The 71,027-nt window shown below is 50.0% G+C and overlaps 1 protein-coding gene across 2 annotated transcripts; it reads left to right on the top strand.

The window, feature by feature from the left end:
- Positions 1 to 11,145: 11,145 nt before the first annotated feature.
- On the top strand, positions 11,146 to 44,021 carry CD9 (CD9 molecule). Of its 2 annotated transcripts, XM_028121224.2 has the most exons (8): positions 11,147 to 11,366; positions 32,147 to 32,249; positions 38,485 to 38,582; positions 39,294 to 39,368; positions 41,216 to 41,314; positions 41,452 to 41,541; positions 42,190 to 42,273; positions 43,456 to 44,021. In XM_028121224.2, exons 1-8 carry the CDS (start codon positions 11,301 to 11,303, stop codon positions 43,519 to 43,521), a joined length of 681 nt encoding a protein of 226 aa, XP_027977025.1. In that variant the 5' UTR covers positions 11,147 to 11,300; the 3' UTR covers positions 43,522 to 44,021. The 2 variants fall into 2 exon arrangements, with proteins under 2 accessions (XP_027977026.1, XP_027977025.1); XM_028121225.2 differs by lacking the exon at positions 32,147 to 32,249 and having other exon boundaries at positions 11,146 to 11,366.
- Positions 44,022 to 71,027: the final 27,006 nt, after the last annotated feature.

The following is a 71,027-nucleotide window of genomic DNA, read 5'->3' on the forward strand; positions in this document are numbered from 1 at the left end:
AGAGAAGCAGAATTTACTGGACTTTACTATGTGTGGGATAGTTTCCGTAGGGTCCCAAGATGATCCTGAAACGTAGGTGGTTTTGTTCCTTTTCTACAGATTATGAAAACAGAAAAGACTCACATAACCCCAGGGCCACTCAGCAAGTAAGTGCCCCCCATCACACACACCCAGCCTACGATGCTCTTTCTGCCACCCCACACCCATCTAAAAGGCAGAAGTGCCGCGGTGTGCAAGGGAAGCAAACTCATCCCATGCAGCCCCAGAGGGCAGAACATGCCCTCGGTTACAGGCAGAGTGCAAACCTTTCCAATAACCACAACTACCCCCTAGGAGGGGCCCAGCCTGAGGAGGGGGTGAGCTCACGCCAAGCTGACTACTGAGGGGGATCCAGGAGGTCCCCATCCCTCAGAGAAGCTATGCTGTGAGGGAGCAGCACGGGAACCTGCCAGGGTCCCATCGTGCCCTTGACCCGCCTTTAGTGTGGGAAGGAGGGAACCTCAACTTTGGATGAAGAGGAGAGGAGTGGTGGCTGCCACTCTCCTGGAGCACCCAGCAAAAGATCTCTGTTATAATCATTCCGTCCACAGTATCATTAACAGCTGTCCTTTTCTGTGCATTTACTATTGGCAGGCGCTGTGCTCAATGTGTTGCATGCGCTAATATGATTTAACCCTCAAAGCAAGTCTATGAGACAGGCGCTCTCATTACTGCCCTTTCTTTTTTTTAAGATTTTATTTATTTATCTGAGAGAGCAGGAGCGGGGTGAGGAGCAGAGGCAGAGGGAGAAGCAGGCTCCCCGCGGAGCAGGGAGCCCGACGCGGGGCTCCATCCCAGGACCCCAGGATTATGACCTGAGCCGAAGGCAGCCGCTCAACCGACCGAGCCACCCAGGCGCCCTTTATTACAGATAAGGAGACCGGCTCAGGGAGGTGATATAACTTGCCCAGAACTGCACAGCCTGTATGTGGCAGAGCCAGGACCCCAGCCCAGATCCATCAGACTTCAGAGGCAGTGTGTAATGTGAGGAGCCAATGTTGCTACGACCTGTCCTCATACAGAGAGATCTCCAGGACAGAAGGTAGTCATTTTCCATTGCTGCTGTGACACATTACAACACACTTAAACACACATTTATTGTACTGCGTTTTCTAGAGGTCAGAAGTCTGACACATGGGTCTCACTGCGCTGAAATCAAGGTGTTCTGGGGGCTTTCGGGGAGAATTCATTTCCTTGCCTTTTCCAGCTGCTAGAGGATTGGGCTCATTCCTTGGCTTGGGCTCCTTTCCTTCAGCTTCAAAGCCAGCACTGTCCTGTCTTTCTGACTTTTTGTCACATCTCCGTCAGACGACAGCCAGGACCATAGCTCTGATTTTAAGGATTCATGTGAAGAGCCTAGGTTCCCTTGTATAATTCAGGATAATCTCCCCGTCTCAAAGCTCTTAACCTTAATCACATCTGCAAAGTCCCTTTTGCCATGTGAAGGAACATATGTACTGGTTCTAGGGATTAGGATGTGGACATTTGTGGGGGGAGGTGTTATTCTGCCTACTGCATACAATAAAGATGGGAAAAGGCGAATGTCCCAGTAGCAAGGTGCCAAAAAATGGTGGGGGAAGGGAATGAGACATAATATATATTAGTATTCGCATAAAGAGTCATGCATAAAAACCAATATTCGTTACTGGGGGAGGGCTAGACTGGTAGGGGATGGAGAGGTCGGATGGAGATGTATTTTGTCATTATTGGAGTGTTCAAACACACACAAGAGTGCAGACAGTAGTATAATGCATTCCATGTACCCATCACCGTGCATCAGCAATTACCACCACATCCCCATTCTTATGTCATTTGCCTCCCCACTTTTGGGGAAGGGGCTGAGAAGTTTAAAGCCAGTCCCGGACACCAGATCGTTCTAGCCTTAAAAATTTCAAGATGAATCTCTAAGAGATAGGGTTTTTCAAAAAATATTCCACAACACCATCATCCTCCTAAAAAAATTAACAACATGTCCTTAATATCATCTGATACTTAGACAATATTTAAATTTCCCCCATTGCCTACAGAAAACATTTTTTTTTAGTAATTGATATGGTTGAAGGAGGATTCCAACCAGGCCCACATGTTGCCCTTGGTTGATAGGACTCCTTAATCTTAATCTAGAACAATTTCCAGAAGGGACACTTCTCCCTCCCTACCCTTTTATATCTTTAGCTTTCAATCATCTAAATGTTAAATTTTAGATGTTAAATCATCTAAAGTTAAATTTAGAGGAAAATACAAACCTAATGCTTCAGGGAGAGTTAGCATCCCCCAAAGGAGGGGGGGTGTAAGAAAGCCCCCCAAGAAGTGGAGAATCAAGGGTGGAGAGGATGGTGAGGGTGGCAGAAGGCCCACCAAAGTTCCAGGTGGTAGACAGAGTCAGGGAGCCCAGGGGTCTAGCATTCTGGGGGGTTTCCTGGCCTGCTCCGCAGAGGCGGGTAGAACGATGGTGGGGACAGCAGCCACGATCTAGCTTGAAGTAACCTGAGGGAAACCCCCAAAGCCAAGGACGATACAATCATTCTAAGTATGCATGGTAGTGAGAAACCACAGGAAGCCTACCATCCACCAAACTGAGCCAAGTGTCCTACCAAAGCATATGCAGATTAGACCACCAGGGACAGCGGAGACAGGCAAAGCACAGAGGACAGACAGCCCGAAGAAACTAGAACTCGGCTGCCTGAGTTCAGGTCCTTGCTCTGCCACCAGCCGCCTGCACTGTCCTGGGAAAGTCACCTGTGGACCTTGAGGAACCATGGCTGGGGGAGGCGGGAGTGAGTAGTAATATATGTTAGTATTTGCTTGCGTTTGCATAAAGAAAGAGACAGAAAACCCAACCGAGAATCAAATGAGATCCTGGGCATGGGTATGGAAGTGGCAATTTCCCCACTTAATATGGCGGAAGAGCCAGATCCCCAAATTCCACTCCTACCAAGTTCCCCGCATTATTTCTGACCCAACAGAAGGGTTGCTGAAGGATGTATAAGAGTTTGCCGTGAATAGGAAAGTTACTATAAATAAGGAAATGACAGGCACAAAGGCAAACAGACGGGAGTGAGCCCAGTGAATTCAGAGAATTAAAAGCCATGCGAAATACTAAATCACTGTGGGATCTTGGACTGGATACTGGAACAGGAAATGGACATTAGTGGAAAAACCGGCGAGGTCGGAATAAAATCTGCAGTTCAGCTAATAGTACTGTACCCGTGTTAACCTCTTAGTTTTGACAAATATCCCATGGTTACATGAGATGTTAACATTAGAGGGAAGCTGTACTCTTCTGGCAAGTTTTCTGTAAACCTAAAGTCATTTCAAAAAAATTTTTTTCAAAAAGCTATTAAGAAAGAGAGAGAAAGAAGAATAGTGCAAAATGACTACAGCATATAAGGTGCTGGAAGTGGGGAAATGGGTGAGAGACATCAGCCCAGGCCAGACGTCCGGGCCCTCCTATATGGTGCAGTCTGCAGGCAGTGACTCTGTGACAACGTTCTCCCTCTCTGAAACTTTCCCACGGGTCCCAGGGGGACACTAGTGACAGCTTCTTTTTTTTTTAAGCTATTTATTTGTTTTTTTTTAAGATTTTTATTTATTTATTTGACAGAGACAGCAAGAGAGGGAACACAAGCAGGGGGAGTGGGAGAAGGAGAAGCAGGCTTCCCGCTGAGCAGGGAGCCCGACGTGGGGCTCGATCCCAGGACCCTGGGATCATGACCTGAGCCAAAGGCAGACGCTTAACAACTGAGCCACCCAGGTGCCCCAAGATTTTTATTTATTTGACAGAGAGAGTAAGAGTGAGCACAAGCAGGGGGAGTGGCAGGCAGAGGGAGAGGGAGAAGCAGGCTCCCCACTGAGCAGGGAGCCCTATGCAGGATGCAATCCCAGGACCCTGGGATCATGACCCGAGCAGAAGGCAGATGCTTAACCGACTGAGCCACCCAGGCGCCCCTAGTGATAGCTTCTTAACCCCCAGGTTCTCCTTAACTATAATTCACCTGTCCATACTTGCCTGAACCCACACACTAAGGTCCCAGGTCTCTCTCTCTCTCTCTCTCTCTCTCTCTCTCTCTCTCTCTCTCTCTCACACACACACACACACACACACACTGCCCCTCCGGGAGGAGCCTGTGACCAGCCTCTGATCCTCCTCCTGAATCCAGAACCACTACCCAGAACAGAAGTCAGCAGCCATCCCCACTCAGTGAGTCTGCTGTCCCCACAGCTGTGGAAAGGGAGGCTCAGAAAGACAAGCCAAGGTGCAACTACCACCTGTGGTCAGCCCCTGAGACTCAGAGAGTCAGCTTGCTGGCTTGCTCAGTGGCACCTTCAGGATGACACCACCCTTGCAGGATTACCTGCAGCCCTTTCACCCTCCTCGATGATCAGAGGCAAAAAAAAAAGCAAAGAACAGTGCCAGTGTTAACACATCCACTTAGTGAGCCCCTGGTCCTGGAACTGGACAATCCTGGCTCTGCTGCTTCCTAGCAAGTTCATTAACCTCCTTGTGCCTCAGTTTACCCACTTGTAAAATAAAGATCATAAGGCTATCAACCTCATGGGGCCATTTGTGGGCTCAATGAGCTTATCTAGCAGCTAGAACAGTCCCTAACACATCATTTGTGCCCATCCAAGTGTTATTCTTTGGACTATTTTTTCACTGAGTATCTCCGGAATACCTACAGTGGGTACCCCAGGAGCTGATAATCTAGTTGGGGAGATTTTTTTTTTAAGACGCATGAAATGTCATATTACCATCCAGGACAATGTCTGAATAGAGTCTAGCAGGTAATTCAGAAAGAAATTCCTACAAGAGTACAGGGAGGTGGCAGAGCAGACTGAGGTGACCAAGGGTACTGGGGCAGGGGGAGGGCCCCCGCTGGCCTCAAAGCCAGGTCAGCTGCATACAGGGGAAGAGAAGAGGATGGTCCTGGGCTGGGAGCTGGGGCTGAGGACAGAGGAGGTGGGAACTTAGGCGTAGACTCAGGAGGGCACACGGTCTCCCAAGAGCAAGGACAGAATTGTAAATATCCATCAGTTAACACAGGATGGTAAAGGGCTTTTGTGATGATTTTAGAATTGGAACATTAGCTTTTCGTATGTTCAATAAATACATATTTATTGAGCACCTACTGTGTGTCAGGTTCAAGGCACTTGGGACACATCTCCAAAGAGGACAGTCGAAACCACCCACTCTAGTGGAGTTTAAATTCCAGCAGGAGGAGGCAGACCATAAACAGGACACATCCTAGGAAAAGTCTCCACTCGGGCGCCTGGGTGGCTCAGTCAGTTAAGCGTCTGCCTTAGGCTCAGGTCATGATCCTGGGGTCCTGGAAACGAGTCCCCACATCGGGCTCCCTGCTCAGTGGGGAGCCTCCCTCTCCCTCTCTCTCTGCCCCTCCCCCCTGCTTGCTCTCTCTCTCTCTCTCTCTCTCTCTCTCAAATAAATGAACGAAATCTTTAAAAAAAAGAAAAGCCGGGCGCCTGGGTGGCTCAGTTGGTTAAGCGACTGCCTTCGGCTCAGGTCATGATCCTGGAGTCCCGGGATCGAGTCCCGCATCGGGCTCCCTGCTCAGCAGGGAGTCTGCTTCTCCCTCTGACCCTCTTCCCTCTGGTGCTCTCTCTCTCTCTTATTCTCTCTCTCTTTCAAATAAATAAATAAAATCTTAAAAAAAAAAAGAAAAGCCTCCACTCTGTTAGAAGGTGAAAGTGCTCAGGAAAACAGTGTCGATGAAGGGGGAGTTAGGAAGTTTTCAAGCAGGAACACTGAGTAGGAAAGAACAAAGCAAAGCTTTAGGAGCAGGACAAAAGTAAATTCAATATTCATTACCTCCAGCCCCCTCCCCACTCCCAGTCTCCTAAAGAGGACAGATCCTGAGAAATACGACTTGCTTTGCTGAGCTGGGGGAGTGGGAGTGGAGAATACAAACCGGAACGCGGAGTGAGTGCTCCACTGCTCCACGGGGACAGAAGGCTGGCTGGTGGCACCGGTGGCGGCTGAGCCGGGGGCAGGGGACAAGGCAAGAGTAGCTGCCACAGAATGGGGGCTTGCAGAAAGAGACACCCAGAAAGGGTTTTTAGAATGGTGTTCTCTGGCCTGTGAGCTGTCTGTCACCCCTCCTCCAGCTCTCCATGGCATCTTCACGAACTGCCCACTATCCGTGGGCAGCCCACATTGAATGGGTGTGTGTTTACTGCAATGCAAAAGTGTGGCCGGGAGGAGAGAAGCCCAGCACAGCCCAAGCCCGGCGATGGTGCAAGGCAATGGGTCAAGTGATGTGTGCAGACTGAACAAGTGACGACAGGGGGTCAGGAGGAGGGTAGGACAGTTGTTTGGGCTGAGGAAGAGCTTTGAGGGCCTGGCCTACAGGAGGCAGGAGGAATGAAGGCCGAGAAACGCACCTGGAGCTGGAAGCAGAAGGCCCAAGGCCTGATCTCGGGCCATAAATCACCATCTCCTGCCTTAGGCTTGCTTCCTTATCTCTAAATTGGGCAGCCTGGTGGTAACTGCCGGCAGGACAGGGAGGGGGCAGAGCAGACTGGGAGGGAGTCGGAGCACTGGCCCGTCGGGCACTCTGCAAACGTGTGTGGAGACACTGCTGAGGAGTGGGCCTTCCTCAGGCTTTGGGCCTCTGACCCTCTCTCAGCTCTCGCTGAGTACTCACCGCCTCGCGCCATTTCTCTTTGGAGCTGACCTCTCCCTAAACTCATCATGGTATCCAAGGGCCTGTTGGGCAGTTTCACTTCAATGGCCCCTCACGCCCGAAACCCCCCCCCAATCTGTGAGGAGGTTACCTTGCGCGCCAGAGGGCGTGAGAGATTCTGGAAGCAAGAGCCACATTTGAGAGGCAGGTGTGGGACTAGAGGGCGAAGCAGTCCCAGGTGCTGTGAATCTCGGGGCTGATGGATGAGAGGGTGAGGAGAACGGCCTCCAGGGCAGGGAGGCGCTCAAGCTCATGAACTCTGATCTGGATATTTGTTTTGAGATTCCTATTGCTTCTGTAACAAATTACCACCCACTTAGTGGCTTACCATAACACACATCATTTTACAGTCCTGAAGGCCTGAAGTCTAAAATGAGTTGTTCCTTCGGGGGCAGCTTTACGGGAGAATCGGCTTCCTTGCAGCAGCCAGCTTCTGGAAGCAGCTGCTTGCATTCCTTGGCACGTGGCCCCACATCACCCGGACCTCTGCTTCTGCCTTCACGTCTCCTTCTCCAGCTCTGGCCCTCCTGTCTCTTCACATAAGGACTCCCGCTGATCCTACCTGGCCCACCCGTGTAATCCAGGATAACCTCCCCATCCCGAGATCCTTAACTTAATCCTGAGGGCGAAACGCCCTCTGGCTCGCAAGGTAACCTCCTCACAGATTGGGGGGGCGGGGTTCGGGCGTGAGGGGCCATTGAAGTGAAACTGCCCAACAGGCCCCTGGATACCATGATGAGTTTAGGGAGAGTCAGCTCCAAAGAGAAATGGCGCGAGGGGGTGAGTGCTCAGCGAGAGCTGAGAGAGGGTCAGAGGCCCAAAGCCAGAGGAAGGCCCACTCCTCAGCAGTGTCTCCACACACGTTTGCAGAGTACCCGACCGGCCAGCAAGGGACTGGGTGCTACGGAGAACACAGAAATTAATCAGGTGAAGTTTACTTTAGAGGAGCTCACCACCAAAATGTGGACCCACAAGAGAACATGATAAAGGTCAATGAGTCACGTGTGAGGGAGATTCAAACAAGGTAATCCATGGAGGAAAAGACTGGGGTGTTCTTCATGAAGTGGTGGCATTTGAGATTAGTAAGACGAGAAGGAAAGACGTTTCTAGAAGTGAAGGAAGGGCGTGAACCAAGATGGTACAGCACCAGGGACACCGAGGGAGAAATGTCCAGAAAGAAGGTATGGTCAGCAGGGTGAAATGCTGCAGAAGCAGCAGCAGCAGGGAGAAAACAGACCCCAAAATGATCCCTGGTGGGGTAGCCAGGAGGGCAGTGAGTGGCCAGGGAGATTGTGGGTCCTGCCTGTCGCCTCCGAGAGCGTCAGCGAAGAGCGGGCCCAGGATATGGGTGTGGCAGGTCAGTAGCTCGCCTGGCCCCTGAGGGTTCAAATCTTACCACCAGGGGGCGCAGACAAGCCAAAGTGGACCTTCGGCCTGAACCCGGGTTTTTCCAGAAACAGGATGCCCTGAGGGAAGGGAGGGAAAGTTTCCCCACTCCCAGCACCACAAAGCCTGGAAGCCCTCTCTGCCTCCATGTGATCTCTGACTCAGGGGCTTACCCAGATTTTCCCCTTCCAGCTAAAGCAAACCGTATTTTTTCCATCTCTCCCTTTCCTCGTTGCCGGTAGAACTGACTGCCTGTAATAGACACACTTTGGCCCAGAGGCTTTCTGCACCATAGATTGTCAGAATGGAGGGGACCCTGCCATCTCCTAATCCAAAATGCTCATTCTACAGGTGAGGAGCTTGACGCCCAGAGACAGGAAGCAACTTGTCCAAAATAAACCAAAGGGTCGGACCAAGAATTCAGATCGCCACACTCACATTTATAAGGACCCCTTTGATTGTATGTAATTTGGAGCTTCACCATACACCCCTCCATTGCTTCTGTAACAGTAACAGTAACAACAGCTAACATTTCTTGCACACGTGTGTGACAGGCACTGTACTAAGCCCTCCTAGGGGATTACCTCATTCGATATGCACATTACCCTAGGAAGTAGTTCTCTTATAAGCTTAAATATTTACTGAACTCTCCTCCCACCCGCGCTGGTTAACGGGTGGGGGTGAGGGAAGGAGAGGAGAGAATATCAAAAGATAAAATCCTCTTTCCCTCGACCTGTTCTCCCTGGATAGGTGGCCTCTGCCTGAGAGCAGCACAATGGGACATTGTCTGATTTTCTACCGCCCCCACATACTGCCCTGCCCCAACCCTCCTCAGTGGACACTAGATTAGGGTGAGTGACGAAGGTGAAGCATTACCAAAATTCCTCCACTCAGCCGCTCTTGGCATTGTGCAACACTTAAGGGAATCCTGGTCTCTCCGCTTCCCCTTCCTCCTCTCAGTAGTTTCCCAAGAAGCGTGAGAACACGTGAATGGAGTTCCCCATAATCTGGCTCCAGCTATTCTGTCTGGGATCTCCCCCACCCCTCCTGCCTACACACACACACACACACACACACACACACACACACACACACACACACACACACACACACGGTCCTCTCTTCTGGTTTTGCTGCACTCTCTAGCCTACACCCCATCGCCCCATCTTATTAACTTCTCTTGTCTCTCACCTGACCTATTCTAAAGCCTCCTAACTGCTCTCCACATGCCCTCACCTCACCTTTTGTGTCCCATGCTCCCCTCATACTACCCAGTTGCAGGGCCCCTGATACAACACGTCACCTGTCACCTTCCTCATAATCCCCCAAAGCTCTGAGCCAAGGTCAGGACAGACAAACAATAGTGCTTATCCTCAAGGGGCTTGCTGCCTACACCTCCTGCCCTCCTCCACCCAACTGCCTAAAATACAGGTAGCCATCAACCTAAATCACACAGCAAGTGGAGGGCCCCCCCCCAACTCACCAGCTGGGTCTCCAGCTTTACCTACCCCGTACCTCCCTCAACTATGAGCTCCAGCCCAGACCCCAGACAGCTCTGGGCCCCAGACTTTAATTGTCCTGTGAAACAACTTTTCCTTTGGTTCTGCAGCATCACTTCCCAGTCTGTGTCAGAGGCTCCTCCTTTGAGCTCCGTCAGCTCCCAACCCTATCTCTGTAGCCCCAAACCGTACTCTCCCCCATTGTCTGGCTGCCTGAATCCCTCGCCCCGGGGACACCCAGCTCCTGCCCCTAATGATTCCCTTATGAGTAGATCCTGAAAAATGTTTTTTGAATTAATCAATGAGACAACTGAGAGTGATAATAAGCAGCAAAATAAGAGCTACAAAGGGCAACACCCTCTGTTTCTAGTGGGTGAAATTTGACTTACGTTCTTTTTTTCCTTGTTGGCATTTTCTGATATTTCTTGCTTTTGTAAAGGAAACTTCATTTTGAAAACAAAAATACACAGGGATTTGGGGACTGCAAAAGAAGAGAGAATCTCCTCATCCTCTGGTGAGAAACAGTAGTTTGAGGAGCCTCCGAGTTTCTACAACTGGCCAGGCAGCCAGAAGGCACACACCACATGCGGAAGGCAGGGCTAGGCCACACAGAGGTGGGGAGCTGAGTAGGGCAGTGTGTGCCAGGTAGAACAGCGTTCAGCACAGACTCGAGAGGAAGAGAATGCAAGATGGGGAATTTCAACTTGGGTCATTGCATGGGGGGTGCTACAGAAAGCTGTTGAGCGGAGGAGCAAGGGGCTCAGAACTCAGCATCTGGAGGTCAAAGCGCAAGAGGGGAAGGTGGAGGCAAGAACAGAAGCCTGTCTACGAACTCTTCCCTTCTCTCAGGGCATCTAAACGCCAAGGCCAGGAAGCACTGCAGGACCACCTGACACTCAGCCATATTACTGTTCGGCAATCGTATTTGAAACTTACTCCCATAAGCCTCCAACCTCTCTTCCCACCTGTACTGCCAGCTGTGCCAAATACAGAGTGTCCTCCATGAAGGAGCAAGGAGCCGCCTCAAGGAGAAATAAAGCCAGGCAGCTTCCCTTCAAATCGAGCCCAGCGCGAGAAGAGCACTCATTCCGCGGGCAGACTGCCTTGAGTAAGGGGACTCGACCCCAACCCCCAAAGACCCGAGAAAGGTCTCCCAAAGTAGAGGGCTCAGGCAGGAAGACCAGAACCAACAAAGCGAGAACTGAAGGGCAAGGCCTCCATAGAACTCTTAGGTAAAAGCGGGGGGGTGGGGGGGGTGGGGAGGGGGCAGTCTGGAAAGATCCCAGGACGGTTGAGAGGAAAGGGGGAGGTCCGCGGCGGGAAGGAGGGTATGGCCAACTCGGTGGGGGAGAGGGCTGTGCCGGAGGCAGGAGGGGAAAGGGGAGTGCGGGCTCCAAGGCTGCTGAGCCCCGAGTCCCCCCGGAAGCTGGGCTGGAGCCCGCCTCGGGGCATGGGCGGGGCAGGTGGGGCCAGGGGCCGGGTCGGCCGGGGGCGGGGTCCGCGGCACATGCGCACCGCAGCCACCGCGCGCAGTAAGGAGTGGCACTTTTTAAAAGTGCAGCCCCGAGGCCCACCCGCAGCCGCCGAAGCCTCGGTTTGAAGTGCGGTGCCCCCCGTCCCGGCCGCGCGTACTCCCACTTCCACCAGTCCGGCCCAGGCCAGTCTAGCCCGCACCATGCCGGTCAAAGGAGGCACCAAGTGCATCAAATACCTGCTCTTCGGATTTAACTTCATCTTCTGGGTGAGTGAGTGCGACCGCCGCGCGCTCCTCTCCGGAGCCACCTGTTCGTCCCGGGGACCCTGTCTGCGGTCGGGGCTGCCGGTAACTGGCACTGCCCGCGCCGGGTGGACTCCCGGCGGGAGGAGACGAAGCACCGCGGCCGCCAGCTGGCTCCTCAACCCGGTCCGGAGACAAGCGGGGCGGGCACGACCGTAGGGCGCTCCTCGGAAGCCGAGCCGGCGGCGGGACGCGGGGTCCCTAGGGAGCTGGGGCGTGGAGACCGGCCCTGGCCCTCTTTGTCGCCGAGGGTTTGGGGTGGGAGTCGTGTCTGCTCCCTTCCCCTCAGCCCCTCCGAGTGCAGGAGGGGAAGGCGGCAGGGAGAAAGGGAGCACCCCTCTTCTGGGAACTTCAGGCCCTGGCCAAGGAGGACTGTGGCGGGCAGTGCAGTTCGCGATCTGGGTGGGGTCTCACGAGTGGCGGGGGCCGCGAGGAGGGGGCATGCGGGCGCTCTGCGGACTTCAGTGAAGCGGGGAGAGCTCAGCCCAGAGCTGTTGACACTTTTACACTGGAAAGGGAGAGGGAGGGAGGACTAGGAGTCCTCACGTCCCTGAGTGAGAGTGGGAGACCCCCTCCACCCTCGAGGAGGTACCTGCAGGCTTGATTCTGAGCCCGCCGTGAGAAAGTCGGAACTCCCTCGAAACTACCTGAAAGACTAGCTTGTCTTGATTTTTTTTTTTTCCCCCAAAGGCGATAAGTATCAGAACTGGAGAGAACTCTGGGAGAGTTGGGGAGAGGTGGGGCAAATGCCTGTTGGCGCTTTTAGTCCTGTGTTTCCCCATTTCCGGGGGAAGATGAGGTGCCATCCGCCCACTGCCAGCCCGGGTCCTCCCGCCTCGCCTACACCCCTGTGCCGGCCCACCCAGTGGCTAGGCGGGGCCACGGAGAGTGGTTCACCTGGAGAGGACGCCGGGCGGGGAGCCGCATGACTCCCACTGCTGGCCGCACTCAGCCTTTCGGCAAATGGAAAGCCTGAGGAAGGCGGCGGAAAGGGGGTTGTCCCCTCCACACCTTCTCTTGGGGGATTAAGGGACCACCCAGAGGCAGAAAGAAGCAAGGAATAGGGAACCTTGGTGTCCTGAGTCTGAGGGCCACATCCCCTGCACACAGATGGACAGAAGGAGTTTGGAAAGGCAGCTCCTGTACCACTAGAGAGATGGCTGTAGAAACAGGCTTGCCACCAGAGCCTTGTAACAAAAGATATACTGTATTTATTCCCCGGGAGCCGGTCACTGGGGTCCCCACGAACCTTGGGGCAAACCTCTTGAGATTTTAATCCTCTCTCCAGAGCTGAGGGTAAGAGACTGACCTGCCCTTGCAAGAGTCACCATACACATGTTCTAGTGAGGATGGCACATAGATGTGTCCCTGCCCAACACTTGGACTGTTTTAGGGAGACCCCTCCCCGGCAGTGGGCAGTCCTTCCTCCTGGTGTTCCCACCAGCCCCCAGCAGCCAGCCAGCTCTCTCCCAGGCTTGCGTTCCTCCACCAACCTCTGGCACCAGAAAAGAATGTGAGAAGGCAGGCTAGCCCCGCCCCACCCCACCCCTGTCCTTGGGGGGAGTCTTCCTCTCCCCTCCCCAGCACAATCTCCCCTGCCAGGCTGTTGCTTAGTCCTCAGCTATCTGCCTAGGCTGCATCAGGGTTTCAGGCCAGGAAGGAACCACAGACTGCCATGTGCCTTCATTTTATACACACACACACACACACACACACACACACACGCACACGCACACACATGCACACACACCTTCTGCCGTGTGGCACATGCAGGAGCCTGATGGGAGGCTCCAGGGCTCCTCTGGTATCTGCTCAGTCTCTTATTGTCTTCAGCCCACCACTCCACCCATTTTCAGAGCTGCCCCTGCCTGGACCAGCGCTGCTGGTCAGCTATGTCATCTGAAACAGACATGACTGAATCTGGAAATGTTTGGGCCCAGAATTAGGAATGACTTTAGTGGTCATCCAGTCCAGCCCTGGTATTTACAGTGAGGAAGCAGAGAACCAGAGAGGGGTGATGGCCCAGGATCCCAGAGACCAAACCAATACTGCAAGCCCTGGGTCCCTGACTTGAGTCCCGTCCTCTTCTGTCTCTGTCACAAAACCAAGGGGACCTGGTAATGAGCTTGGTGGGGGCGGCGGGTGTGGGGATAAGCTACATTTTCCCGAATTAACAGTTGTTCAGTAGTCCTGTATTAAGGTCCCTGTAGAGATGATAGAATAAAGGAGTATCAGGATCCACTTGTGCAACATTTTACAGTCTGCAGAGGCTTTTTCCAAGTCCCATGACATAAGCCAGAGCAGGAAGCATTATCCCCATGGTACTGATGACCAGGAAACCAGTCCCCAGAGAGGTTAAGTGACTTATCCAGGGTCATGTGGCAGGATAGCATCAGAAGTAAGTTTGAAGGCAGGTCTGGTTAGCTTAAAGTGCAGCTACTCTCCATCCCAACCTGGTGCCATGCCCAGCTGGGCAGAAACGAGCTCTCAAAACTACCTTTAAAGGGAATGGCTCGGATTGTTATGATGGCACCAGTTACCTTTCTCTCTTGAGACCAGAAATTTATAAACTTGGTGTTTGGGATCTGATGTGGGCCTTGAAAAACAGGAGTTGTGAGGCCAGGAGCCACCAGCACCTCATGAACAAAGGATGCTGAGAGGGGTGGCCTCGCAGGGACCCAGAGAGAAGAAACCCACCTCAGTGACAGGGGGATGATCAGGGTGGGGAGAGGGTACACCTCTGTGCCGGCCCCAACCTCAGCCCCATGGGACCCTGGGTGACAGCTGAGCCTGCCCTCAATAGGGCCTCTGATGCTCACAGCCAGACCAGCAACCAGTCTGTTCATCCAACACCCCTACAACCCTAACTTCTTGGCTCTCAGTTGTTTCCCTGTTTTCCTCTAGACCGCCCTGCCTACGCCCCCCCCCCAAAAAAACAGTGGAAATCTGGACAGGGACCTGGGTATTAGTTTAGCTCTGTCCTTATGTCACTTTGACACCATGGGGAGGTCGCTTTTGTGTTCCAGACCTCAGTTTGCTCATCTATAAAACCAGTGGGTTGAAATAAATGGTCGCCAAAGGTCCCTTTTGCTCAGTCTGTGAGCCCAGCCCCACCCCCAGTGCCTGCAGAAACAGCACTTCCCACACAACCCAAAACCCGAGTCAGGAGATAGAAACGCACAGGGGCTACTAAGGCTTGTCCTCGGAGCCTGGCTTCATTGGGTCTTTACCTCTGAGGCCCGATTCTTGGTCTCTTTCCTTTTAACCTCACACTTCCCTCTATTGCCCTGGGTGGGGTCCCTCTGTTTGGGGGTTCTCTGTTTTCCTGGCCCTCAGCTATCTGTGGTAGTCCTGCCCACTGGTCAGTGCATGGCTCTGGATTCAGCCCCCTCCCCATCAGCAGCTGGAGCTGGTGTCTACCCCATAGAATTGCCATGGGTTAAATGAAACAATGTATGGGATGCCCTTGGCATAGTAGCTAACCCCAGACACAGTAAACTTCCAACCCAAGCTGTTGTTACTCCACAGTTGAGAAAGTAGATTGAGGCAGTGGAGAGGGTGGGAGCCTTTCCCCAAGAAGTGTGGAAATTGAAACCAGGGGTGTAGGCAGGCATCCACACTCCACACATTCCCCCCTTCTCTTCCTGCATCCTCGTGATGCACCCCACCTCTGTGATTCCTGCTTCAGGACACCCACTCCATTGCATGTGCAGCTCCATGTTTGACTGTGGGGTGGCCCCACTCCTGAAAATAAACCACACGGCAGAGAACCCCTAAGACCTCAGGCTTCTGGGTCTGGGCAGGGTACAGACCTAGCGGGGCAGGCAGAGGAAAAAGCCCCTCCCACCCAACTTGCGGCTTCCCCCAGAAGCTGTTGGCCTTCAGCATTGGGCTGAGCAAGCAGCTGGGACTGTTGCCTAAAATGGCTCCCCACCTTTGGCACACAGACAGCGGGAGCTCTGGTAAGGCTGGCAGTGTTTGTACTGAGGCTGGCAGGTTTGGGGAGAGGTGAGGTGAGGCCAGGTGTCTGCATCTGCTAAGGAAAAGAGGACTTCTCCCCTACCCAGAATCTTGATGGCTTGCCCCTTGCTTTTCCCTGCAATGGTTGGCAACAGCAAAGCTCCAGCTCCTGATTTTGGGGGGATGGAGGATTCCTCTACACACACACACACACACACACACACACACACACACACACTCTACCCCTTTCCTTTCAAAGTGCCCCATGGCACCATTCCAGACCTTACTCTTTTGTATTCAAAGGAAGAGGCTTTGGGATTTGGAACCACTTTAATAAGTGGCCCCATGGAGGGCTGTCCTTGCCAGAGCACCTAACTCTGCTAACTGAGTCCTCTGTGGCTTCAAACATCACAAGTCAGCGTTCTCACACCCTTTTGTATTGGAGGTGAATCTTCCCTGTTAGACGCAGCGCTGGGTGTCCCATGTTTGATTTGCGTGTTTGTTTTCTGGTTCAATTCCATTTTATAAGGAGGTGTGGCTTTGGGTCGCACAGTTTGGAACTTAATAACACACCTTGAGCTGGCAAAAGCGCCTTTTCTTCTAAAGAACCCAAGCCTTGACAGTTCTTTCCTGGGTGTGCCTGGCTGTGGGTGAGGGTAAGGGACCTGAGGTCATGGGTCATCATGGCTTCTGTGGCCTGTTGTCTCCTTAGTGGACAAGGAGTATTCTGGATAGACCTGTGTCCAGCTGGGGAGAAGAGAGTGAAGTTTGAGGAGGTGCATGTTTATATTCTGCATTCCCCCCCAGTTCTGGGGGGGTGGGGGGTTCAGTGGGACTGCCTCTGGGTCCACCACAGGTCTTTTCAACCAAAGCTGTGCAGAAACCGTCTCTCCATCTCTTCCATACGGGAGAGCATTGACTTATTTGTTCCGGGGTTTTGAAACTGGGCAAGAGCCTTTTGGCCCCGTGTTCTCAACTACTCAGAAATGTCCTCTGCAACTGAGGGAATTCAGGAGACCAGAAGGGCTAATCTGAACGATACATTTTTTTTTTAATTTATGTTTTTGAAGTCCGACAGGAGATCACTTGTCTGTTTCATTCTGTGGAAAAAGTAATGCTGGTCCAGGGACATTTTCATTTTCCATCAAGTGATGGCATGCAGCTGTGAAAAGAAGCATCCTGTCTCCAGATGAGATAATTTTATAATAATTACATCCATCCGGTAATTCCAACTCCCCCTGCCGCCCCCAACCACCACCACCACCCCGAAAAAGTGCTTTGTTCTGAATCGTTTTTAAGTACTGTGTGCCATCATCCTAGACTCATGGACCTTAACCTTTTTAGGGAATTCCACAAAATCAATGAGACCTACCTCCACAAAAAATGCTTTTCCCTCTTTTTTTTTGGCTTTTTTTCTGGAGGCCAATGAACACCTCATATTGGTTTTTCTCTCTTGGTTTCCAAGCAACCTCTTCCCTGTTCTGAATCCCGTGCTTCAGCCATGAGCAGGGGGTTGCCTCACCACTACTCAGGGACTGTGTGGCAGAATACGGGGTGATTTGAGAAAGGCTAAGTTCCCCGATGATCAAGAGCAGCCTAGACTGGAGAGCTAGACTCCCCACCCATACTTGCTCTGACTCTCAGCTTAATCATTGCCCAAGGAGTGGCTTTGACTCTTGATTAATTTAATGAGTATTCTGTATTTCTAGTCCACATGAAGAATCCAACTTTATGAGCTTCTAGCCAAGTTTTGCTCCTTGGGTTAGGTTTTCCCATAGCTTGGGTAATTTGTATTTGTTTAGGAAGAACTGAGTTCTGTCTTTCCCTCCGCCTCCTTCCCACCAAATGGAGACTAAGATCAGCCAACCTTCCCCGGCCTTGTCCTTGAGGACTTTGGAAAGGGAGGAGTTGGGGGGGGGGGGTACGTTGTTTGGGGATTTGGACTCCTGAGGAGATGATACGCAGCTTGGTTGAATAGCAGGGGAGGGTGAAGCCCTCTGATGGAGAGGGGACTGGATTCGTTTGATTCTAGCAAAGATCCCTGGGTGGAGAGGTGTGGGGACTATTGACTTGGAGAAAATCAGAACTCTGGGTTTGAAAGGTCCTTCTTGTTCAAGTCCTCTTGCCAGGCATTGTGCAGGGTTGCTGAAACAGTGACTCTTGCTGGCTCTGTTATGAGTCACCCTTCAAAGCTTAACCCTGTTACTATTATGATCAACGTACCTTCCAGGTTCCAGTGTACACCTCTCAGGCCAGGCAGGCCAATGGCCCATGACTTCTACCAATCCCTCACCTCCAAATTGCTCAGGACACAGCCCTTTGCTTCTGTTCGCAGTATAAGCTGCATGTCAGCGTCCAAGTATAAAAACAATACAGCTCATGGATCATAGCAGAAAATCCTTGACTGGGACTTAAAAATACAGTAAAGTAAATCAGACAGTTTTACCGAATTCAAAACAGGTTTCTGTAACATTCTAGTTTTATCTTTAAACCTACATTGATTGAAGCAATAGCATAATAAATGATAAACTGATTTATTAAAACTTGATATAGAAAGATCTGCAAAGGGACACCTGGGTGGCTCATTCGGTTGGGCATCTGCCTTCAGCTCAGGTCATGATCCCAGGTTCGTGGGATTGAGTCCCATATCTGGCTCCTTGCTCAGCGGGGAGCCTGCTTCTCCCTCTGCCTGCCATCCCCCCCTACTTGTGCTCTCTCTCTGTGACAAATAAATAAATAAAATCTTTAAAAAAGATCAGCAAAATCATACTTATGAACTCATTGCTTTGCAAGTCAATGGAAGTTTGGTGTTTTTAAAAGACAGTTTGCTATAGATTGGAATGTTTGTATTCCCCCCAAATTCATATGTTAAATCCTAAAACCCAGTGTGATGGTATTTGGAGGTGGGGCCTGTGGGGGTGATTAGGTCGCGTGGATGGAGCTCTCCGCGAAAGGGATTAGTACCCTTATAAAAGAAGAGGCCCCAGAAAGCACCCTCCTCCCTTCCACCATGTGCAATTATAGCAAGAAGACAGCCCTCTGTGAACCAGGAAACAACCCCTCACCAGACACCAGCTGTGTTGGTGCCTCGATCTCAGACTTCCCAGCCTCCAGAACTGTGAGAAACAATTGGTGTTGTTAAGCCGCCCTATCGATGGTCGTTGGTTACAGCAGCCTGAACGGACTAAGACATAGTTATTTACAGGTTCCCATTGACATGCCCTCTCCCCATCTAAGGGAGTAGTGGCAGTGTGCCATCATTTTTCACATCCAGCTCACATCGGTGCCCCCCCTCTAGTGGGCGGCAGGCCCCCTCACCCCCACAGCAGCCCTGCTCCAGTCCAGAGAGACAAGAAACCCTTCCCACTAAGACTCTTCTCCCTGCTCGCCCCGATGTGATGTGAAGGCCTCACATTGCTTCTCATGATATGGGGCTATGGATTTAAATCCGTTGTTATGCTCGGGCTTTCTAAAGCTTCCTTTCTCCCAGCCTGAGAACCTCTTCTCATCCTGTACTTTCCCACACTCCCACCATAGTCTGGTCGCTCTGACTCCCTAAGACAGATAACCCTTAAGAGACCCCGAAAAGCTTATGTCAAATGGAAATTAGCTTCTCTCCCAGGGCTGGGGAGGGCCCGTTAGGATGAGAAGCTGGCATTGTCCTCCTCCTGTGGCAGGTGCCTCCCAGGACCCCATAGCCAGGGCTGTAACACAGGCCTGTGGTCATGCCCACCCGTGCCCTTTGGTGGCAGGATGGTGCTGTGGGGAAAGGGTAGGGTGCTGGGCCTCCCCCTGGGGCCATTCCTATAGGGGACGCAAGGACGGTGGCCAGTGGGCCGCTGTAACCGTGTCTGCACTGTGAGGCTTGCAGCAGTAGCAAAGCTGGGATGAGAAGAAAACACGCCAAGTTACTCTGAGGCATCCACTTCCCAGAGCAGTGCTGTGTCCACGCTGACTTTCTGGCCAGTGCAGCAAGGGCGTGGATGAAGTTCTCGGGCCAGAGGCCAGCAGGAAGAAGCGCATTCTCTCTCTCTCTCTCTCTAGACTCTGTCCATCAGGCAGTTGGCCTCAGAGAGAGGCCAGGGTCAGGTGGCACCTCCAGGCCAGGTGGCCAAGGCAGGTGCCTTCCCGTCCTGAGAAGGTAGGGCCCTCTGCTATTTCAGGTGGGCTCCCCTGAGATCCTTTATGGGTAGAAAGTGCACTTTTGAAATGGGATCAGTTATATGGCTGGGAGGGAGACAGGACAAAAGTGAAAAATTCTGAAATTAATGACACTGATGAAAAAGACAGTTCCGCAGAACAATTGAGAATCTGATGCTTTGCAGTCAGACTGTCCAGGGTTCAAGTTCTTACTCAGTGGCTTATTTGCTGTGTGATCTCCAATGAGCCGCTTCTGTGCCCAAGTCTTCTCAGCTAAAAAATGAAAGTAAATATTACCTACTTGGTGGGTCTGTTGTGAAAATTAAAGAGTAGAGGTGAAGTGCTGCAGGTGGGGTGTAGCACATAGCGAGTGTTACAGGCTAGCTGGTCAGGAGCATACAGTTGACCCTTGAACAGTGTGGGGGGGTTGGGGCACGAACCCCCATGCAATCAAAAATCTCTTTAGAACGTTTGCCTTCCCCAAAACTTTACTACTAATAGCCTACTGTTGACCAGAAGCCTTACCAATAACGTCGTCAATGAACACATACTTTGTATGTTATATGTATTATATGCTGCATTCTCACAACAAAGTAATCAAGAAAAATGAAAATATTATTAAGAAAATCATAAGGAAGAGAGAACACACTTACAGAACTGTACTGTATTTATCCCAAAAATCTGCATATAAGCTGAAACCCGTGTTGTGCAAATGGCAGCTGTAATTAAGAGACCCGAAATGAAGGCAGAGATCATGGCAAAGGGATGGAATAGATGATAGTTTGGACGCAGCAGTTGGAGACCTTGGCTCCTGCCCCTCCCCTGACTTTGTGCTCAGAACACCCCATGATGGGGAAGGAGGGCCATTTAACCCAGGAGCAGTCCTGGGTGTGCCTGTTACCAACACCACCAATCCACACACCACATGGCATTGCTTCAAAGGTATAAACAAAGGGGCATCTCCCACCACTCAGGGCCATGCAGGCAAGTGGTAACCGGTCCTGCAGATGGAATGAAAGCTAGCTGGGCCACATGGCTAAAGTGTGTAAACAAGAGTGGAGTGTGTGTGTGTGTCTAATCGCCAGGCATCTTAGGCGTACACAATAGAAAACAAATGTGTGGTATTCTGGAATTTAAAGCAAAACATCCCTAAAACAATCCCCCACATCAGATGATTTTGGTTAAGATCAGAATGCCTGCTTTCAGCAGAAACCAGATTTATGGGCTGGCTGATGTATGCTCCATGTCTGGCAAACAGGCCATGGAAACTTACAGTGAGGTTCCTTGTTTAGAAAGAGGTTATCTTGGGCAGAGGCCCTCCCTCTGGAGCCTTCATCCCCAAACTACTTAATATTAACACACCATATTAGCTAAAACTCTTCTTCTCTCTTGGGCCGAATAGGGCTCTGGTTTTTAAATGATGCTAACTTTGTCCTTGGAAGGGAGGATTTGTCATCTCTTGAACTTGTTCAGACCAGGTCACTGCCTAATTACCATAAAGGTGTGCTGACAAAAAGCCTACAAGGCCCTTCATCCCCTGCCACACCCCAGAGAGGGGACCTTGCTAGCTCCCTTCCACCAGGGATGAGCCAGGCAGTCAAGTATCTGACCTGTGCATGGCCCGAGCTGTTCATGTGACAGAGAGAGCTGATGGCTAAGTTGCTCCATATCTGCTCTGTAACCTTGGACAAGTTACTTTACCTCTCTGAGCCCGTTTTCTCATCTCCAGCTGGGATGTTCCTAACTACTTCAAAGGGTATAAGGCAGTCCTACCAGCCCTCTTAGATTCAGAAGGGGCAGCAGGGCCTTGCCGTAGAAATCTAGCTCCCTCATATTCCTCTTCTCCCTGGGAAATCCCCTGTTGCTCCTATAGGGCATGTTCCCCTCTTAGCCGTGCACCAGCCTGAGGCCAGGCTGGAATACACCATGGCCCCAAAGAGCCATGCTTAGCAAACTGAGGGCACCCATAGGCTGGTAGCTGTTGAGGCCCTCCGTCCAGGAACCCCCCCCCCCGCCAAGTGCACAGAATCCCCAGAAAGTGAACCCCTGCAAGGTCAGAGAGCAGGCTAAGCAGGTATTTAGGACATCAGCAATGCAGGTAAGCCCAAGGAATCATGGGGAAACTAAGCACTTTTTTGAACTTCTTTATATTTATTTTATAATTCCAATTTTTAGAAAAATATTGAATTATATAGGTGGTGGGATGGGTGTCATCATTTTTTATACTGCCCGTATTTATACATTTTTTATACTGTATTTAGGGCAGTAAATGTCACAAGAGGCAGTAAATGGTCACAAGAGGCAGAAGTGTGCCTCCACAGGGGCCTGGCTTCTCAGGGATGCTTGGGTTTGTCGTTGACCTCCCGGCATGCCCGCCCGACGTGCCCCGACGTGCCCCGACGTGCCATCAAGGAGCAGCACACAGTGGTTGGGAGTGGGAGGCGTTGTCAGAAATGCAGATTCCTGCTGGGAAAGCAGCAAATCAGCGACTCTCCCTATGCCTCACTTTCCTTATTTGAGTCATGAAGGTAATACCGCCAGTCTTAGGGTTGTTAGAAATGATGGCGTATTTAACGTAAAGCGTATCGAGGTGCCTGGCTCAGAGCAAGAGCTCAGGTGTTGGTTTGGGCAGCTGTGGCTATAGTGACTGTTACCACGGCCTCGCAGAACGTTTCAGAGATTGAAGTTGTCCTAAACACTCACACTCCTCTGCGTCTTCTTGCTTCAATTCTGTAAAGCTGCCTCACACAGGATTGTTCCAGGCTGAAACTTCACCACGAGGCTCCATCCCTTTCAGAAGGGGAATTCGAGAACTCCTCCTTCCATCTGTCCACAAAATGCCCATTTCAGAGATTTCCCCAGTGTGGGAAAGGTGGGTGAGGAAAGGGCCCAGTTTTTGAACACTTAGCTGGCCATGGCCCCGGCATCAGGGCCATTTGGCAGGACCCCCCCCCCCCCCGCCACGCCCCTTGTGGAGTCTAACTAAAGCCATAGGGAAGAAGAAATCTGCTCTGCCTCCAAACCAGGAAGGGGAGCCTCGGCACCTCTCCTGTGCACTTCTCATGCTTCCCAAAAAGAGGTCGATTCCTCTTATCTAGAACTCTCTTGATACCTTGAAGCCAGGTCTCAGAGCGGGCCGGGGCCAAAGTCGCCACAGCTTCTATGTGGGCATCACAGGGAGGAAAAAGAAGAGCTGGCCCCAGGGGGTGCCTTTTCATCACCCGGTGATGGTGGGCTTGACACCACCACCTCTCCCAGCCTCAACAGAGGGGGAAAGGGAAGAAGAGAGAGAGAACAAACCCCAAGAAGTTAGTGGTCAGCACTCCGTCCCTCTTGGCCTTCCCCTCGGCGGGGGCCGGTGCCCTCAATCTGAATCGCCTCAGCGTAGCAGGCAAGCTAAGGTTTAGGTCAGAGCATTTTGTCAAATTCAGCATGTCCGGAAGACCTTCTTGTCCCCCAGGAATAGTTCTTAGGGGTTCCCAGTCTTCCCATTCCCCAGCTGGGCAGGGAGAGAGCACAGTGTCAGGAGGAGGGGAACTTTGAGTCGTCTACGTGGATCAGGTTCAGTGTGAATGCAGCCCCTTGCAGGCTGTCTCTCTTCGAGCAAGTTATTACTTAACCTCTTGGAACCTGTTTCATCTCTAAAATAATGGTGATGAGATGATTAAATGAGATGATGTACGTCGGTCACCGCCTGTAATGTGAGATGCGCATGGATACTCACAGAGAGTAACTGCTCCTATTATTATATTATTGAGTTTCCTTTGTCTAGCCTCTGAAGGAGGTGCTCATGACAGAAAGGCTGCCAAAAGTCAATTCAACACTAGCCTACAACGTCATTACCCATCAGCCTCTGCATGTATTCTTTAAAAAAAAAAAAAAAATTTCCCCTAGGATTTAGGGTTGGCTGAGGAAAAGAATCCACTCACACATAATGGTAGCCCAGCCTAGGGAGAATGCGGGTTGCAGAAATCAGGAGGAAGTTTTTACCAAGAGTGCCCTGCTACAGAGGCTGTGGGAATCATTTTGGCTTCTTGGGGAGGAGAGTTCACAGGGCTGAGCCTGTGTAATGAATATTCTTCTTTGGAAGCCAAATGCAGGTTCTAACTTGACCCATTTACTGTGACTGCCCAAGCTCAGTGGGTTCAATATGGACTTGTCCAGCCATTATCTCTTTCATACCTCTTGCTTCCTTCCTGTTTCCCTGCCCTGTATCCTCCCCCTGTCACCGTGCAGCAGTTCAAAGTGGCCCTGAGGCCCAGTCCCATGGCTCTCCAGCGCGAGGTGGGACGGTTTGAGCCCCCACTCTCCGGATTGCAGTGTAAATTGGAATGGCGAAATTCTGCCCCATGTTGGGCAGAGCCCAGTGAGAGCTCATACCACGCCCCCACCCACCCCCTCCATGGCTTCCTGCCCTTCAGCACTGGCATTTAGAAAGCTGGTCTCTGGGTTCAGAACCCCCAGAGAAAGCTTCTCCGTGTGGTTCCAATTGTTCGGTGCTTACATAAAGGCCCGGAGCATTGGTTCTCAGATGTAAGGGAGCATCAGAATCATCTGGGGGATTCCTGGGCCCCACCCCACTCGCCTCAAATTCAGTAAGTCTAGGATGGGGACAGTGAATTTTCGTGTCTAGTAAATTCCCAGGCGATGCTGCTGGTCTGGGGACCACACGTTTCCCAGTGGCCCGGCTTCTGCCCTCAGTGGCTCGGTAAAAGCCCCAGAGCAGAAGGGGTCCAGAGGGCCGAGATGACCCCCAGGATGACCGTGTTCACAGAGGGACTTACTCTCCAGGACCGTCACCTCCAGGGTTTTTTTCCGACTCATCTCTACAAAGCTAAAGTTAATATTGTTATCTTCAAATTCTGTGAGGAAGTAACACTGTACTTGGGATCCTCAGCGAAGGCAAGTCATGGCAGTTTTTCCTGCTCAGTAGAGCGGAGTTGGGTTTTTGGTGGTGTTTCTCTGCACGGTGGGACCAGGTCCCAGAGGACTCTAGCCTTGGCTCCCTCAGGGTGCCCGTGCCCTTCCAAAGATGACAGCTTCGGCCTTTGTCGGGAGGTGGGAGAGGAGGGTGCCAGCAGAGGATCCGAAGAGGTGGTAGGGACTGGGCTCCTGTTTGTGCTTGTCGCCAGAGCCCGGCCCGGCCTCCTGATGAGTGAATCAGCCCATCCGAGGCTTGGCAGTCCGAGGTGAGCCAGGGTTGCCATGGAGATGGGTGAGGCCCGAGCCCACAGGTCTGGGTGGCCTGACTTGTTTTTTAAATGCTGAAGCCTGTGTGAACATAGAGGTCCTTATCTCCACTTCTGAGGCTTTCTTAAAGTGTGACTGGTATCTTGGGGCCCGGAAAAGGCTGATAGGGGAAACTCACATCCTTGGTATTCAGTCTGTTACTGATTTCCTGGGTGCCATGGGCAACTATGCCTACAGGTCTCCCAGGCTTGGTACCTTTTTAAAAAATAATAATAACAACCGGGGCTGGTACATATCTTTCTGAGGGAGGGAAGTGAAGAGGTAACATCCCCTCCATCTCTGCTCCACGAATACCTCCTTCCCACGGAGGTAATTCGCATGACCATTCCTGCCGCATCCTCACAGAGCTCCCGGGAAGTGTGTATGGGTGTGGGGAAGGTAAATGTATCCGTCGTCCCTCCACTGCAGGGCACTCATGCAGACCCACAGAAACTAGAACTCCAGTGCCCTAAATCGCCCTGCTCCCTCCTGCCTGGCTGCCTCCTCAGGTCATAGACGGACACGACCAACAGCCACCGACTGCCATGAATCGCCGCCCTATCGTCTTGTGTCTTTCTCCAGGTTTATTATTCTCGTTCCTGGCATTATTTTCCCCACAGAATCCCGCCGGCTGGGCCACGTTGTGGCTTTCAGAGTGTCGTCTGTGCCTCGACTCACTCAGTACCCCCCTCCCAGCTAGGTGAAAGGGACGACAGGCACCATGCAATCTTTTTTCACAAGTGAGACCTCTGAGGTGTGGAAAAGCCAAGGAAAGTGCTTAGTGTCAAACAGCACCAAGGTGGCAGAGCAGAGTGAGACCCAGAGTCCACGGCCGGCCACAAATCCAGGGCTTCTCAGCAGAAGTGTGCCAGAGGGGCACCTGGGTGGCTTAGTCATTAAGCGTCTGCCTTCGGCTCAGGTCATGATCCCAGGGTCCTGAGATCGAGCCCCGCATCGGGCTCTGTGCTCCGCAGGAAGCCTGCTTCTCCCTCTCCCACTCCCCCTGCTTGTGTTCCCTCTCTCGCTGTGTCTCTCTCTGACAAATGAATAAATAAAATCTTAAAAAAAAAAAGTGTGCCAGAGACTCCCCTAGTGGGATGGGGGACTCTATGGACACATGTATGGCATCCCCTCAGGGGCCTCTGACACCTGACACACGTAGACCAGGCCCTGGGGGGCACAGATGGCGGAGCCGGGGCCGCCTCCTTGCTTTGTTCTTCTTTCTGTGAGGCCACCTGCCCCTCACTGAAGAATGTTACAGCATCGCCTTGACCACAGGTTCACCAGAGCAACAAAAGGGCCATTGCTTTTCCAGAAGGACCATGGGAAGCAGGAAAGCAAGCACCCCCATTTCCCCTACCCCTAGCCCCTTGACTGCAGCCTGCCTCCAACCCCAGCAAAGTGCCAGTGGGACTGCCTGAAGTCTGAGGCCGGCCTCAGAGAACAGGCATGTGGAGAATGAGCCACTCTGCCCCTTCTGGGTTTTTCAGGCAGTTGGATAGAGACATTATAATGAATATTATGTCCTTTTAAAAACAAATGTATGACCAGTCAGGTCATATTACAGAAGAAAAGAGGGCACCAGGAGGAAGGGGGGGGCCTAGCCAAGACCACCCAGTTTGTTCACCATGAGATTTTTCTTTGAAGTGGGATTTGTCCGAGGCAAACAGGGCTCTTTGCACCTGAGGGGGTGGGCTGCAGGGCCTCGTGCGCGCGCGCGCGCACACACACACACAGCTGCTCTTTTCCTTCTTGTCACATCTGTCTGCAGGCTTTCTTCAAGTGCTTCCATCAGGGTGGCTGCCTGTATGTAAATACCTCCTCAGGCCCTAACTAGAGCCAGTTTTGCAAACTTGGCATAGGGTCCAGAGCAGTGAGGTCCTCCTAAGTGGCATTACGCTTTGATTTGTTTTCAGTCCGCCTTCGGAATTAAAGCCATGTCCTCTAACTCCAGGTGTGTTTTAGCATAAGATTTCTGGGCCTGGCCCTCCAGCCAGGTTTGTGGGGTGACTCACTGAAGTACTCATCTTCCCGTGGGTGCCTTTAGCAAGGTGTGCGTTCAGTGGTGGCAGAGGGGAGGACCAGGAAACTGTTCACCATGGGCCTGAGCGGACGCACTGCTGGGTTCTCGTGTCCCCTGGAACTGGCATAAGCCCCAAGTGACGGGGTTACCTGTGCGCTCATCAAAGACCGGAGTGTCAAACTGGACTTCTTTGTGGGGTGAGGACAGTGACTCATGGGCTCTTCATAAAGTCTCATTTTCAAAAGACTTTATACAGATTTGTCCCAAAGTCTCACTGTGATATTCGTCACATGCCCTCGTGGGTCTTTCTCATTATTTTCTCTGGACAAGTTACTGTTCTTGGCAGTTTCTGACTTTTGTAGTGAGATCTGGATGAAAAGCCAGATGGGAAAGGAGGATTGTTAAAGGGAAGAGGAGAGAGAGAGAGAGGAGCGTCTGGTGGGAGTTTCAGAGATTCTGTTCCATTGAAGTAATCCTCTCATTGATGGGATAATTATTTGTTGATTGACTGATAATTTATTCACTGTTAACGTCCGAGGTGCAGACGGGGCAAGGAACTAGAAGGCCTGAGAAACAGCCCTGCCCTGAAGGAGCTTGTGCTCCAGCGAGACCCGAACCCAGCACACCCACGAGAGGAAAGGCACATGTGAGGGCGCTGGAGAGAACATGCTCGAAGCTCGCGGGCTTGCCTTTCCTTGGGAGGAGGCTGAGGACATCTTGGTGGGGAAGCAGCAGGCCTCGGTGGCCAGGACGGCCTTGCAGGGGGAAGGGCTGGTATGAGCAGAGGCGAGAACGCAGGAGACTTACTTGGGAACCTGAGTGATTCCATCTAAGGGGCAGCTGAGGAGGAGGTGGGCTCAGAGTTCAACTGTGGCATGCTCCTGAGAGATCAGAAAAGGTGAACCACAGCTAACGCCTCAAAACTTAAAACAGGGGCGCCTGGGCGGCGCAGTCTGTTTAAGCATCTGCCTTCGGCTCGGGTCATGATCCCAGGGTCCTGGGATCGAGCCCCACCTTGGGCTCCCTGCTCAGCTGGAAGCCGCTTCTCCTGCCGCTCCCCCTGCTTGTGCTCTCGCTCTCTGACAAATAAAAAAAAATCTTAAAAATATTTTTAAAAAACCAGCAACTTACAACTGAGCGACTAAGCCACGTGAGCCTTTCAGGGAATTGGCTGCTGCCGCACATGGAGGGCGGGAGGCAGGCTGGGTTATATAGTGACTACTTTCTGGGGACCTGGAGGTAGAGAAGCCACCAGCTCAGGTGTCAGAGCACCGGGCAACCAGAAGGGAGCAGTGAGCCTGGAGGAAGAGAGGGTTTGTTTCTGTTTCAAATCTTAGGATAGAGAGACCTGGAAGCTTTGAAAGAAAAAAACCCAGCTTAGTTTTAGAACCGTTTCAGATCTACAGAAAGGTTGCAAAGAGAGTATAAAGAGCCCCCTACTCCCCCATCAGTTCCCCCTATGGTTAACACCTCTAGGACCACATTGCATATGTCACAACTAAGAAAAAACCAACGTGGTACATTACTATTACCTAAACCAGGCTCCCTCGGGCCTCACTTGTTTCACCAGTAAGGCCCTCTTCCTGTGACACTTCGGGTCTTCCCTGGTTTCTCAGAGATGACCTTAGCACTTCTGGGAAGTGCTGGCCAAGGATTTTGTAGAATGTCCTCAATTTAGGTTTTTCTCCTGGCTACCTTCTAAGAAAAACGAACATGCATGAGGAATTCAAGCATTTCCAACACAACAATGGGGAAAAGCTCTCCTTTTTCTGTCTGCACTGTCAGATAGATGGGCCCATTTGGGAGCAAAGAAGCTTTTCTTGGCAAAACTTAAATGTTTCCCTTTGGCTTCCTTTGGGAACGAGGTAACCAGGTAGACTCTGCGGTGCCTCGGGCTGGGAGTCGAGGCTCTGGACTTTTCACATCCATCCCTACCACACAGTTGGTGATCTTGGACAGATTGCTGTCCTTTTCCGAGGGGGGCCTGGGAGCAGGAATTGGCTCACTGAGCGTCTCCATCAGACCTGCTCAGATCCTGCATTGTTGCAAAAGCAAGATGGCAGCCGTGGTAACGGTGTGGCCCGCGTTCCTGCCACAGGCCAGCTCATTCACCCGGGTGGAAACCAGCAACTTCTTGGCCTCCTGTTTTCGTAGTTTATGGAGTCCCTTCATAATTGACTCCATGCCCTTTTTTCAAAGTTAAAGCTCTCTCTGGTTCTTGCCATTTGTTTTCTCATAGTATTCCAAGTAGCTAGGGGTGAAAGCCAGGTGGGGGGCTGCTGGGGCACCCCCCAGTGCCACACCAAAAAGTGAATTCTTCTAGAAAGTACTCCAGAGCTCCTTAGATAGTGCCACCTGCACAGCCAGGAGCCATTATTAAGTGGTGCCAATTATATGTGGCCCTGTGACCCCGAGCCATCCATCATGACCCTGCCGACTGAAGCAATTTCTCCAATAGCATTCCAGAAAATAGGGCAGCTAATGGCTTACATATCTTCCCCTCAGGCCAATTAACTCAGTAATTCAATCCAAAAAGGCTGTAAGACTCACTCCTCTGATTTCTATGAACCATGTGCTCCCAGGCCTACCCCTGACCCTCCCTTCCACCTGGGTGTCTTGAACCTTCCTCCTCCTCCTCTCTTTCTGTGAGTTTATAGGCATAAGAAACTCAGATCAAGTACTGCTTTTTCCATTTCTCCAGAGCCAGCTGCTTTCTATTCCTCATTTTAGTGAAACGCTGTGGCTTTGACAACCAAGCGGCATGATGCTAGATTTTGGGTGGGGTGCACACGTGTATGACCCCCAACTCTCTCTGGCCATGTCCTTGGCCGGGGTGAGACCTGAAGTCTTTCTTCTCCTGGTTCCAATTCTCCAGCATGATGTCCCTCTCCTCTCGCCACCGGTGTGTGTAGACCAGATAAACGATCGGACTTCTACAGATTTGGCTCAGGCTCCTTGAAATGGTAAGATGGAAGAGGCCTGACCATTGCAGGTGTTTTTTGGGTACCACTGTTGTTATCCATGGAATCATTCCCAAAGAGAAATAATTGAGCATAATGGAGAAATAATTGCGCATAATGGAGAAAGCATAGAGCAGAAAGGACAATAAATGACACAGGCCTTTCATTGGTCCCAGGCATTCTCAGCAATAGCCCCAGCAAGATGAGGGCAAGAGGGAGGACTACTGAGGACAAGGTTTGTGTCCAAGCACCGACTGAGATTGAGACCTCCCTCCGGTGCATGGGAAGCCCCTGCCTACAGCATTCTCAGGTTAACATGGTCATGTCCACAGGGAGGCCAGCGGCCTCAGTCTCCCATCGTCCAGGGCTCTCATTCGGCCTCCCTATGTTGTGGGGAGACGAGAAAGCATTGCCTTCTTTCCTTTAACTCTCCAGGACCCCAGAAGAGCTAGGCCAGGGCCTGACCACCACAGTCAGGACCCACTTAGCGTGTGCTTGTCCTAGACTCAGGGCCCGGGGATGTCCCAGCCTGGCCCCACCGTGTCCCTGCTCCAACGGTGGCACTCCTGAGTCAGGAGAACCCAGTCTGAACCAAGGTACCCGGGCTAGAAATGGGGGAGAGACTCCTACATCTCCCCCCTCCCCGGAGCTGTGTCTGCTGTCTTTGGATTAGGCCAGGAGCCCCTCACTCACCTGCAAGTCTTTTGTGAATAAGAAGGAAAGCCTGGCATCCATGAGTTTTTCATCTCTGCATTGTGTAGCTATGGGGCACCTTATGTTCCGTACTTACTGATGTGCAGTGTTGCCTTCCGGCAGATGCGAGCTAAGGGGTCTGGGGAGATGCTGAATGACTGTCCTCCTCGGGGAGGAGTGCGACCCTGGTAACCTGAGTGCTGATCAAGTTATTCTCACAAAGCCCACTTGGTGGTACCTCCTTCGGAAGGACTTCTAGTATCATCTCCTTTATTTCTAGCCATACTTAAATAGCAAGGAGGGGCCACATGTCACCATTCCCGTTCTACAGAGGTGAAAACTGGGGCAATAGAACTCTGAGCCAGGAATTCCTGTGCCTCGCTGTGGAAATGCAGCACTGGAGGCATGGGCAAGGGTTTGACCCTACCGCAGCCTACGGCCCTGGGTCATCACGTCCGCTGTCACCGCCTCCACTCATCACATCTGCACCCATGGCCAAGGCCTGGCGGGGAGAGGAGCAGACAATTACAGAGGGAGAGGCCTGGCCGCACTACGGCTGTCCCAACTCCCAGGGCAGAGAGCCAAGCTCCCTCAGGAGCAGTGCTCTGACACAGGGTGCCTCTGTCGAGGAGGGTGAGCCACTGTCCCTTGGGCCCTGCACTGCAGCCTGGGAGTCACTCCCATGCAACTCCTGGGCCGGACGAGAGACAGGGAGCTCAGCTCAGCACTGGGGGTCGAGGACCACTTTGCTGGGGCCTCCTGCACAGGCCTCTAGTTCCACAATGCTGGGCCAGGATTTGGCACCTCGGTTGTATTCCTTAGTGGGAAAGTCTGCCCTTCAGGGTCCAGTATCTCAACTTGCCCACCTACAAAATGGGCTTTTTGGAAGATTGGGAGATTACTCAGACGTGTCTTACCTGATGTTTATAAGGATCACTCATTCGGAAGCGTGCGCCTAAAACCTGGAACAGGACAGGTCAGCCTGTCAGGTTTGCCAGCATGAAAAGGAAAGGACAAATGTGGGCCACTCAGGGGAGACTCTGCTCTGTCATTTACTGAGCCGTGTGATTTCGTGAGGCATCATGGATGTCCTCATGGGTGCTAGACTGTGGCCACTGAGCAAATGTCTTCTTTTTTAGCGTATGGTACAGTAGTGCATGAAACACCAATGGCGTAAAGCCTAATTACGACGTGAGTATCCATGGCACCACCACCCAAGTCCAAAGTAGACCATTACCAGTGCCCTAGACACTGCCCTCACTAGTGCTGTGCCCTCCCTCCCCCTGCAGGGCATCGCACACTTGACTTCATGATAATCGCTTACTTTTTCTTTTCCTTTGTCATTTACACGTACCCCTAAGCAGTAGAGCACTTTCTAACTGTAAGGGATCACACTGTATGTGTTTTTGTGTGCCTTGCTTCTTTTGTTTGGCATCGTGAGATGCACTCACGGTATTGCGGGTAGCTGACAGTGGTCCGTTGTCACTGCTGTGTAGTATTACAGCGTCCATAAAGGGCCCATTCTGCTGCTGGGCTGCTGGAAGGTGATTGTTCCCAGGCGGCTGATATTTTTAGCAAATGGATTGATCCCCACACTGGCTGCTGTTACTAGCAGGTACAGGGTGAGAGGCAGAGATGGAGGCGGCTCCCAGAGCCCTTTGCAAGTCTCCCCTCCGGTGTCGTGGCACTGTTGCCCCCTGGCAACCAGGACTAACGCCCACATCCGGGATATCTTGCAGCTTGCTGGCATTGCAGTCCTTGCCGTTGGACTATGGCTCCGATTCGACACTCAGACCAAGAGCATCTTCGAGCAAGACAGTCAGCCTTCCAGCTTCTACACAGGTGAGGGGGACAGGGGCACTGAGTACCTCGAACTGTGGAGATTCTGTGCTGATCCAGGGACTGGCCTTGGCAAAGACTTTGGCTCTGGCCCCGTTGGCCTGTCAGGTCCCTTTCAAGCCATGCTTGCTGCAGTCCAGCCCACGAATTTGCATTTGACTGATGTGGTTTCTTTAACATGCTGACTAAGTCTGGCATCCTGACCATGCCCCCAATAGGAAGTTGGCTCTGCCCAAGTTGCAGACCCCCTCTTAATGCCGTGTCTTCATAGTTTTGCTCAGTTCCTTAATTCAGAAAACTTTGTCCTGGGGCCTCAGAGCGCCAGGAGTACGAGAGGTGAGTCCTCCCCACTGTGCAGATAGATAGGGGCTCTGAGACCCCGAAACACCTGCCTCCTGGATCATACAGTCAAAATGAATAAGAGACTAGCAGAGATGCCAGTCCGGCAGTCCCCGGGTGCTGGTAAATGCCCTGGGTATTGGGTTTTATTTGTTTGTTTCCTAAAGTGCTTTTGCTTTGGGGCAAAGGTGTGCAGCTGAGACACAAACGGACTTACCAGCTTCCGTGTGGCTCCTGAGCGTCTTTTCATCTTTTCTAGCATTATTCTCTCCTTTCCACCCACTGCTGAGGCTTGTCAAATGCAATTCCCCAGTTTCTAGTCAACTCATGAAATCCGAAATCTGCAGCTTTTTCTGTTTGGGGGGATAGGAAACACTTCATTTACGAGAAACAAGAGCAGCCCCCTATTTTTAGGATGATGCTGCCATGTCATCAGGCTCAAAGTGTAAATTTGGTCATTTCCTTCCCACCCACCAAAGAAGTTATTTAAAAAAAAAAAAAAAAAGATGGAGAACACGGCCTGAAGAGAGTCATCCCCCAGGCCTTCTGGAAGGACGCGGTGGCTGGTGGGCACACGGACCCCCTTACCGCCTCCCAGACGCCACCTGAGCCAGGCCTGCATGGGTCACTTGGCTGCATGCACCCGGCCCTGTGCAAGTTTCCCTGCGTGTGTTGCCCATTGCTATTGTTTTGGGGATTTTTTAGGGTGTGTCTCCCTATTTCCGGAAAGAAAGTGAGGGAAAGAAAAGCACAAGTATGTTTTTGAAAGAAACTATGTGCGCGCGCGCACACGCACACACACACACACACACACACACATGCGCGCGCGCGCGGAGTTTTTAGGGAGTAGGTCTCTAGAGTGCCCTGACTTGTTTTAGCAACAGCATTTTTGCAGGGTGGCGGGGGAGGGGGGCCTGGAATGCTGCCCTGTGGAGAGGGAGCAGCACAGGGGTGCTGTGCCGAGGGGGACCTGGCGCCCTCCTGCCCTGCTTGTTGTCATGTTGTCATGCCAGGGAGCTGCCAGGGAGCTGCAGGCCCTCTGGGGGAGAGAGGAGAGCAGATCTGCGCAGGAATGTGGAAGGGGGTGGCAGCCGATGGGGCCGGTGTCCTGAGGAGAGCCTGGCTTCCTGCTTGGCTGCCATTGCGTTCTGCAGAGCGCCTGGCTGGCTTGCATCTTTTGTTTTCTAGGACTCTGGCTAATTCCCTGTGTTTTTAGATGTAGAAGGCAAGGATCTCATTGGCGAGTGGTGGAAATGGGAGGAAGACAACCCCTTTTTCGTGTGTTGCTCACTGTCTCACACATGTTGTTACGTGATTTAATCCTCCTAACTCTTTAGGGTACATGGAATGATTTCCATCTTACCAATGAAGGAACCAAGGCCTAGAGGTTAAAGAGCTTGCCTGAGTTCATACCCGTCAAGAGGCAGGGCTAGGATTTGAACCCAGGCATACGAAAGCTGCTTCTTGGATTGTCCGTGCTAGATTGTGGGGAGCACTCCCCATGGAGGAAGAGACAGTATCTCTGCCAACTGGATGTTCCCCATTGGGGGGGCTGGGCGGGGTGGAGGCTCCTTTGGCCTTTGACCTCACCCAGATTGTAGTTGGGGGGCGGGATGCCTACAGCGCTGGTAGCCCTGGCCGGCAGATGACAGGTAGGGAAGGGACGCAGGGTGGCTGGAGAGTGATGAGCCCATGGTCGGAGGAGCCACAGCTTGCCTGGGAATCACAGGATGCAGGATGGCCAGTGGTCCTAACCTGAGGGACCAGAGGCACGGTCCCAGAGAGAGACACACAGGGATCCCTAGTTGGAGGCCAGCGGCCCCTGTCTCCTCAGCTGCAGCAGAGGAATATTGACACTTTGCTTCCCTGGGAAAGGGCTCAGCTTTGGAGATTGTTCTCCGCCTGCAGAAGCCCAAGCAAAGGAGAGCAATGCAGGTGACACTAGAGCATCAGTCAGACAAGTGACCACTTGGGTCTGGCTGGGCCTTGCCCTCCACCGAGTGCGCTGGGAAACGGAGTCATCATCATTCATGGGCAGAGGGCTAAGGAGGCTTCATCCTCTGGATCCCCTTCCCCCTTGAGCTGTGACACCAGCCTTTGTATTGGCCCATGCCCCGTCTTCTGGCAGACTATCAGCTCCACCCCTGCCAATATTCTGGGCATCATGGGGTGACTGTACTTGCACAGGGGCCCTCACCCTCTGCTGGGCAGCCCACCGGCCTGACCACACAACCGACCCTTCAGAAAACCTGAAGGACCCAGGGGTGGATTTTCTCCAGGAGGGCAACAAGGGCTTTTAAAATAGAGAAAGAATGCATAACCAGGCCGAAAAGCAAGTGAAAAAAGAAACTTTCCAACATTCACAACAGTCAGTAGTGAATCCAGAACGTCTGACAGCCTTATATGGGCCTTCTCTCCAATTCAGGTCCTGGGAGATTCAGCCCGTCAGCAGTATCCATAATCCCAGGCCGCAAACGTGTTGGGGAACTTCGTTTTCTTGGTCCCAGGCCAGCAGCCCTTCTTAACTCCTTGGTGTCCTTCCAGAACCATAGCCACTGAGTGAGGGCATCTGGGGGCTCCAGCCAGAGGCCATGGGTGTCCATCCACCCCTCCCTGGGACCATTCCTCTTTTTATAACAAGGTGCCTGACAGTTTCTGGGATACATGGCTTTTGCTCTCAGTGAGCTTGGGCCCTCGGGCACTTTGTTTTGTTGCTCTGCACCCTGTTCTCCCCAGCCTGAAACGGGCAGAGCTCACACACCCACACCTCTCCAAGATAGAGAAGTACCCTGCTTGGCAAATGGAGTACCACCATGGTGCTTATCAGTGTCAACGGCCATCTACAAGAGGGAGTGGGACCAAGAGAGAGCCATTGGGGAGCAGCATAGGGTTCCTTTGAACCCCTGATCAAGTATTTGGAGACCAGAAACTGTTGTTGTAAGCTGCACACTGGGGCTGGGGCGATGGCCAGAGGCTGATGTGTCCCTCTGGAGCTGAAGCCCAGAGCCCTGATACGCAGGTGAAAAGAATGCTCAGTTTTGTGTATAAAGGACACCCTGGCATTTGCTTCTGCTCTACCAAAGGCTTTTTTTCTCTGACCATATAATGTCAACCTGAAAAAAGAAGAAACAGCCTTCAAGCAAATTAATACAGTAATCCTGGAGAAGGCTCAGTGACGAATAACTTTTTCCATGAGTCAGACAGAAAGCTAACATTCACTTGTTTTGTAAAGGGGAACGCTTTGTCATTTCTCCTTGGCAGCCTTTGCCAACAAGCTCAGGGTGCAGGCTAGGAGGAGCCTGACCAGAGGGAAGCCCAGCATGGCCCTGCTGAGAAGCAGCCAAGCCCTCCAGTGGTCCCACGGCTTCCGGGGGGCAGGGGGCTGGTGGGCTGTTGCAGGGGAGCCACCCTCTAGTTTCATGGCCACTACTAAAATGCCTGTAAACAGCTCCCAGGGAATGGCTTATCTTCCTCCCCAACTGGAGAGGGTGAAGCCAAGACACCCCACATCTGCAGCTGTCCGAGCAAGATTTAACACCAACAACCTTTGTCCTGCAGTCTTCATCTACTGAGCCCAAGAATGGATATTTACCACTAACCAAGAAGCCATTAGGAAGAGAATCAATTGCATTCTCTCTCTCTCTCTCTCTCATATGGGGAAATGCTTTTTCCTCTAGTAGCTCACCACTGCTGCCGACCCAACTCCCCTGACTTCTGCCAGGGCTGTCCTGGTTTACAAACCGGGATCTGGACTTAGAGAAGACATGTCCGTCTGTCCATTCCCACTCGACTCTATTCCATGTGCTTGCAGATCCTTTTGATCTCTTAATACCCACTATGTATTCAGCCCCTGCTATGGAGCTCAGAGGAGTGACCTCATCCTTCGTTGCCTTGCCCCGATGAGATGGGGAGAAACCAGGGCCATTTGACTGCTGCGGCTCGGCTCGCTGGTGTCCCCATGGCAGAGCCTGGAGCCGAGCGGGGCCACCCCTCCCGCGACACCCGTGCAGTGCGTGGGGCCGCGCTGCCTGTCTGAGTCCAGCCCGCCACCTCACACTATCGGACAGCCCAGGAGGCTAGGACTTGAGGACAAGCTACATTTGTCCCCATGCCCAGTCTGGGCCAGGCATGCAGGGGAACAATACCCATATTCATACGACATAGGGGTTTGCCAGTAAACCCACGTGACTTGACATCACAACAGATGGGGGGGAGGGGAGAGACACAAACACTCCCTTGTGTGCGCTCCACTCGGGGCTGCCCGGGAGCCTCAGCTGCAGGCGGGCTGCATGGTTTGTTGCCTGCAAAGCCTCGGCTCTGGACTAGGGGTGCAGATGTGGGACAGTGAAGTCACTGTAACACCTGCCAAGGTTCTCACTGCACTATTCTGTTATGCATTGTGTGGAAACATCACAAACACTCTCTCAGCTTTGGCCAGCACTTCAGGGAAGTCTCTCTAGTCCCAGTGAGTAGGCAGGGATCAGCAAGTATATAAAAATGCATCACTGGTTCTGAGTGATTGTCATCCATCCCTCGTATTATTCAGAATGACAGCAGCTAGCATTTGTTGGGCACGTTTGGATCCTATCCCTTCATCTGCACAGCGAGCCCTGAGGTAGGCATCATTAGCACCCCCGTTTCACAACTAGAAAATTGTCGCACAGAGAGGTGCAGTGGCTGTCCCAGGGTCACAGAGCTGGCTCTCAAACCCAGACGAGCTCTCGCCACGTGACAGGAGCCCCTCCCCAGGTTGGACAGAACCCGCCTGCCAGACAGGAAGGCCCGGGACCTCTGCCAGTTTCCCCACGGGGCCTGCGTGCTGGCGAGCGCGATGGCTGTGGCTTCTCCAGAATAGAACTGCAAGACAGACCCCTCTGGGCATTTCCTGGGCAGTGACAGAAGGACAAGGGCCAGGCTCCACTGCATCCCCCTCCCAGGGTTTTGCACTGCATTGGGCCAGGAAGAAGTCACTGCCCTTCTCACTCAGATTGAGGACTTAGAAACCGTGTGCTCACCCTCCCTTTAAAGGAGGATCCTTTTCACCCTTCACCTGGAACACATGAACTGCAACTGTAAGACCTCTTCACCAGTGCGCTCGAAGGGATGTTTTGAAATTTCCTAGCCACCAGGCTCTCATTTTACCGATAAAGACACCAAGGCCCAGAGAGGGGAAAGCGTCTTACCCAAGACCACACAGCAGTTAATAACAGAGTAGGGATCAAAGCGAGGGTCTTCTGACACCAGGCCTGTGTTCTGTGCACTAAAGCAGGGACTTGTACCTCTGCCAACACATGGCCTTGGTCTTACCGCGTGGGCCTCACTGCCCCCCCCCCCCCCGGAAGCAGGGCAGGGAAGGCATCCCTTCCGGGAATGAGGCAGAGCTGGCCCACCCTGAGCATGGCTGGCTGAGTGCACACAGCCCCTTCCTGCTGAAAGCTTGCGCTGACACACTCTTCTGTCCAGGGAGAGGCCAGCCCAAGGCTCATCGGAGTCCCAGGAAGTAAGCCCCGGCCTGGAGGGTCTATTTTAATTAGTGTGAGTGGACTCATCTTGCTGGGAACAGCTGACTGACTGGATCCATTTGTGTCCTGAGCCAAATCTGGGGATTTCTGTGGATCTCTTCGTCCTGGTTAGCGGGTCGTTGAGCACCTTCCAGGAAGGTGAGGGTAAGATGGGAGTGAGGGCTTGATGGGGCGGGGTCCTAGAAAAGAGATTGGTGGGAAGAGATGGAGGAGGCGGTTTTTAAGGACGGGACACTTCTTTCCTGAGGGAGGGGCAATAAGGATGGGGGCACGGCCCAGATTGTTACAGAGGGGAGAAGAGGAATTGCAGGACATATCTGGGCCTCCACACCAATGACTCCATGCCTTGCCCTCTGTTTGCTCCCTTCTCCCCATAGGAGTTTATATTCTGATTGGAGCCGGTGCCCTCATGATGCTGGTGGGTTTCCTGGGCTGCTGTGGGGCCGTGCAAGAGTCCCAGTGCATGCTGGGATTGGTGAGTACCCCTTCTGCTCCCTGAGGCCGCTCTGACCCCCAGGCCCCCGCCCCCAAGATCTCATAGAAGACATGGGGTGGGATGGGGTGCAGAGGGTACCCCAAGGGCTTGAGCTCTCCTCAGCTCCTCCCCTGCAGGCCCCGCCCTAGCCTCCGAGCCAGGCAGCCATCTTGTCCTCCTTCCCTGCAGGGATGCCTTGCCCCTCTTCCTTTCTCTGTCTTATCACTTCCTTTAGGCGACTAAATGCCAGGACTTTGTTTTCCCCTTGTTCGAGGACCACGTTTGCTTTTTTTCCCTGAATCCACAGGTACCTTTGCTTTCTCTTATTTTAGAATTTGTCACCGTTTCCTTCAAATTCTGAAGTGTATTCACTTTCTTTATTTCCGCAAATCCCTGTGGTTTTTGTGCGTGAGTGATGGTATTTTATCACTGACTCTTCATTAACACCTTAGAAATACCAATTCTGGGGTCGGCTGTACCCCGTTCTTTTCCTCCTGAGGAATCTCTTCCTACTACGGCTTCCTCTCCTCGCCTCAGCTTAACGCTCGCAGTTCCCTAAACTTCTTCCCCATCCTTTCCAGGCTGTTCATTTGTGCCCCCCGATTCCCGACCCCTAGAGACTTGTTCTTCCTCGTTCTCCAGAAAACCCTTTGGTTGCTCTCATTGGCTGGCTGGGATCTCTCCTCATCCTACCCCTTCTTTGCCTTCTAGTTCTTTGGCTTCCTCTTGGTGATATTTGCCATTGAGATAGCTGCGGCCATCTGGGGATATTCCCACAAAGATGAGGTAGGTTTCTTCTCCCGTAAGATCTCTTGGGGGTGATACAGGTTTGGGAATTTGGGGGTGGGAGTGATGAGGGCGGAAGGGTGTCCCAGCTGGCCACTTGGGTCAGCTCTCAGCCATCACACATGCCTCTTACTTCACCACGTTCCCACGTGCCCATCAGAGCGTGAGCTCCCCCAGGGCGGGGGATGTGGGTGTCGTGCCAACCACTGCTTCCAGTTCCCTGGATGGTGCTGGCACATAATAGCTGTTCAGGAAATATTCACTGGGTCCGTGTATGTGTACGTGTGTCTCACAACTCAGTAGCCCTGCCCCCATCTCCTCTGGAAAGATGGCTTAGGAAAACAAGGCTTTGTGTGGGCTGGACCCCCCTGCCCCTTCACCTAGTCTCTGAATATGTGTCACTATGAGCCAAGTGCTGGCCAGGCCCCGCGTAGGTCCAGAGATGCGCAAGCTGTGGGCCCCTCTTGAAGCAACTGCCACCGACATGTGGGAGAAGGATATGCATTTGATAAGTGTCACATAAGTCATTTATATCCAGAAGTTCCATGGGGTTGGAGAAGGTAGCATGCCAAAGGGAAACCTCTTCTGGCTTCGCGGAGAAGCAGGCATCGACCTGAGCTTTGGATGAGAGAGAGGATTTCAGGAGGAAAGTTGGTGGGAGACTGAGTACTTTCCTTTATTTTATTTTTTTTTTTAAGATTTTAGTTATTTATTTATCTATTTATTTGAGAGAGAGAGAGTACAAGTGGGGCAGGGGTGGCAAAGGGAGAGGGAGAGGTAGAAGCAGACTTCCCGCTAAGCAGAGAGCACAATGAGCAGAGAGAGCGATGTTGAGCTCAGCCCCAGGACCCTGAGATGATGATCTGAGCCGAAGGCAGATGCTTAACCAACTGAGCCACCCTGTGCGCCACCCTGTGCGCCGCCCCCCCCCCCCCCCCCCGCCAAGTACTTTCCTTTAAAGACAGCTGAGGCCTCCACGGAGAGCCACTGAAGAGTTCTGGGCCAGGACGGGCCACGTCAGAACACTGTTTTAGAAAGGGCTGTCTTGGCATGTTCAGCAGCAGGGAGTGCAGGGAGACTGGGTGCTGGAACCCTCTTTAAAGAGAGAGAGAGATTTAACTCTCCAGATGTAAATGCTGCAACCGTAGAAATAGGAAGGGATGCTAGTGGAAGCTGCTGAAGGAGAGATTCTGGATGTTGGTCACTTAACTGATTGGGGGTGGGGGGTCGAGGGACAGGCGTTTGTTAAACTAGGGTATACCCAGGTACCCAGAAGCAGGAGAACAATTGTCCATCATATTATAATAGCTAGTACTTAGTCCAAATTTACTCTGTACCAGACACTGTGCTAGGACTTAACATGCAATATCTCATGTAAATCCTCACCATAACCTCTGAGGCACAGACTGCTATAATCTCCATTCTACATACACAGAAACGGAGGTACAGAGAGGTTTAGTAATTTGCCAAAAGTCACACAGCCTCTAAGTGAAGAAGAAAATAATGGAAGCCTGAGGAACTAGTCAGGTCAGGAATAGGATTTTTTTTTCCTTTATTTTTTGTTTTGTTTTGTTATTACTGTTCCTTAGATTGAGGAGAGTCCATTTTGTTCACAAGTAGAAGGGAAGGAGCCAAGTGGGGTAGAAGGGACCCGCCAAAGGTACAAGAGAAGAAGCGAAAATGGCCGGAGTGGGTTAGGGATGTGGGAGGAGACGAGAAGGGCCCCGGAGGCTCTGGGAGAGGCAGGACCAGTCTGGTGGCTTCAGTCAGGAATCTTGTTGGCTGAGCATGAACAAGATGGGACGAGTGACATTTGTTCAAGAAAATGCCCTGTCTGCCCATCACAGGTGATTAAGGAAGTCCAGGAGTTTTACAAGGACACCTACAACAAGCTGAAGTCCAAGGACGAGCCCCAGCGGGACACCCTGAAAGCCATCCACTACGCGGTACGTCACCTCCGCAAACGCTCCGTCGGGACGCGGGTGCGCACGGGGTGAGGCTGGGCGCAACAGCCCCCGGGTCTGTGTTCCGGTCACCTTCGTCATTCGTCTCTCCCACCCCATCCCTGCCCTGCCCTCTGCAGTTGAACTGCTGTGGCCTGGCTGGTGGAGTGGAACAGTTTATCTCCGACATCTGCCCCCAGCAGGATGTCCTGTCAACCATCACAGTGAAGGTAAACTCGTGGGCCCCCCGCCCGGCTGCTCTGGACAAATCCCAGCAGCGTTGACGCGAAATCTTGCCCCCTCGTTCTGGGAGGACAGGCATCTGGGTGATTCAGAACTACTTCTCGCCCCTGTGAAAGGGCCCCACAGCGGGGCCACCTCTTTCCTCCCCGGCCTGGGGCCTCTGTTTCCTCAAGGACCGGATCAGGGAAATAACAGAGTATTCTAGCTGCCTGCAATGAGCTGCTCACTGCTGCCTTACATTCTGCCTCCTCCAGTCCTCAAGCCAGCGGGTCGGGTGTGCTCTGAATGCTGGACTCTTCGCTTTTTAGATGTATCGACAGCTCATGATGGGAAGTGGGAGCTAACGTCCAAACTTGAGAATAATCAGAAGTAACCCAATGGCCTGATACGAGCTAGACCCCAAGCGGGGCCTTACCCTTCTTCCTTCCCTTATTTCTTACCGGGACTTTAGGGACCCACCTCCATATCCCTCAGTTCTCCTTTCTGTCCACCAGCCGGGACACCTGGGCACTCCTGTCCCCAGCCCTTTCTCTGGGACCCCCAGCACTCCTGGCGTGAGACGGGTGCTGTGGGAGGGAGGAGGTGCCCTGGAGCAGGGATTGTGTGTGACCTGAGTCTTGGTTTGCCCTCCTCAGCCCTGCCCTGAGGCCATAAAAGAGGTCTTTCACAACAAATTCCACATCATCGGCGCGGTGGGCATTGGGATTGCCGTGGTGATGGTGAGTATTGAGGACACCAGGAGGGAATGAGTGTCTTAGTGGTTAACGTCTGTTAAACACACGCTCTGGCCAGGCACTGTGTTAATACGTCAATTCACTTATCAACTAATTTAATCCTCACCATACCTATGAGGTGGGAGACTAGGGAGGGGAGAGATGAAGAGGTTGAGTTGATCAAAGTCTCTGAGCTCATGAGTGAAGCATCTGGGATTTAAGCTCCGTGTGTCTCCAGACACGCGTTGTCTTAACCATTAAGGTTCAGGGGTAAATGTAAGGTGATGCCGGTGCTGCTGGTCCACGGACCACACTTTGACTAGCAAGGGTGTAGGTCACCCAGACCTGTTAGTTATCCTGGGATAATCTTCAGGACATGTTTTTGTTATGTGCCTGCTTTTCCTTTGCCCAAGAAAGAAGTTCCATAAAAGCTACACGGATGGGAATTGTTTCTCTCTCTCTCTCTCTCTCTCTCTCTGTCTCTCTCTCTCTCTCACACACACACACACACACACACACGAACACACACCATAGTCTGAAAGGCATCCAAAGGTGGACAGCCAGAAGGAAGATTCCAGGCTTCAGATAATCTGTCCTGCTAATCAGCCCCTAGAAACCATAAAGGGCAACAAGGGTTCCCTTGGGTCACCACCCCGCATGCCCCAAGAGGGAGTGGTAAGAACCATGTAGGGGACTTAGCCCTCCTCTGCCCCAGTAAGACTATCCCAAAAGTGAGAATTGCTTCCTTTTCTTGGTGGTTGTTTGCACCTAAGAAAGGCTTGAGGCCGCTTTCAGTAAAAGCCATAACAATACTTATTTTCAAAATGGAATATAAAAAACAGGCACACACATAGATGGAAAGTACAGGCCTGTGTGGATCATTGGAATATCTGGCCTTTGAGCATTAAATTTAGCTCTGAGCTTATTTGTAACACTCTGGAAGTTTCCTTGGGGAAGTGGCTTGTGCAGTTTACATGAGCAAGTGGCCGCAGACTGGCAGAATCCCAGCAGTCAGTGACTCTTCCCATTACCCAGCCCCCGTCTCTCCTCCTTTGGCACCCTTCAGCGTGCCTGGCCCTGTGGTCACTATATTTGTTTGTCTTGGCCCGAATGACTCACGTCCCTCCTCTCCTTCACCCTTCCCTCGGGAAAGCTGCCCTATGCCTCATGTTTCTTTCTGTCTTCTAGATATTTGGCATGATCTTCAGTATGATCCTGTGCTGTGCTATCCGCAGGAGCCGAGAGATGGTCTAGAGTCAGCTTGCGCCCCCTGAGCAGGAAGGTCCACCCCTAAAGATTGTTGGTTATTTTCTTGCAGTTTTGGTTTTTTTGTGTTTTGGGGGGGTTTGGGGGTTTTGGGGGGTTTTTTGGTGTTGTCTTGTTTTTGTTTTTTGACTTTTTTTTTTTTGCCACTAACCTTAGTATTCATTCTGCGTTTCTAAACAAAAAAGTTATTCCATGTTTGTCTTTTTAATGCTTTATTCAATATTGGTATTTGTAGTTGAGAAATTTGGGGATTTGGTTTGCTTTGGTTTATATTTTTTTTGGTTGGTTGTTTTTGCTTATTATGTTAAGCAGAAATCCTGCAATGAAAGGTACTATATTTGCTAGACTCTAGACAAAAGATATTGTACATAAAGAGAATTTTTTTGTCTTTAAAGAGATAAAAAAGTCTATCAAACTTAATCAGGTTGTAACTTATGTTGAAGACAATTTGATACATAATAAATAAATGATGATGACAATATCCTGGACCGGTTTTTGTTTTTTGCTTCCTTTATATTTTTAAAGCTATTTATTTTTCAGATGTCTTCTAACCACATTTATATGAGAAATAGGTTGGAAAGTTGGTCTCCCTCTTTGACTAATGAAGAAAGCAAGAGAGGAAGGGATTTTGATCACAAGATCACTCAGTTGTTAATAGAGTCCACACCAGAACCTAGCCCATGACTCTTTCCTGTAGCATCAGGTTGTATCTCGGGAAGAGAACAGTAAATGTGACCTCCCTGATGGCGGGGGACTTGTTTTATTCACTGCTCTACCCCCAGCACCTGGAACCTACTGTCTCTAGTGCATAGGAGGTGCTCAATAAATATTTGTTGGCAATTAATGTTGGTTGGTTGAATAAATGAGGGCGTTTGATCAGGGAGGCAGAATATTAAATGTTAAATATTCTAATATATTAGAATTTACATTTTATGTGTGTGTGTATAATTTGCTGCACAGATTTGACCTTGTACAATCATTAGAGTTGGTTTGAAGTCTCTTTAAGACCATTGCCTTTGCATCAGACACTGGAACTTGACGCCGTGTGGTCACAGGTCAGATAGGAAGGACAGCCGGATGTAGTTGGGGAGAGCAAGAACAGACCAGAACTCAAGCAGGAGCTAACACCCGTGAAAACAGACAAATCTGTGTCAATTCTTGTTCCTCTCATGGGGGTGTGGGTCCTGCAGAGGCCAGGACCCTATGTGTTGGAGCTAAACACACACAGGCCAGGAGTTGGAGGAGCTGATATGAGCCAGCAAAAAAAGCAGCTGCAAAATGCCTCATTGCCTTTCAGGCCTCCCATGCGAGGAGGGGAAAAACCCAGGGTTAGCACGCTTGCATCTCATTGCTATTCTGGGCCCCCAGGAGCCTTATTAATCTGAGCATTTGAGGGCTAATTGTACTGTTTCGATGTGGAAATTGCAGGTCAACTGTTCTTTTTATGAAAGTGTGAATGAGCCTGTCTTAAGTCAGCATCACAATCCCTGATTAATTCTAATATCCGCCAGTGCCCTCTAGGAAAAGCAGGTTCCATCTACACACTTTCCACTCTGCTTCTGTGCTGAAGAGTGGATGGGGTCAGAGTATACCAGGCTTGCTACTACTTAAATCGAGGAATGCCTCGGGGTTATACCCTGTCTTTTCAGTTTGTCATAAATAATGGGCCCACTGACTAGCTTAAGCGACAGCTTAAGAACACAAGTGGTGACTCCCGGAACCCAAGAGTGGAAACCCAGTTGAGCCATAGGAAGTTTCTAGAACCATGGACTAGGAACTCTTGGAGCTCTGCACTTCTGAGTGCTATATTCTGCTCACCAAAGAGACCACTTGTCTCTGCTACTCAGTCCACATGGGTTGGAAAAAGGGCTGGTGTTCAACCCCCAAGTTTATGCAGACAACCTCCAGTAGCCTCACTTGAAATTTCTGGAGAGAAAATCACCAGTTTTCAGTGCCATATTTATCCCTGACTTCAGAGGCGGGGTACATGTAGTAAAGATTCAGCCACCCTCTGACCTTTAGACTGAACCCAAGACCAGAAGAGGAGGGATCATTGAGAGCTGACGGACACCCAGAAAGAAGCCAGCTGGTCAACGCTGCCCTCAGTCCAGCCCAACGAGCTCACCCTGACTCCTGGTGAATGGGTCTAGTTGAAGCTCCGCAACTAAGGCAAAACCAAGATGCACCACGGCTCTCGGGGCCTGAAGGGCTTTTGGAACAAAGGCCTTTAGGAAGTTTTAGGTCACAAGAAGGCAATAAACTCGGGGGGGCGGGGATGGGTTAGCCTGGTGATGGGTATTAAGGAGGGCATGGAGCACTGGGTGTTATACGCAAACAATGAATCATGGAACACTACATCAAAAACTAATGATGTATGGTGATTAACAACATAATAAAATAAAATTTTAAAAAAATTTTTAAATTAAAAAAAAAAAGGCAATAGACTGCCAATAGCAATAATAGCTATGGGTCCAGAAAGAACCTCCTTGGGCAAAAGAGGAATGGATACACAGCTGAATGTGTCGGCCTCCTGGTTCAACTATGAAAGGCAGTGCAGGGGCAGCAAATTTGAATGTAAACAGGTGGATAGTAAAGGTTATTAAAGGTGCCCTTCAAGGACTGAAAGTGCTTTAAAATTCCCGAACTCCACGCCGTCTAGGGTGGAGCTGAGTGGTGCTAGGGTGGAGGCAAGACCACAGGTATCTGGCACTCCTTCCATGTTGCTGCAATTTCCCTGCAGAAGGAGTTTTAACTAGTGCATTAGGACACTCCCTAAGGGCAGTGTATTTTTGTTTCCCTGAAAATGAGGGCATCCCATGAGCTGCTTGGGCACAAGATGGAGTAGTATGGGTGGTCTTCCAGCACAGTCAGGCAGATCCATAGCTGGGTGAACACTCCCATACAAGGGGAGAGATCCGCAGCTGGGTGAACACTTCCATAGGAGGGGAGAGATCCGTGGAGTGGGGAGGGGGCTGCTTTGCCCTATCCGGTCAATGTTTTAAATAACTTGGAATACAATTAAATATTACAGGTTTCACAAAGCTCTGAGGAATACCCAGTAATGTGAGTAAGAGAATTATAGTTCAAAGAGATCTCAGGATCTGGAATAATGGATAATGACGCCCAAAAGGATATATCTTACAGGGAATAAATAATAAGTAAATGAAATCAAGCAGTCTACATATGTTTTAACATAGCTTCTCATCCCTTAAACTTGTAGCTGAAGAAGTTAAATGCATGTTTGGCTGGCTAGATAATAGGGTTTTTTTCCCATATGCATTAAGTCTGGAGGCAACCACAGGTGTTGATTTAGCAGCTGAGCACTCACAAAGACGGCATCTCTGTGATTCTCTTGGCTTCCCTCACTCTGTCAACAAGGCAGCTGCCACAGCTCCAACCATCTCTACATTCACAGCAGGAAGTAGGAGAAGGGCAAATCCTTGCTACAAGTACCCCTTTTATCTAAAATGCAAAAGCTTCCCCCAAAAGCTTGGAAGCTGACTTCCATTTGTGCTTCATTGACCAAAATCTGTCACATGAGTACTCAGCTACAAAGAAGATGGGAAAGGGACACATAAGTTACAGGTATTTTATTCCATTTTAAAGTTAGAGGACTTGAGATTTGGAGAAGCTAAGTATTTGCCCCCAGATCATACAGTTAATATACTGGATACAGATTTGAATCCAGTTCTCTTTCTCCAGTCTTATTGCACATTTCACATAGTGGCATCTCCAGGATTAATATCAAAGGAAGAAATTTAACAGGAACGTACTGGAACCACTTGATTGGAAGAACTCATTACATAAATGCAGGATGGAGAAAGAATTTCATTTGAAAAAAAAAGGGGGGGGGGGCAAGGAAATATAGCTTACCACAACCTTAAAAGAAGCCAAAACTGTGAAGTAAGGCTGTCTTGGCTTCCTTCCAGACACTTGTCCAGATGGAGGGAGATAATAAAGCCACCACAGATGCAGCAGTCAGCCTCCAGGGCAGTATGATGCTCCAATCTGGGGCCTCTCCTCAAAAAGTAAGGGAGACTACTACAAAGACCTGGAGGTAGGGGAGACCTTATTGGGGAGGGGCCTAAAACCATGTCATCCAAGAGGAGAGTGAAGGACCAAAAGATTCTAACCTGGGCGGGGTCAGGGAAACCTACAATACAACAATCTTGGTTTTCAAATATCTAAAGGACTGTAAGGTGGACCAGAGACCTATGTGGTCCCAGAGGCCACAATGAGAACTCATGGTGGAAATCACAGGGAACAGATGTTGGCTTAATAAAAAGAAAACTCCGTAGAAGCTGGGGCTGTCCAACAGAGTAGTGGGCCCCAAAGTGTGAAGGAGGCTCCAGGAGAAGCTGGAGATGGGGTGTGCCAATTCCTGTGCCAATGGGGCCTTGAGGAACTCCTACAAGCCTCCCATCTCTAAAATCATATAGAGATGTAAGTCTCCAAGCAAATATTCAGTGTTGGGGTGGAAGATTTTTCTCTGCCCTTCAAGGTCCTTCCAGTTGGACTAAGAATCAAATTGACAAGAGACAGATTAACAAGAGAAAGCCATATTTAATAGCGTACAATTTGGGGAATCCACACAGACATGGAAATTCCAAAGACAGGCAACATGATGCTTGTATGAAGTAAGGAGAGGAGTAAATGTCTGAGGATACAAAGGGGAAAAAGACCAGGGAGGTGAAAGGAGATGTTTGGAAAACAAAGGTTGCCCTATTATGTAGGTAAGTGTCTTAGGTAAAGAAGAGTCTTTGTTAATAGCTCTCTTCCTGGTACATGCAGTTAGTCGAGGGGGAGGTAGAGAGCTTTTCCTGAATCTGCTAGGTTTTGATTACTTTTAACTCAATGTCCATGCCAAAGTGGCCCATCTTGGGAGTGCCTGCCCTTGGCCCCTCCATCAGGAAAGCAGTGCTCTCTCTATATATTTTTCTTTTCATTATGGGCGGAGGGGGGCAAGAGTGAGGGGAGGACCTCTAATAAAGGTTAAAGTAATAGGAACCATGAATATTTCTATGGGCAACCCAAAAATATATCAAAATAATGTTTTATATCTGAAACTGTTGCATTTTTTTCATACTCAGTGCCATTGTTGGGTTCTTCAAGATGCAATGAAAAGAGCACCCCAACCCTTAAATAATACGGTTTGTTGAAAGGATATTCAGCATCTCAGCAGCCATACCACAACTTCTGCATTTTTGCACTTCTAGCCTAGATGGTTCAACAGGCCTAGCAGAGGTCTGAGATGGGCTCATCCCAGCTCTGCATATGCATCTCTGGTTCTCCCTGCATCTCACATTCAAGCTCCCTTAGCAGAAAGGATCTAATGACTAGTTTGGCACTGTCCAATAAGAAGCATCCCCATTGGCATCTCTTGTCAGGACACCCATCCCTGGTCCCATGGTTGTGGCCAAGGGAGCAATGTTAATGTTCAGGATGCCCTTTGAATGGTGTTCCAAGCACAAGAAATTAGGTAGAAAAGACTCCCTGGGACCACTTTCCTGGTCAGAGCTAACTGGCTCAGGGATGCCTAGGTCAGCCACCCTAGATGAGCCCTGCCACAGAGTTTTTACCCCAAGAGGATCTGCAATGGAATTCTTTTTTTTTTTTATTGTTATGTTAATCACCATACATTACATCATTAGTTTTGGATGCAGTGTTCCATGATTCATTGTTTGTGCATAACACCCAGTGCTCCACGCAGAACGTGCCCTCTTTAATACCCATCACCAGGCTAACCCATCCCCCCACCCCCCCTCCCCTCTAGAACCCTCAGTTTGTTTTTCAGAGTCCATCGTCTCTCATGGTTCATCTCCCCCTCCGACTTACTCCCCTTCATTCTTCCCCTCCTGCTATCTTCTTCTTTTTCCTTTTTCTTAATATATGTTGCATTATTTGTTTCAGAAGTACAGATCTGTGATTCAAAAGCCCTGCAATGGAATTCTCAGAGTAAATATGCCTGGTGAGGATGTTCTCCTTAAGTGTGACCACACCCCAATAGAGGTAGGATTTTATGTGTGGGTCTCTGAGAAAGGCAAGTTCCAGAGAGGTCTGTGAACCATGGAAAGTTAATGGCAGAGGCAGCTACAGGTTCATGAGTCCCAAGCCAGGGATCATCAGAGGCTAAGGACTTTTACCCCACCGAGCTAAGTTCTCTCCTCATCCCCTAAGCCCACCCCACCCGCCCTCAGTTTTAATGCTGGCTTGGAGAGGCCTGAGAAGCTAATGTAATAGTTTTTACTCAAGCATTGGCTAGCAGACCCCTGGAGAGCTAATTCAATTTCTTTACTTTTAAATTAGATTTCCCCAAACCATCTGTTTCCCCTGGAGCAATGCAGGGAGGATCAGATCTTATCCTAATGTGGAATCTCTACTACCCTGCAGGGCTCTAGGAGCCAGAACTGACATAGCCAAGCAAGGCAGTGAGGGACCCTGGGGGGCTATTCCAACACACCCTGCAGAGACAGTCACTGGTACCCACAGATCTCATAGCAGGGTTTGGGCTATCCAACTGACCCTCAGCACTGCCCTGGGAGTTAGGGAAACATGAGGAGTATTCTCCATTCTTAACACATGGGGACACTGAGGACCAAAGAAAAGAGGCAGTGATGTGCCCAGGACCACAAAACTCAATGTAAGTATGTAACAGGATGATAACATGGAAGTTTCAACTCAGACATCAAGATACAGTAGATATAAGATTCCACAGTGGGGTGCCAGATGCAAATTTTCTATGGATCCATCTAAACACTGGTTACAGAACTCTTGAGGCTTCTTGCCATGGTGGTGCTGGGTGGTAGCAACTTCCATGAACTTCCATTAGGAGCTGGAGGCTACTCATTGGCATGCAGGCCAGAGTAATGATTCTTTTTTATTTTTCATTTTGTTTTATTTTTCATCATAATAAGTGCACTCTAACTTCAATCCCCTATTTCCCCCCAAACCCCCACCCACCTCCTCTCTGGTAGCCATCAGTTTGTTCTCTATAGTTAAGAGTCTGTTTCTTGGTTTGTCTCGCTTTGCTCATTTGTTTTAGTTTTTAAATTCCACATATGAATGAGATCATATGGCATTTGTCTTTCTCTGACTGACTTACTTCATTTAACATTACACTCTCTAGCTCCATCCATGTTGTTGCAAAGATTTCATTCCTTTTTGTGATTGAGTAATATTCCATCATGTATGTATGTATATATATATATATATATATATATATATATATATATAGCACATCTTCTTTATCCACTCATCAGTCGATGGGCACTTGGGCTGCTTCCATAGTTTGGCTATTGTAAATAATCCTGCAATAAACAGAGGGGTGCATGTAACCTTTTGAATTAGTGTTTTTGTATTTTGGGGGTAAATACCCAGTAGTGTGATTCCTTTCCATTTTTAACTTTTTGAGGAACCTCCATACTGTTTTCCAGAGTGGCTGCACCAGTTTGCATTCCCACCAACAGTGCAAGAAAGTTCCTTTTTCTCCACATCCTCACCAACACTTATTGTTTCTTGAGTTTTTGATTTTAGCCATTCTGACAGGTATGAGGTGATATCTCATTATAGTTTTGATTTGTATTTCCCTGATGATGAGTGATGTTGAGCATCTTTTCATGTATGTGTTGGCCATTTGGATGTCTTCTTTGGAGAAATGTCTGTTCATGTCTTCTACCCATATTTTAATTGGATTATTTGTTTCTTGGGTGTTGAGTTGCATAAGTTCTTTATATATTTTGGATACTAACCCTTCATCAGATATGTCATTTGCAAATATCTTCTCCCATTCAGTAGGTTGCCTTTTAGTTTTGTTGATTGTTTCCCTCACTGTGTAGAAGCTTTTTATTTTGATGTAGTCCCAATAATTTATTTTTGCTTTTATTTCCCTTGCCTCAGGAGACATATTTAGAAAAATGTTGCTACAGCCAATGTCAGAGAGATTATGGTCTGTGCTTTCTTCTAGGATTTTTATGGTTTCAGGTCTCACATTTAGGTCTTTAATCCATTTTAAATTTATTTTTGTCTATGGTGAAAAAAAGCGGTCCAGTATCATTCTTTTGCATGTAGCTGTCCAGTTTTCCCAAAACCATTTTTCTTTTTCCCATTGTATATTCATTCCTCCTTTGTCAAAGATTAATTGACCATATAATTGTGGGTTCATTTCTGGGCTTTCTGTTCTATTCTATTAATCTATGTGTTTATTTTTATGCCAGTAACATACTGTTACAATTACTACCATTTGTAATATAAGTTGACGTCGGGAATTGCCCTTGACCTCTCTTTCTCTATTGTATTCTCTTAGCAATATCCCAACCCTCACTGCATCTAGATTTCTACTTACACCACATGTACATCTGAGCAGTGAACAACTTGGCTGACTGATACCTTTTAAATTCCTACCCCCAGATCTCAACTGGGTCCTTAACCATCTTATTGGATTTTTCTGATGATCGCCTGCTCTCTCAAAGGACACATTTATATTTTCTCGCTCCTCTCTGACTCATTTCTATAGAGAAATAGTCATTTTATTGCATCTTCTGTGTCACTTCCTCCACTTCTTCCTCACCATCCCTTTACCAAATCCGCCCCTGCACCTGCCTCCCCTCCCCGTTATAATGAATGGATTTCTCTTTGCCCCAAGCACAGCCAGCATGAATACATTGCTCCCATCCACTGTGCTCGCTCACAGAAAGCTGTGGACTCTCATTTTTTACTCCTTTTTCACTCCCATCAACATACAGTCACAAAAAACTAACTCTCATATTTAAAAAAATAAATCCCATCTTAGACCCCACAACTTCTTTCAACTATATTCCCATTTCCCTGTCTTAATTCATAATAAAAATCCTTGAAAATATAAAAAAAAAGAAATCTGGAGTTGTGATACCTCCAGTTTTGTCTTTCTTTGTCAAATTGCTTTGGCTATTTGAGGTCTTTTGTGGTTTCATACAAATTTTAGGATTGTTTGTTCTAGCTCTGCGAAAAATGCTGTTGGTATTTTGATAAGGATCACATTAAATCTGTAGATTGCCTTGGGTAGTATACACATTTTAACAGTATTTGTTCTTCCAGCCCATGAGCACAAAATGTCTTTCCCTCTCTTTGCATCATCTTGAATTTCTTTCATCACTGTTTTATAGCTTTCAGAGTACAGGTCTTTCACCTCTTTGGTTAAGTTTATTCCTAGGTATTTTACTGGTTTGGGTGTGATTGTAAATGGGATTGTTTTCTTAATTTCACTCTCTGCTGCTTTATTATTAGTGTATAGAAATGCAACAGATTTCCATACGTTGATTTTGTATCCTACGACTTTACTGAATTCACCTACCCGTTCTGGTAGGTATGGGGTGGAGTCTTTAGGGTTTTCTATACACAGTATCATATCGTCTGCATACAGTAAGAGTTTTCCTTCTTCCTTACCCATTTGTATGCCTTCAGAGTAACTATTCGGACATGCAGGACGATTCAGCTTTGATTAAGGTTGATGGCAAAGTTATAGCTTTGTTTAAGAGTGCACTAAAGGTGGTGAAATCTGTGCAGGTTCTGACCAAAACTGTGGAACACATAAAACAAAGTCTGTGTAAAAGCATTAGAGAAAAGAAGGTGGAGAAGGAGAGGAAGGGGGAGGAGGAAGTCAAGGAAAGAGGAGGAGAAAGGGGTGGGAAGAAGAGAAGAAAAAGACGGGGAGGGAGGGGAAGGAGGAGGGATGGGAGGAGGAGGGATGGGAGGAGGAGGGATGGGAGGAGGAGGGAGGGGGAGGAGGAGGGAGGGGAGGAGGAGGGACGGGAGGAGGAGGGATGGGAGGAGGAGGGAGGGGGAGGAGGAGGGATGGGAGGAGGAGGGACGGGAGGAGGAGGGAGGGGGAAGAGGAGGGAAGGGAGGGGGAGGGATGGGAGGAGGAGGGAGGGGGAGGAGGAGGGACGGGAGGGGGAGGGATGGGAGGAGGAGGGAGGGGGAGGAGGAGGGACGGGAGGAGGAGGTACGGGAGGAGGAGGGAGGGGGAGGAGGAGGGAAGGGAGGGGGAGGGATGGGAGGAGGAGGGAGGGGGAGGAGGAGGGATGGGAGGGGGAGGGACGGGAGGAGGAGGGAGGGGGAGGAGGAGGGACAGGAGGAGGAGGGACGGGAGGAGGAGGGAGGGGGAGGAGGGACGGGAGGAGGAGGGATGGGAGGGGGAGGAGGAGGGACAGGAGGAGGAGGGACGGGAGGAGGAGGGAGGGGGAGGAGGAGGGACGGGAGGAGGAGGAGGGAGAAAGAGCAGGAGCACACAACTCCAAAGAAACACTGAGGAGTGGAAGCAACAACAGACAATTACTCTGACATTTGGACGAAAGGCAGCAGCATTTACTGAGCTACCTTGGTCTGGTTTGGAACTAAAGAGGAGCAAACTCTCCCTGGTCCATTTTTCTTCCTCTTTAAAGGAGTTATCAGTAATTAAATGAGCCAGAGAATGAAGATGAAATGTAAAGGTGCTATTCAGCAAATCAAAGTTAGGAATCCTCTGAATCTCTTGAAAACAAATCCAACCCCACGATGTCAAGAGAGACCCAGGGGAACATCTTTTCATCTCTTCTGCCGTGTTTCCTGCCCCCACTAGCCCTAGAAAAATCTAGACTCAAATTCAGCAGCCACCACCCTTTAGATCAGGCTGCCCCCCTCGTTTCCTTCTGAACAAGCGTGGAGTCCCTCATCTCTTCCTCACTCCCAGATCCTACTGATGATGCTGATGTAACGGAAGGTGTACTCATAGTTTGGTCCGTGAATGACATATTAGGCGCCCTCTGGGTTAAAAGTGGAGGCAGAGAAGGAAGGTCATAGCACTCAGTTAAGTACAAATCTCTTCCAGGGAGAGCAGTACTTTATTAAACCCTGGCTTATATAAGCAAATGTTACATCATTTTCTCCATAAATAACTCACTGTTAGATTTAATATAATTTACATCTTTCAACTGTGGCTGGTTGGATGTCGTTAAATAACCAATGTATAATCAGAGTCTGACCAAGAAGACAGAATCTAAAATAGGTAATTCATCAGAAAGAATTGAAGACAGGGAGTTGTGAAGGACATCTATTCTGAAAAATCAGAAAAGAGAAGGAGGGAATGCAGAAGTAATAACCACCAGGTAGGGGAGCAGAGGGAGGAGGTAAGGCTATCAGACCCCAGAAGCCCAGAGGAGGGGCCATGTTCCCACCGCTGCTGGCACCCAGAGGGCTGGGGAGAAGCTGATTCTATGCCTCTGATCATTGGCCGGGGATAACTAAAACCTTCTCCAACTGGGCGCTCAGAAAATGCAGTTAGGTGAGCAGAGGAGAGCAAGCAAGAAAGGAGACGCTGGGCACACTCCTTTCCAGGCCCAAGGAAAAGCAACCATATCTTTAACTATAATTGGAAGCTTTGACTATCACCTGTGACTAAACCTTGTAATTCTGGAAGGAAAACTGTGTTTTGCAACTCAAAGGCGCTGTAGGACTTTACCCAGAAGTCACCAGGATAGTCCTAAGACTGCCACACATCCGCCCTGGACAAAAATGAAGGGCTTCTGCTGCACACAATTTAAGAACAGGGCGAGACAAAAGAGAATGGCTGTAAGGTTACAACCCAAGGGCCCTGATTGTTGGGCCTACTAAGTGCAAATAGAAAGTGCCTCGCATGTAGTAGGTGCACAATAAGTAGCCTTGTTATTACTAGATCCGAGGGCTCTGACCCCTCCCGCAATGTAACATGGACACAGAGCTCATTGGGATCAGGATTCCCCTTCTCCGAGTGGGAGGGGCTGCCTCAAACTCAGCCCTCCCACAACTTACCATCCCGTGGAGCCAAGGTTGTCCCCTACTGTCAACAGTGAGCACCCACATCCAGACTGGTTGGCCCCAAGCAGCCTGTGGGTTTTTTCACTAACAAGGTTGCTTTGGTATTTGCCCTTTAAAAAAGGCCAAGGTCTCTCTACTAGAACATGACAACTTAGTTTTGCTGACCCCGGGCTTGTACATTTTCTTTTTCCCCACCCCTCAATAAATAAATAAAGCCTCCTGTTCCTTTATCCATGCCATGGAATATTGTGGGCTTCATCCTGAATCCCGACGCTTACCAGGTAGAGACCCAGATAGAGCCCATCTGCATAACAGCCCATCTCAACTCTGGGGAACACAGACATGCGAGGCCCTCTGTATTCTGGTCTCATTCCCTCTTTTCAAGTTTATAGACCTCTCCACCCAAATGCAGCCCTTACCCCAACCGGGTCCCCTTTGAATCAGTTTTTTCCCTTAATACACCCCGTACCCACCACCACCCACTGAAAGCCCGTCCCTCCCTCCCTCACTGGGTCCCTCTCCCCTCAAGGCCCAGACCCTCCCTCATTACCCCACCATCAGAGCTTCTGGCCCAGAGGGCCTGCTGACTCTCAGATGTCCCTACTCCCCTCGTGGAGGATGCAGTTGTTACTGGAAGGGGCTGCCCGGCCAGTCTCCTTGCACCCAGGAGGGGCTGCGTGACTCCATCTAGCCAGTGAAATAAAAATACAGGTGATGAGTATAACTTCCAGCCAGAAGGGCTTAAGAAGCAGGTGTGCCTTCCCCACCTCTACCTGGCAGCTACACCCCAAGCACAGAGAGGAAGGAAGACAGGATCTTGGGTCCCCGAATGACCACACAAAAGGCCGCCTGGTCGGGACTGTGCACTGACAGGGACACAAGGAAAAACAGTTTGTATTGCATTAAACCCAGACTTCCGGTCGCTAGCTTGCAGCTCGGGCTGCCCCGACCCCTGCTTTGCTTGACCTTGCACAGCGCTCAGAGCCAAGGCCACCTGACGCCACACTCTACCTTAACTGGTTAAGATGCTTTGGGCTGCAAGTTTCAGAAGGCTGAGCTCAAAAAATCTTAACCAATGAGGAATTTGCTCACGCGCAAGAAATTCAGAGGGAGAGCAGCTCCATGGCTGGCTGTCCTCGGCACCCTGGCTTTCACCCTAGTGTGTCCCTTAAATGGTCACAAGGTGGCCATACCGACTCAAGGCTTCATCTCCTCCCACAACATCTATATTTAAATAATAGAAGAGAAAATATTTCTTCAGTGTGTCTTGTCCTTTTAAGAACATAAAAATTCTTCCCCAGATTCCCTCAGAAGACATCCCCTCACATCTCATTGGCCAAAATGGATTACATACGCATTCTTTTTTTTCCCCAAGACTCGTACTTTTTAAAAATTCTGTTCAAAAATTTCTTAACTGAAGCACGGTTGACGCACAGTGTTACATTAGTTTCAAGGGTACAGCATAGTGGTTCGCCACGTCTGTACATCACGCCGTGCTCACCACGAGTGTGGCCACCATCGGTCACCAAAGAAGGCTAGCACAACCACTGACTATATTCCCCACGCTGTGCCTTTCCTCCCCGTGACTTATTCACTCCATACCCCTGTACCTCCCACTCCCCTTCACCCATTTTCTCCTCCTCCACCACCCTCTTTGATTACGCACTCATTCTTAAATCCAGGCAAGTGGAGTGGAATTACCATAAGTGGGTCAGACTTATGGTCTCGTTCCCCAGGGCCCTGGCCCAGGGCTGGGAAGGGTCACAGCCTCCCCTGGGGCACATGGCCCAGGTGATTAGGATCTGGTGATTAGGTAGGGCCCTAACACTGTGAGCCAGGTTCATCCATGTCCCATGCTCTCCTTTCATCGTCTCAACCTGTGGAAGATATAAACTACTGGGCAGGAGACCCGGATTCTGAAGCCACCAAGATTTTACAGGGATAGTGTTGGAGACACTTTTTAACCAGGTACTAAACCTTCAAGAACGGATGAGGAATGACCTAGGAGTTTATAAATGACTAATCCTTAATCATTGCTCCATGGCTTCTAACTCTTTCCTGCATTATGACTCAAGCCTCAGTTTTGTCGTTTGTGAAATGTGGAGAATCTCTGAGGTCTCGGGTCTCCTGACTGTAACCTCCTGAGGCCAGGGCCCAGCCTGCACTCTTTCCCTGTAACTCCAGTGCAGCTCTGGGTACAAGGTTGGCATTCAGTGGAAACAGTAGCCGTTCAAGAATTTTGTTGTTGGGGCGCCTGGGTGGCTCAGTCAGTTAAGCATCTGACTCTTGATCTCAGCTCAGGTTTTGATCTCAGGGTCATGAGCTCAAGCCCTGCATTGGGCTCCAGGCTAGGCATGGAGCCTACTTTTAAAAATTAATTAATTAAAAACTAAAAATAAAAACAAAAGAATTCTGACGTTTACATTTCAACTCTGTGAGAGAACCTGTGACATTGTGAGTTATCATAAGAAATATGTATTTGTATCCCATTTCTGGCATAGAGCTCCTTTAGGAACTTCCTTGGAATTTCCTTAGTGATAAGAACAATAAGTGTCTTGATATTCATAACAAACCCCTTTCAACCACATCTGCAGTTATATGAATGAGGTGACTTTTGGAACAGCACCCAAGGGTGGGGGTTGGGTGTTAGGGGAACCAACCATGTGACTGGAGGGTTGGAACTTTCAGTCCCACCCCCTTGATGTGTGCGGAGAAGAGAGGGGCTAGAGGTTGAATTAATCTCCAGTGGCCAATGATTTAATCAATTTATCAGAATTGATCAAAATCAATCAAAAACCCAGAAGGATAGGATTTGGAGGGCTTCCACATTGGCGAACAAGAACGTATCCACGTGCCGCTGTGTTGGGCCCCAAACTCCATGGGGACAGAAGCTCCTGTATTGGAAACCCCACCCCATGTATTTCTTCATCTGGCTGTTGATTCATATCCTTTAACATCCTTTGTAATAACATGTAATCTAAGAAGTAAACTGGTTTCCTGAGCTTTGTGAGCAGCTCTAGCAAATTAATCAAATCCACAGAGGGGATCCTAGGAACCTCCCACCGATAGCCAGTCAGCTAGAGGCACAAGTAACAATCTGGGCTTGTGACTGGGGCCTGAAGCTGGGGGGCGGGGGGACTCTTGTGGGACTGAGCCCTCATCCTGTGGCATCTGATGCTGTCTCCAGGTGGCCAGTGTCAGAATTGAGTGGAATTGTAGGACACCCCACTGCTGTCAGACAATTCCTTGGTGTGGGGGGAGAAAAAACCCACACATCAGAACTGGAGTCAGAATTGTAGAACTCAGCCTCCATGAAAGGTAGTGATTTGTAGTTGTATTGAAGCGTGAAATCTGAATGTCATGCTGTGAGGATGGTCTGTAAGAGGGAATCGATCAGCTGTTGAGGGAGGCTGAGTGGTTACATTGCAAAGCCTTCTCTATGAAAACAGACCTGAGTTCAAATCCTGACTCTGCCACTGAGTGACCTTGGACAAGTCACTTAACCTCTGAACTCCCGGCTCTCTTCTTTTAAAATGAAGGGGAATTTATACCTTGCATGGTTCCTACAGAGCACAGAGAGGAGCTCAGTGAATGAAGGCTCACCTTGATATTGTATTGCTGCGATCACTAGTGAGCATGCGTAGAGACAGTGGAGGGATGAGTGAGGAAACCAGCCCCTGAGGCTGTGACCCAGGAGTCAGGAGCAGGTTGCTAGGGCTACTGAGGCAGGTTGGGATGTGCTGGTGGGGAAAAAAGAGCCAGAAGGCTCTTGGCTGGGGAAGCACAGGAAAGGATTAGAACGAGAAGTCTTAGAGCAAGGAGCAAGCACCGCCTCATTGAATCATGGACGGACTCCCGGGACATTTCTTGAAGAAATGTCCCTTTATCATAGGTAAAGTATCTTTCTCTCTGGTACTACCCCTATAAAGTCTTGGTGATTTCAGGATTCACAATAAACTCCTTCCAACAACCTGGCCTGTTAGTTGTCCGACCTTCTCACCCACTTGCATGGCCAGCGGCTTTCAAACTTGTTTGTCCATGACCCAACCATACACGTGACTCCGTATAACACCCACCATATATAAATACCCACATCCATACATACATAAATGAAATAGAGTTTTATAATATGATACTTACCCTTGCCACACGTATTGTGCTCTGCTATTTTCTATTCTGTTCTACTTCGTTTTTATAGATGCACCAACTTAAATTTTATGATGTCTCTCAATTTAGAAAACACTTCCCTAGACTTTTTCATTACTTCACTCCAGTTTTGGAAATCAAAAAGCTGAAGAGAAACCAATGAAGGAGGGCGCCTGGGTGGCTCAGTCAGTTAAGAATCTGCCTTCAGCTCAGGTCATGATCCCAGGGTCCTGGGATTAAGTCCCACATCTTGTTCCCTGCTCAGCCGGGAGCCTGCTTCTCCCTATGCACCTCCCCCCTGCTCGTGCTCACTCTCTTTCTCTCTCTCTCTCTCTCGCAAAAATAAATAAAATCTTTTTAAAAAAATAAAGATTTATTTATTAAAAAAGAAAAGAAAGAAAGAAAGAAAGAGAAAGAAAGAAAGAAGAAAGAAAGAAAGAAAGAAAGAAAGAAAGAAAGAAAGAAAGAAAGAAAGAAAGAAAGAAAGAAAGAAAGAAAGAAAGAAAGAAAGAAAGAAAGAAAGAAAGAAAGAAAGAAAGAAAGAAAGAAAGAAAGAAAGAAAGAAACCAATGAAGGAGATTGATGTGAAGTAGCCAATGAGGTAGAAGAATGGAGAACCTTCCTCCACTCAATCCAGGTATCACACTCTTTAATCTCTCCCTGTCACTGAAACTCATTGTCTCCCATAGTTGGGATCCAACAATCTCCCAACCCTACCCAGAGCCTCCCAAACATTGATCTTATCGCCTTCTCCCTGCCTCTCACCCCCATGATGTAACTTCCTCTTTATCTGGTTTAGATTACACAGCTCCTAATAATAATAACCCATTAATTGATTCATTCAAGAAATAGCCGTCCACTCTGTGCCAAGCACTGTTCTAGATGCTGAAGACACAGCAGGAAAGAAAACAAAGGCCCCGCCTGCAAAGAGCTTTTTATTGGGAGGAAGCAGATAGTAAGCAAATAAACATGAACATTGAAGCTATTTCAGGATAACAGGCAGTGCAAAGGCCTAAGGCAGCAGGGTGCCCACAGGTCCTGGGGTCAGCACAGAGGCCAGCAAGGCTGGAGCGGAGTGAGCAAAAGAGGGAGTCACAGGAGAGGAAGCCAGAAGGAAGCAAGAGGGCAGGTGGTCTCATAGGCCGTTCCAAGGATGGCAGGTTTTCCTCTGAATGAGGTGGGCAGTCATTGCAGGATTCGAGCAGAGGGAATGTTCCGATCTGATTTATGTCTTAAAGATTTCACTGTGGTTGGAGAATGGATGGTGGGAAAACCAAGGAGGAGGTTGCAGGTTAGGATACTATTGGATTAATGCAGGTGAGAGCTGAGGCTGGCTTCCACCAGGCCAGTAGGGGAGGAGGCAGTGAGAAGTGGGCACCATTTTGAAGGTAAACCTAATGGGATTTGCTGATGGGATGAAGTCCAGGATAACTCCCGAGGTTGGGGGCCTGAGAAGGGAATGCAGTTGCCTGTTACCGATATAGGAAGGCTTGAGGAGGAGGTGTGGGGAGTGAAGGACTCAGGAGTTGAATTTTAGATAGGAGAGTTAGAAACCCCAGTAGAGAAAGACCTAGTCAGAAGTTCGATATATGAAGTTCAGGAGTTGGCGGCGGGGCGGGGGCGGGGGGGGGGGGGGGGGAGTCTGAGCAGCAGTGAAAACTGGGACACATTAGCATATACTTGATAAGAAAGCCACGAGTCTGGATGAGAGGACCTATGAATAAGTGACAACAGCAGGGAAGAGGACGGGGCCAGGAGGTCAGGTGGGCGAGGAGAAAGGGGCAAAAGAGACCAGGAAGGAGCAGCAGGGAGGGAGGAGATCTGCTCGACAGAAAGGCCTGCACGGGCGCACTCAGGGATGTGTAGCTCATGTTCTCAACAGTGCTGTTTATTACTGCAAAGAGCTGGAAGAGCCCAAGAGGTCATCGGAAGGAGAGCGGATAACTAAACTGTTTCCTTTGCATGAGATACTACATAGCACTGACCGCGAATGAATGGAGTCACCCTTTTAAAAAATATAAGTCAGAGCATGTACTCAGCTCAAACCCCTCAGTGGTTTGCCCTCTCTGGGTGAAAGCCAGTCTTTACCAGCGCCTGCAGACTCTGGCGTGCACCTGAGATCCTCATCATTTTCCCTCTGGCGTGGGCCGAGCAGGTGCACGCCTCCACTCCTATCTGCCTTAACCTGCTTGCTTTCTTTCCATAGTCCCTGTCACCCCGATTTGCCTCCCCTGACCAGAATAGAAGCTCCTGGAAGGCAGGACATTGTTTTGTTCGAGTGTGTGGCAAGTTGCCCAGTGCTAGGTCCCCCTCCAGCGGAGGCAAGGTAGTCCTGGGCAAATATTCCTTTTCTGGGCCACTGTCTAGATACACGGTTTGAGTCACACAAAATCAACATGTCAGCACCATTCCAGCAACTCAACCTTCTGGGATCCCACACCCGCCGGCAGGGGCAAGCTGACTCCAGACTGTTCTCCTGGAGCTGAGACCTGGCTACAGAGCCCCCGGAGGACCCCTGGGCATGAGTCCCAGAGCTCCTTGGATCAAGTTCATGCACGGGGTAGAGAGGGCCAGAGGGCACGCTGGAGTGGGAAGGGGAGCAGTGAAGACCGGGCCCAGGTCTACAGGTGGTACTGCCCAGTGCACTGCATGTATCCCTAAAAATTATTGAACAAATACCCTGAACTTGATTTTTTTCCTTCCCTCTTCTTCGGTGCAAACACTGGCTAAGAGACCCTAAGTGCCCGCCTAGACAGAGACTCCCTGCCACAGGGTGTAGTTTACCAGCTCACATAGGTGGGTACACACAGAGAACAGCAGCAGGGCCCCTGTCCATGCCCCGGCCTGGGTCATTTGGGGGTGTCATTCAGGGAAGCAGGAGCAGCTTGACCTCCACGAATGAGCTTTCTGGGCCTCCAGGGCTCAGGGTGTCGGCCTGCAACGCTCACACGGGGGATGCTGTCCCCGCTGCCTTCCGGAGCCACCTTGGCTGGAACCACAGATCAATGGAGATCTAGTGAGGCTTTTCTAAGAGCCTGAGGAAGCCAGGCTGGGGGATGGGTGGGGGCACCAGGGGAGATCCCCCTCCTCTGAGGCCCCGGAGGCTATAGAGGGCAGGGCCAGCCTCTCTGCTCCCCGGACCTTGACCTTGAACATGGGGGTCTCGTGCAAAGCCCGTGCCCTGTCTTACCTGCCTCGTCCTCTGAGCAGCCCTCACCATGAAGGTGTTGTGATGCCCGTGTTTACAAATGAAGACACTCAGGCTCAGAAAGTTTAAGTGATTGGCCCAAATTGACACAGTAAGTCATGGAGATGGGAGTCAGGACTGAGGCCTGTCCGTTTGCCTCCAAAGCCTCCAGCACAAGCGTCCCACGCCCCCATGCTTTTTGGGAACCCAAAGGCCTCCAGAGCCTGGGAATGTGACTTCTGTAGTGCTTCATGGGCAGCCTTCAAAGCCCATAACAGGGGACAGGGCATGCAGATACCGAGGAGGCAGAGAAGGGGCTCTGAATACAAGAGCCCAAAGTGGAGAGGGATACTCTGGGCTTCATGGTGAGGGTGTACCTGAGCTCAGAGTCTGCCAAGTGCCGTTTCAGACCAAACCCTCCTGCCCTCTGGCCAGGGTACCCACTCACTGTGGCCAAGTCACAGGGGAGAAAAACCACAGAGCTGTGTGGGATGAGAGCCTGCAGCCTTTAGCTGAGGTCCACTGGGGACCGGTCCTTGCAACAGAGTTTCACCGGCCACAAGCCAGACAGGTGGAGGTGGCCTTCTCACCTGGACAGTCCTGGGAAGGCAGCGCCTCGGCTGACCTCAGACACTGTCTCATCCCTGCTCCTGTGGGAGAAAGAGCCAGACCCCACTGGCGCAAGAGCACAAGGCAGCCGCTGACTCAGAGAATTCTCAGAACGCATCTGCCCACGCCCAGGACCCCCAGAGGAAGGCCTGGAGCCAAAATGAACATTCTGGGTGAAAGAAAGTGGAATTTCCTATGAAAGAAAATGTGGGGGCGCCTGGGTAGCTCAGTCGGTTAAGCGTCTGCCTTGGGCTCAGGTCATGATCCCAGCGTCCTGGGATCAAGTCCCGCATCGGGCTCCCTGCTCATCAGGGAGTCTGCTTCTCCCTCTGCCCCTCCCCCTACTTGTGTGCGCACGCTCTCTCTCTCAAATAAATAAAATCTTTTAAAAAAAGAAAGAAAGAAAATGTGAGGGAGTTCATTTTACTTCTGAGAGGAAGAGGGTGGTGACAACAGAGGGCATAGGAGGGAAGAGGAGGAAGGGGGACGCCAAGCAACAGGGAGCAGGAGCTGGGCTGTAGCAATGGCCACAAGAGGCCCGGATGAGAACACGCGCTCTAATACCCACTTTGTAGTCCTCACGGCTGCTCTGTAACTCCTCTCCATCTCCCCAGGCCATCAGGAAAATCTGCCACACAGACACTTCATGGTGGGGTGGGGAGGAGGTGAGTTTTTGAAAGAAAAGGAAAAGGTTGTGAGGTTGACAAACAGTCAACCGAGTCAGTCGTGATAAGATCGCTGCCTGGGCAGAAGCAGGAACTCAGGGCCAACTGATCAAGAGAATGAGTTCCAGCCTCCACCCCTGGCAGTCCGAGAAATCTTGAGGAAGACACTAGACTTTCCACAACGGAGGTGAAGGAACGAGCCAATCTGATCTTGATATGGAGAGGTGGCATGACTCAGCTGCCCAGTCGCCTCCTTTCTGGTAAAAGTGTGTGCGTACTTTCCATCTGGGTCGATCGCAACTTCATATAGCTCTGCTCTGGTCCCCTGCCTGCTGATTTTCCAGTGTCTCACCCAGAAAGCATTCTTGGGTCCAGTAAAGAGGAGATGACTCCTTGATGACTCTATGCCACTGTAGTTCTGTGGCCCTGAGTTAATCTTGTCATTTCTCTGAGTCTTTTTTCTCTCTTCATCAATAGGGATCTCAATAACTACCTCCCAGGTCGCAGAGATTAGACAGAAAGGCCCCTGTGATGGTTATAACTTTATGTATCAACTTGGCTTGACCACAGTACCCAGATATTTGGTTAAACATTATTCTGGGCGTTTCCGAAAAGGCGTTTTGGGGTGAGATTTACATTAAAAGTGGTGGACTTTGAGTAAAGCCAATTGCCCTCCATTGTGTGGGTGGGCCTCGTCCAATCAGTTGAAGGCCTGCGTAGTTCCAAAAGCCTGACCTCCCTGAGCAAGAAGAATTTCTGCAGCAGGTGGCCTTTGGACATGAACCACAACTTCGGCTCTTTCCTGGCTCTTCGCCTTGACAGCCCACCGTGCAGATTTGGGAATTGCCAGCCTCCGTAATCACACGAGCCTGTTTCTTAAAACAAATCCTTTTCTAGATATATCTATATATATAGATGCGTCCTACCTGTTCTATCTCCCTGGAGAGCCCTAATAAAACCCCTCACCATATCCAGCATGCTGTAAGTGTGTGGTCACAGTCTCTGCCCCCAGGGTTCCTGTGAAACTGGAAGGAGATAAGCTTTGCACAAAAGTTGGGTCTTATCGGCTCTGGGTCTTATCAGCTCTTCTTGCCTCGCCGCTGGTGAGATGCAGCCAGAGTCTCTGCGATTCTGAAGCAGCTTTTAAGAGGCATAAACAACTTCCCTAATTGCTCCTCTGGTGGGCAGGGGCCTGCTTTCTTGTGGGCATAGGATTGCTGGGTGAAACCTCACCATCTTCTTCCTCCCGGAGAGATGGTCCCCGCTGTGGCGAATGTGTAAAATCTGAGAGGTATCCCTCAAGCCAAAGAGGCTTACGCATGGAAGGGCCCTTGGAAACACCCTGGCCACTGCTCTCGTTTTGCAGACGGGGAACGGAGGAACAGAGGGGAGAGGCTATTTGCACGGGACAGTTAGGGACAGAGCCACGAGCAGAGCCCTGGCCCACCAGCACCATGCTGAGTGCTTTCAGGTAACTTGCGTCACTGAGAAACAGGTCCAGGAACTTTCTCTAGATCATAGCACAGTCTGTAGAGGAGCTGGGATGTGAACCCAGGTCCACCACACTGGGAAACCCACTTGCCCCCAGGACAGCAAACCAAGACTTAACTGCTGTTTCAGCTTCTCCAGGAATGGAATTTTAAATCAGTCAATCTGGAATTTTCTGGTCAGCTCCAGTGAGGTAATCTGTCACATGGGCCCTCTCCATCCCTCAAAAGAAGATGAGGAAATCCACCTAAAGAGACCCCTTGACCTTCTCCCCTGACCTGGGGGGCACCTGGTTGGCTCAGTCAGTAGAGCAAGTGGCTCTTGATCTCGGGAGTTGTGAGTTCAAGACCCATGAGGGGTTTAGAGATGACTTAGAAAAATAAATAAAGGAAGGAAAATGACCTGGCCTGAAACAATCTTTGCTTTTGCTAGAAACATTCTTGCCCCACCCTCCTTCCTATAAAAACCCCCCATTTTGTACAATTCCTGGGAGCTCCCCTCTGCCTGCTAGACAGGATGCTGCCAAATTCATAAAACACTTAATAAAGCCAATTAGACTTTCAAATTTACTTGGTTGGATTTTGTTTTTTGTTTTTTTTTTAAGATTTTATTTATTTATTTGAGAGAGAGAGAATGAGAGATAGAAAGCACGAGAGGGAAGAGGGTCAGAGGGAGAAGAAGACTCCCCGCTGAGCACGGAGCCCGATGCGGGACTCCATCCTAGGACTCGGATTTTGTTTTTTAGCAGAGGTCACAGACCTTGCACAAATCGGTTACTAGACCACTGCCCACAGGATACAGGTAATGACGTGGCTAAGCACACAGGTTCTGGAGGCAGATGGCCTGGCTTTGAAACCGGAATTACTTACTTGTTATGTGGGGATTGCACTCGGTGTGATCACACTTAACCTCTCCAGCCTGGGTTTCCACATCTGTAAAATGGGGTCATAGTAGCATCTACCTCTTTGGATTCAAAGGGTCAGTACATGTAAGTGTTTAGAACAGCACCTGACACATAGAGCTCAATAAATATTTGACCAAGAAACACAGAGCTGAGGAGGGGATGAAACTAGATGAGGGCAAGGCACTGAGCCTAAACTAATCTTTCAAAACGTTTAACTCTGAAATGGAAGAGGAAAACAGTGGAAGGCGATGGGGGGCGGGGAGGGTTTACTTTTTAAGACACAAAGAATCTGAGCACATTTAAATGCTGATTGGAAAGAGCCAGAGGAGAGTTTGAAGATTTGGAGAGTGCAGGGGAGGAGTCAGGTTTCAGGTGCCCAAAAGAGGGTTGGAGGGAGGTGAGGTGGGGTAGATGCCCATAAATGGGTAGGTGGGTGTGGGTGGGAGACCCAGGAGACTGTCTGTTTACTCCCTGAGGTAGAGATGGCGCCACCAACTCAAAATGAGGAGGTGGGTGAGAGGGAAGCAGAAAAGGTCCAACCTGCCCTTCAGGAAAATGGAGGAAACCACTTCCGACTCAGGCTGAGAATAACCCCTCACCGCATAGGACTTGACAATTCACAAGCCTATTTCTCACCTCATCCTCAGTCTCACCCCTCAACAACCCCAAGGAATATTCCTGTTATCCCTTTGCGGGAAGGAATCAGCCTGAGGGGTGTTGAGGCCCCGGCTTGGTAATGAGACTCTAGACCCAGAGTCAGGTTATCTGAGTGGGGCCTCTGCACTCTGTCCTGCAGGCCTTGTTGGTGGCGCACACACAAATGCACACACTTGTGTACTCACGCACACGCGCGTGCACACACACACACACACACACCTCCCTCCATGCAGCTCCCCGCTCACCCGGGCAAAAGGCCTTCAGAACGCAAATGAGCCAGGGCTGCCTTGTTACAGGGCCGATCTCGAATCTACTCTCTCCTTTTTTTTTTTTTGAAGCTAGTTAACAATTCACAAGTGAAAAAACCATGATGCAGGACAATGGGAATAGTATGCTAACGTTTATGTAATAAGTAGGGGGAAAGGATGTGTGTGTGAATGTGTCTGCTTGTATGTGCCTAAAACATTTCTGGAAGGAGGCTGACAATTCTTCAACAGTTCCCTCAGGGGAGGGAGCTGCCAGGCGGGAAGAAGGGAGCTTTTTCAGTGTATTCCCTTCAGTGCCTTTGGAATTTTAAAATAGTTAAATAAGTAAATATATGCTTTGAAATACAAACTAGTGCTTTGACTATTATGAGGGACACACCACTTAAAACACAGCCCGCAACTGAGCTATGTTGGGATGTCATGACCGGAAGTTCACCGTTCCTCCCCACGGTCCTCCGGGCCCTTCCTTTCTCTCCCCTCTGTGGCTTCTGGTCCAAATCTTACCCCTACATCAGGCTCTGGCCCCAAGGCATCACCATGAACCACAGGAACCAGTGACCCAAGCGTGGGCAGCCACAGGCCTCAGGCACGGGCCTCGTGAATGTGGCAGGGCAGACCACATCGGGCTCCGGGACTGTCCTCGTGCATCCCTTGGTTGCCACCATCACTCTCACTCAATTAGATCTCAAACGGAGGGGATTCTTGTAAGGAATTTACAGCAAGAAGGCTCTGAGGATTCCAGGAACAGCCATACGGTAGGCCTTCTAATTCAGGAAGGGGACAGTGCTCAGGACCCAGGGCGCGCCGGAGCCTGGATCACCTCTTCGGTGGGCTGCCCCATTACCCCTCCTTCTAGGCAGCTTCCCGCTTGTGCCCCCTCTCTGTCAGAAGGCCCAGCCCGTCACTCACCGTCAGTCCCTTGTGGGCACAGTCCTGACACCAAAGCCTCACCAAAGGACCCTGGTTCAAGATGGTTCCTCTCAGAAGGCCTGAGGGCAGGGTGGTCATATGGTACACCCCAAAAGCCTCCAGGACACCTCCAAGCTGGCCTGGCCTCACCTGACCCCCTCGCTAGGATGAGCTCCTGTGAACAGTGGTGTGGATACCTTCCCTGAGTCTAAAAGCCAGAAGAAATAGCTCCGATATTTGCTACAAGGGAGAAGGTCCAGATTTATAAATACCTGACTACAAAGGGCCCACACAGGCACACCCCAGCCTCCTCTCTCCTCCTCCACCACAGCCCCGGGCGGCCACCCCCCACTTCCTGCCTTTGCCAGCCTCCAGCAGTCGGAAAAATATTTGGAGATTTTGGACAATCCACGCACACAAAAATAAAGAAAAACAAACCACAGAAACAGCATGGGATTTTTAAATCAGCAAGATCTCAGTGTGATTTCTACATCTGCTACTTCCTAGCTATCGGATCTTGGGTCATTTAACCTCACTGAGGTTCATCTGTGAAGAGAGAGCAACAATATCTAATTCACAAGGTTACAGGAGAATTAAAAGAAAGAATGTGTGTGACAAAGCACATAGATGCTCCACAGATAACTTTAACTCCTTTCCCTCTCCATGCACTTTTCCTCTTCTGTCTTCCCTGCAATAAATTCCCCTGACTTGAGTTCGCCAGAGTCCAGCTCTGTTGGCTGCCACGGAGAACACAAGACACAGAGGGATGGAGCCTGTGACTCTCTCTTGCCCTCACCGCCCAGCCCCCACATAGCTTTACAGTGGGGGACATTTGTTCTGTTTTCTCGCTGCCCCACACCGAATACCCGCCCGGTGTTTGGGGAATTGCCCTTTCCCGAGGTAGAAGCCGGAAAACTTGCTTTAGCAGCCTCCTTTGGAGCTAGGTAGCAGGCACGTGACCCGTGCCCCACCAACCAGAGGCAAGGAAATGAGGTTTCACTTGCAGGTGAAGACAGAGCGAAAGGAGGCGGCTACCCCGTGGGCCGCACGTCGGGATGATGGGGGAGATGCAGGCACCGGCGTCTGGGGGCTGCTGGAGAGTCCGTGCTGGGGTCTGGAGGCCAGCGTGGGCCACCTGAGATGCACTGCCCGTGACCAGGGAGGGTGGCGGGCCTTTCTGATGGAGTCAGAGGAGGTAGGGTCCCGGTAGATGGCGAACTAGTTTCCCTGGTCCTCCCCGGGATTCCCCGGGGAATCGAATATTCCAAAACAAATTCCTTTTTCAACCACAACAGGAATGACTTCAATACTTGCAACTAAGGACACGGATACACACACACATATACAGTACCTGATTGTTTTTATTTCAGCCTTATCAAGGTGTAATTGGCATATAAAGTCGTGAAATAAAGTGTACATCATCGTGGTGATTTGATACACATATGCACTGTGAAAGGGCACCCCCATTCCAGTTCATTAACATCTCCATCACCGCACATACTCACATATTTATTCTTCCTTTCTTCCTTCCTTCTTTCCTTCCGTTCTGTTTTCTTTTCTTTCTTTTCTTTCTTTTCTTGGTGAGAACATTTAAGTACTACTCTCTTAACAATTTCAATTATACAACATGTTATAGTTACTTATAGTCACCATGCTATACATTAGATCCTCAGACATTCTTCATGTTATAACTGAAAGTTTATACCCTTTACTAACTTCTCCCTATTTCCCCCAGGCCCCAGGCCCTGGCAACCGCTTTTCTATATTCTGTTACTGTGAGTTTGACTTTGTTTTCTTTTTAAGATTCCACATATAAGTAATATCATGTAATATTGGTCTTTCTCTGTCTGGCTTATTTCACTTAGCATAATGCCCTCAAGATCCATCCATGTTGTTACAAACAGTAGGATTTCCCTCTTTCTCATGACTGAATAATATTTCCCTGTGTGTGTGTACACATGTGCATATATACATCTATATTTTATGTATATATGTACATGTGTACATATATATCATACATGCACATATCCCGTGTGTGTACATATATACATATGTATCTCTGATGTACATATATCCTCTGTGCATGTGTATATACATATATACATACATATATCATACGTACACATATCCCCTCTGTGTGTATATATATACATATATATCTCAGATGTACATATATCCCCTGTGCATGTGTATATACATATGTACACATATATATCATACATACACATATCCCCTGTGTGTATATACATATGTGCATACATGTATCATATGTACACATATCCCTGTGTGTGTACATATATACATATATATCTCAGATGTACATATATCCCCTGTGTGTATATACATAGGTACATACATATATCATACGTACATATATCCCATGTGTGTGTATATATATACATATATATCTCAGATGTACATATATCCCGTGCATGTGTATATACACATGTACCTACATATACGTACACATATCCCCTGTGTGTATATACATATGTACATATATATATCATATGTACACATATCCCCTGTGTGTGTACATATATACATATATATCTCAGATGTACATATATCCCCTGTGCATGTGTATATACATATGTACATACATATATCATACATACACATATCCCGTGTGTGTGTGTGTGTATATATATATATATACATATATATCTCACATCTTCTTTGTCCATTCATGCACTGGTGGACACTTAGCTTGCTCCCATACCTTGGTTGTTGTAAATATGCTGCAATGAGCACAGGAGTGCAGATAGCTCTTCAGTATCCTGTTTTCCTTTCCTCTAGATAGATACCCAGAAGTGGGATTTCTAGATCATGAGGTCATTCTATTTTTAGTTTTT

The sequence above is a fragment of the Eumetopias jubatus genome, unplaced genomic scaffold, assembly GCF_037043125.1.
Source record: "Eumetopias jubatus isolate StellerSeaLion01/CBP00866 unplaced genomic scaffold, mEumJub1_p1.0 scaffold_8, whole genome shotgun sequence".
Taxonomy (NCBI): Eukaryota; Metazoa; Chordata; class Mammalia; order Carnivora; family Otariidae; genus Eumetopias; species Eumetopias jubatus.

Bases quoted from the DNA above. Each gene is read 5' to 3' on its own strand.
- CD9 (XM_028121224.2), top strand. From the start codon at position 11,301: ATGCCGGTCAAAGGAGGCACCAAGTGCATCAAATACCTGCTCTTCGGA. The intron at 38,583-39,293 runs GTGAGTACCCCT...TTTGCCTTCTAG, and splicing joins CCCAGTGCATGCTGGGATTG to TTCTTTGGCTTCCTCTTGGT. The intron at 41,542-42,189 runs GTAAACTCGTGG...TGCCCTCCTCAG, and splicing joins TGTCAACCATCACAGTGAAG to CCCTGCCCTGAGGCCATAAA.